This window comes from Lolium perenne, unplaced genomic scaffold (genome assembly GCF_019359855.2).
Source record: "Lolium perenne isolate Kyuss_39 unplaced genomic scaffold, Kyuss_2.0 unplaced28, whole genome shotgun sequence".
Lineage (NCBI taxonomy): Eukaryota > Viridiplantae > Streptophyta > Magnoliopsida > Poales > Poaceae > Lolium > Lolium perenne.
In genome coordinates this window covers 674,535-746,623 of record NW_027248986.1, presented here as the reverse complement: position 1 = coordinate 746,623, position 72,089 = coordinate 674,535, and the positions used below count along the sequence as shown (strand labels likewise).

The 72,089-nt window shown below is 43.3% G+C and overlaps 2 protein-coding genes and 4 long non-coding RNA genes across 7 annotated transcripts; 5 read left to right on the top strand and 1 right to left on the bottom strand.

Moving 5' to 3' along the window:
* The first annotated feature begins 16,723 nt into the window (after positions 1 to 16,723).
* Positions 16,724 to 27,147, top strand: LOC127334199 (protein root UVB sensitive 1, chloroplastic). Its single transcript, XM_051360622.2, has 7 exons — positions 16,724 to 17,530; positions 17,625 to 17,900; positions 18,574 to 18,630; positions 24,862 to 25,060; positions 26,051 to 26,157; positions 26,370 to 26,543; positions 26,631 to 27,147. Exons 1-7 carry the CDS (start codon positions 16,820 to 16,822, stop codon positions 26,898 to 26,900), a joined length of 1,794 nt encoding a protein of 597 aa, XP_051216582.1. The 5' UTR covers positions 16,724 to 16,819; the 3' UTR covers positions 26,901 to 27,147.
* A 1,034-nt stretch (positions 27,148 to 28,181) lies between these two features.
* On the bottom strand, positions 28,182 to 29,463 carry LOC127334200 (uncharacterized). The gene is made up of 2 exons (XR_007871971.1): positions 29,139 to 29,463; positions 28,182 to 28,991 (listed from the first exon to the last, which is right to left on the bottom strand). It is a non-coding gene; the product is annotated as an uncharacterized lncRNA (long non-coding RNA).
* Positions 29,464 to 31,527: 2,064 nt separating this feature from the next.
* LOC127334201 (probable ribonuclease P/MRP protein subunit POP5) lies at positions 31,528 to 35,211 on the top strand. The gene is made up of 5 exons (XM_051360624.2): positions 31,528 to 31,633; positions 32,331 to 32,370; positions 33,403 to 33,606; positions 33,729 to 33,866; positions 34,735 to 35,211. The coding sequence occupies exons 3-5, from the start codon at positions 33,435 to 33,437 to the stop codon at positions 34,881 to 34,883; spliced, it is 459 nt and encodes a 152-aa protein (XP_051216584.1). The 5' UTR covers positions 31,528 to 31,633; positions 32,331 to 32,370; positions 33,403 to 33,434; the 3' UTR covers positions 34,884 to 35,211.
* Positions 35,212 to 47,505: 12,294 nt separating this feature from the next.
* On the top strand, positions 47,506 to 49,494 carry LOC139834312 (uncharacterized). The gene is made up of 4 exons (XR_011750083.1): positions 47,506 to 47,877; positions 47,968 to 48,112; positions 48,529 to 48,647; positions 49,447 to 49,494. It is a non-coding gene; the product is annotated as an uncharacterized lncRNA (long non-coding RNA).
* Positions 49,495 to 50,035: 541 nt separating this feature from the next.
* On the top strand, positions 50,036 to 51,251 carry LOC127334202 (uncharacterized). 2 transcript variants are annotated; one of them, XR_011750084.1, is made up of 4 exons: positions 50,036 to 50,079; positions 50,145 to 50,225; positions 50,713 to 51,086; positions 51,157 to 51,251. It is a non-coding gene; the product is annotated as an uncharacterized lncRNA (long non-coding RNA). The 2 variants fall into 2 exon arrangements; XR_011750085.1 differs by lacking the exon at positions 50,145 to 50,225.
* Positions 51,252 to 51,393: 142 nt separating this feature from the next.
* LOC139834311 (uncharacterized) lies at positions 51,394 to 55,560 on the top strand. The gene is made up of 3 exons (XR_011750081.1): positions 51,394 to 51,585; positions 52,870 to 53,676; positions 53,765 to 55,560. It is a non-coding gene; the product is annotated as an uncharacterized lncRNA (long non-coding RNA).
* The last annotated feature ends 16,529 nt before the right edge of the window (positions 55,561 to 72,089 follow it).

The window sequence follows — 72,089 nt, the reverse complement described above, 5'->3', positions numbered from 1 at the left end:
AAATTGTTATTTGGATGTTAATCTTGCTGATCATTCTACAAAGAAACCTTTGGGTAAAGTTGATAATGTTCGCATTACCATTAACAATAACCTTGTTCCTGTTGATTTTGTTGTCTTGGATATTGAATGCAATGCATCTTGTCCCATTATATTGGGAAGACCTTTTCTTCGAACTGTTGGTGCTATCATTGATATGAAGGAAGGTAATATAAAATATCAATTTCCTCTCAAGAAAGGTATGGAACACTTCCCTAGAAAGAGAATGAAGGTACCTTTTGATTCTATTATGAGAACAAATTATGATGTTGACACTTCATCTCTTGATAATACTTGATACACACTTTCTGCGCCTAGCTGAAAGGCGTTAAAGAAAAGCGCTTATGGGAGACAACCCATGTTTTTACCTACAGTACTTTGTTTTTATTTTGTGTCTTGGAAGTTGTTCACTACTGTAGCAACCTCTCCTTATCTTAGTTTTGTGTTTTGTTGTGCCAAGTTAAGCCGTTGATAGAAAAGTAAGTACTAGATTTGGATTACTGCACAGTTACAGATTTCTTTGCTGTCACGAATCTGGGTCCACCTCCCTGTAGGTAACTCAGAAAATTATGCCAATTTACGTGTGTGATCCTCAGATATGTACGCAACTTTCATTCAATTTGAGCATTTTCATCTGAGCAAGTCTGGTGCCATTTTAAAATTCGTCAATACGAACTGTTCTGTTTTGACAGATTCTGCCTTTATTTCGCATTGCCTCTTTCGCTATGTTGGATGAATTTCTTTGATCCACTAATGTCCAGTAGCATTATGCAATGTCCAGAAGTGTTAAGAATGATTGTGTCACCTCTGAATATGTCAATTTATATTGTGCACTAACCCTCTAATGAGTTGTTTCGAGTTTGGTGTGGAGGAAGTTTTCAAGGATCAAGAGAGGAGTATGATGCAACATGATCAAGGAGAGTGAAAGCTCTAAGCTTGGGGATGCACCCGGTGGTTCACCCCTGCATATATCAAGAAGACTCAAGCGTCTAAGCTTGGGGATGCCCAAGGCATCCCCTTCTTCATCGACAACATTATCAGGTTCCTCCCCTGAAACTATATTTTTATTCCATCACATCTTATGTGCTTTTTCTTGGAGCGTCGGTTTGTTTTTGTTTTTGTTTTGTTTGAATAAAATGGATCCTAGCATTCACTTTATGGGAGAGATACACGCTCCGCTGTAGCATATGGACAAGTATGTCCTTGGTTTCTACTCATAGTATTCATGGCGAAGTTTCTCCTTCGTTAAATTGTTATATGGTTGGAATTGGAAAATGATACATGTAGTAATTGCTATAAATGTTTTGGGTAATGTGATACTTGGCAATTGTTGTGCTCATGTTTAAGCTCTTGCATCATATGCTTTGCACCCATTAATGAAGAAATACATAGAGCATGCTAAAATTTGGTTTGCATATTTGGTTTCTCTAAGGTCTAGATAATTTCTAGTATTGAGTTTGAACAACAAGGAAGATGGTGTAGAGTCTTATAATGTTTTCAATATGTCTTTTATGTGAGTTTTGCTGCACCGGTTCATCCTTGTGTTTGTTTCAAATAAGCCTTGCTAGCCTAAACCATTGTATCGAGAGGGAATACTTCTCATGCATCCAAAATACTTGAGCCAACCACTATGCCATTTGTGTCCACCATACCTACCTATGCTACATGGTATTTTCCAGCCATTCCAAAGTAAATTGCTTGAGTGCTACCTTTAAAATTCCATCATTCACCTTTGCAATATATAGCTCATGGGACAAATAGCTTAAAAACTATTGTGGTATTGAATATGTAATTATGCACTTTATCTCTTATTAAGTTGCTTGTTGTGCGATAACCATGTTTATCGGGGAACGCCATCAACTCATTGTTGAATTTCATGTGAGTTGCTATGCATGTTCGTCTTGTCTAAGTAAGGGCGATCTACTCTGAGTTGAATGGTTTGAGCATGCATATTGTGAGAGAAGAACATCGGGCCGCTAACCGAAGCCATGTTCCATGGTGGAAGTTTCAGTTTTGGACAAACATCCTCAATTCTCTAATGAGAAAATAATTAATTGTTGTTGAATGCTTTAAGCATTAAAAGAGGAGTCCATTATCTGTTGTCTATGTTGTCCCGGTATGGATGTCTAAGTTGAGAATAATCAATAGCGAGAAATCCAAATGCGAGCTTTCTCCTTAGACCTTTGTACGAGCGGCATAGAGGTACCCCTTTGTGATACTTGGTTAAAGCATATGTATTGCGGTGATAATCCAGGTAGTCCAAGCTAATTAGGACAAGGTGCGGGCACTATTAGTACACTATGCATGAGGCTTGCAACTTATAAGATATAATTTACATGATGCATATGCTTTATTACTACCGTTGACAAAATTGTTTCATGTTTTCAAAATCAAAGCTCTAGCACAAATATAGCAATCGATGCTTTTCCTCTATGAGGACCATTCTTTTACTTTCAATGTTGAGTCAGTTCACCTATTTCTCTCCACCTCAAGAAGCAAACACTTGTGTGAACTATGCATTGATTCCTACATACTTGCTTATTGCACTTATTATATTACTCTATGTTGACAATATCCATGAGATATACATGTTACAAGTTGAAAGCAACCGCTGAAACTTAATCTTCTTTTGTGTTGCTTCAATACCTTTACTTTGAATTATTGCTTTATGAGTTAACTCTTATGCAAGACTTATTGATGCTTGTCTTGAAGTGCTATTCATGAAAAGTCTTTGCTATATGATTCACTTGTTTACTCATGTCATATACATTGTTTTGATCGCTGCATTCACTACATATGCTTTACAAATAGTATGATCAAGATTATGATGGCATGTCACTCAGAAATTATCTCGTGTTATCGTTTTACCTGCTCGGGACGAGCAGAACTAAGCTTGGGGATGCTGATACGTCTCCGACGTATCGATAATTTCTTATGTTCCATGCCACATTATTGATGTTATCTACATGTTTTATGCACACTTTATGTCATATTCGTGCATTTTCTGGAACTAACCTATTAACAAGATGCCGAAGTGCCAGTTGCTGTTTTCTGCTGTTTTTGGTTTCAGAAATCCTAGTAAGGAAATATTCTCGGAATTGGACGAAATCAAAGCCCAGGGGCCTATTTTTCCACGGAGCTTCCAGAAGACCGAAGAACACACGAAGTGGGGCCACGAGGTGGCGAAACCACCTGGCGGCGCGGCCTGGGGGGGCCCGCGCCGCCCTATGGTTCTGCCCCTCGTCGGCCCCCGACTCTGCCCTTCCGCCTACTTAAAGCCTCCGTGACGAAAACCCGATCGAGAACCACGATACGAAAAACCTTCCCGGAGACGCCGCCGCCGCCGATCCCATCTCGGGGATCCGGAGATCGCCTCCGGCACCTGCCGGAGAGGGGAATCATCTCCCGGAGGACTCTACGCCGCCATGGTCGCCTCCGGTGTGATGTGTGAGTAGTCTACCCCTGGACTATGGGTCCATAGCAGTAGCTAGATGGTTGTCTTCTCCCCATTGTGCTATCATTGTCGGATCTTGTGAGCTGCCTATCATGATCAAGATCATCTATATGTAATTCTATATGTTGCGTTTGTTGGGATCCGATGAATAGAGAATACTTGTTATGTTGATTATCAAAGTTATGCTTATGTGTTGTTTATGATCTTGCATGCTCTCCGTTGCTAGTAGATGCTCTGGCCAAGTAGATGCTTGTAACTCCAAGAGGGAGTACTTATGCTCGATAGTGGGTTCATGCCTGCATTGACACCTGGGATGATGTGAGAAAGTTCTAAGGTTGTGTTGTGCTGTTGCCACTAGGGATAAAACATTGATGCTATGTCTAAGGATGTAGTTGTTGATTACATTACGCACCATACTTAATGCAATTGTCTGTTGCTTTGCAACTTAATACTGGAAGGGGTTCGGATGATAACCTGAAGGTGGACTTTTTAGGCATAGATGCAGTTGGATGGCGGTCTATGTACTTTGTCGTAATGCCCAATTAAATCTCATTATACTCATCATGATATGTATGTGCATGGTCATGCTCTCTTTATTTGTCAATTGCCCAACTGTAATTTGTTCACCCAACATGCTGTTCGTCTTATGGGAGAGACACCTCTAGTGAACTGTGGACCCCGGTCCAATTCTCTTTACTGAAATACAATCTACTGCAATACTTGTTCTACTGTTTTCTGCAAACAATCATCTTCCACACAATACGGTTAACTCTTTGTTACAGCAAGCCGGTGAGATTGACAACCTCACTGTTTCGTTGGGGCAAAGTATCTTGGTTGTGTTGTGCAGGTTCCACGTTGGCGCCGGAATCCCTGGTGTTGCGCCGCACTACATCCCGCCGCCATCAACCTTCAACGTGCTTCTTGGCTCCTCCTGGTTCGATAAACCTTGGTTTCTTTCTGAGGGAAAACTTGCTGCTGTGCGCATCATACCTTCCTCTTGGGGTTGCCCAACGAACGTGTGAAATACACGCCATCAATAGTCCGCAAACTTTTTTGGGAGTGCCTGCAAAGAGATCGAGCGCCGATCGTTTGAAATTAAAGGTTTTTTAGAACATTCCCATAATTAATCACATGCATCATATATGTGGGAACGCGTACGTACCTTCTTGACCAAAGGGTCTTCATAGATGATGATGAAGAACTCCTCTATGATCAATGGCAGTGTTGACGGTGGTGGTGGCAATGATGATGATCCACCACCCCGGCCGCCCCTTCCCCTTCCCCTTCCCCTTCCGGTTCGCGTCCGAGACGTGGAAGCCATGGCAATGGATGATCAAGTGTATGTGAACGAAGAAGAGAGAGGCAGAACCTATTGATACAAGGGATGGCCGTTGTGGGTGTTTATAAGGGAGAGATGACCGTTGTAGGGGTTTACATAATAAATTAAGGAGGAGGTGACCGTTGTGGGGGTTTACACAATAATTTAAGGAGGAGATGACCGTTGTGGGGGTATATATCTCAACAAAAAAGTAATGCGGACTATCTTGACGGAAATGGAACTTCGTGATTTAGTTTATCATTTTACCGCGAAAATTAATGCCTAAAAGAAATGGTAATTCGTGATAGTTTATCATTTTACCGTAATGGCTACAATAAATCGGTGATTGTTCATCATTTTTGCGTGAAAAGTAATGGCTACAACAAATCGGTGATGGCTTATCATTTTTTGCGTGGAAAGTAATGGCTACAAGAAATGGGTGATGGTGTATCATTTTTTGCGTGAAAAATAATGGCTACAAGAAATGGGTGATGGTGTATCATTTTTTGCGTGAAAAGTAATGGCTACAACAAATTGGTGATGGTGTATCATTTTTTGCGTGAAAAGTAATGGCTAAAACAAATTGGTGATGGTGTATCATTTTTTGCGTGAAATTAATGGCTACAACAAATTGGTGATGGTTTATCATTTTGGGATTTTTTTGCGTGCAAAGTAATGGCTACAAGAAATGGTGATGGTGTATCATTTTTTGCGTGAAAAAATAATGCCTAAAAGAGTTTATAATTTAGCTCGTGAAAAATAATGCAGAAAACCAAACTTTAGCGTACTGGGTAACCGCCCTTAAGCATACATAGAGGGTGGAAGCTAACCGCCGACAGAGAGAGAGAGGGTGGTGGCCCCGACCAGAGAGAGAGATAGGGGTTATCCTGCCCGTTAAATCCTACGATCAACGGTCGGCGAGCACGATCCGCGTGACATCGGCTAGACCAATCAGGGCAATGTTGGGCGTCTGTGAGAATTTGTGAAGGGAGAGGGCAAAACTGAGTAGTATCAAGAAACCAAGGGCAAGTGAGTAGTAAACAAACTAAGGGATTCAAATATGAGATTTAAAAAATGGAAAATGCGTGTTTGGTACAATGAAACCCATCTTGGCCTACCTCAAACTATTTGCAATACAAATATACATGAGTGTGAAAATTATGGCCTCCTTCAGACAAAGTATGTTTTGGGGAAAGCTGTTTTGGGTAGGGCTTATTGTGGAAAACCATGCACCTTCATAGCTACTAGGTGATTTGAGAAGTGGCAATTTGTGGTAAAACTTGATTTATCTATGATTTATCTATGATTTGAGAAGTGGCAATTTGTGCTAAAGACTCCATGAGTAAGTGTCACTCTTTTTCGGATTTTTTTGCACATTAAATAACTCATTTAACTAGTTAATCCCATTTGTTGACTCTCTGTTGACCAGCCACTTGAGGGTAAAACTGAGTATATTGCACTAGCCAGTGTTAGCACTCAAGGGGAAAACTGAGCACACAAAAAATGCTAGTATATGACTCGAGGGTATACTTGAGTATATCTAAATTTCCAGGGTTAGACTCGAGGACGCGTATTGCGGTGCAGAAGTGGAAGACGTGCCATTGTTGACGCGTGTCACGGTGCAGACGTGCAATAGTGGACGCGTAGGACGTGGGTCGCATTTAGGACGCGTAAGACCCTCTCTCCCTCCATCTGCAGACAGTACGTCTCATTCTCGCTCACGCACGAAACCACCCCTCTCACGTCCCATCAACTTCTCCAAATCGAAGGAAAAAACCCCAACCACCGTACGAGCGCTACCCTGCCGGCGATGGAGAAGAAGAATGCGCCGGCGGCCATCGCCCCTGAGCCCGTCGCCTCCGAGCCCGTCGCGTCCGAGCCCGTCGCCGCCGAGCCCGTTGATGCGTGCAATTAACACACGTCCGTTGGGAACCCCAAGAGGAAGGTGTGATGCAGACAGTAGCAAGTTTTCCCTCAGAAAGAAACCAAGGTTTATCGAACCAGGAGGAGCCAAGAAGCACGTTGAAGGTTGATGGCGGCGAAGTGTAGTGCGGTGCAACACCAGGGATTCCGGCGCCAACGTGGAACCTGCACAACACAACCAAAGTACTTTGCCCCAACGTAACAGTGAGGTTGTCAATCTCACCGGCTTGCTGTGAACAAAGGATTAACCGTATTGTGTGGAAGATGATTGTTTGCGAAGAACAGTAAAGAACAAGTATTGCAGTAGATTGTATTTCAGATGTAAAGAATAGGACCGGGGTCCACAGTTCACTAGCGGTGTCTCTCCCATAAGATAATTAGCATGTTGGGTGAACGAATTACAGTTGAGCAATTGACAAATAAATAAGGCATAACAATGCACATACAAATATCATGATGAGTACTATGAGATTTAATCAGGGCATTACGACAAAGTACATAGACCGCCATCCAGCATGCATCTATGCCTAAAAAGTCCACTTTCAGGTTATCATCCGAACCCCTTCCGTTATTAAGTTGCAAGCAACAGACAATTGCATTAAGTATGGTGCGTAATGTAATCAACACAAATATCCTTAGACAAAGCATCGATGTTTTATCCCTAGTGGCAACAGCACATCCACAACCTTAGAACTTTCTCATCAGTCCCAGATTAAATGGAGGCATGAACCCACTATCGAGCATAAATACTCCCTCTTGGAGTCACAAGTATCAACTTGGCCAGAGCCTCTACTAGCAACGGAGAGCATGCAAGAACATAAACAACTCATATATGATAGATTGATAATGAACTTGACATAGTATTCAATATTCATCGGATCCCAACAAACACAACATGTAGCATTACAAATAGACGATCTTGATCATGATAGGCAGCTCACAAGATCGAACGTGATAGCACAATGAGGAGAAGACGACCATCTAGCTACTGCTATGGACCCATAGTCCAGGGGTGAACTACTCACACATCGATCCGGAGGCGATCATGGCGATGAAGAGACCTCCGGGAGATGATTCCCCTCTCCGGCAGGGTGCCGGAGGCGATCTCCTGAATCCCCCGAGATGGGATTGGCGGCGGCGGCGTCTATGGAAGGCTTTCCGTATCGTGGCTCTCGGTCCTGGGGGTTTCGCGACGAAGACTTTAAGTAGGTGGAAGGGCAGGTCAGGGGGCCACACGAGGGCCCCACACAACAGGCCGGCGCGGCCAAGGCCCAGGCCGCGCTGCCCTAGTGTGTGGCCGCCTCGTGGCCCCACTTCTTATCCTCTTCGGTCTTCTGGAAGATTCGTGTGAAAATAGGACCCTGGGCGTTGATTTCGTCCAATTCCGAGAATATTTCCTTACTAGGATTTCTGAAACCAAAAACAACAGAAAACAGCGACTGGCTCTTCGGCATCTCGTCAGTAGGTTAGTGCCGGAAAATGCATAAATATGACATATAATGTGTATAAAACATGTGAGTATTATCATAAAAGTAGCATGGAACATAAGAAATTATAGATACGTTTGGGACGTATCAAGCATCCCCAAGCTTAGTTCCTACTCGCCCTCGAGTAGGTAAACGATAACAAAGATAATTTCTGAAGTGACATGCTATCATAATCTTGATCATACTATTGTAAGCATATGAGATGAATGCAGCGATTCGAAGCAATGATGAAGATAATGAGTAAACAAATGAATCATATAGCAAAGACTTTTCATGAATAATACTTTCAAGACAAGCATCAATAAGACTTGCATAAGAGTTACTCATAAAGCAATAAATTCAAAGTAAAGGCATTGAAGCAACACAAAGGAAGATATAAGTTTCAACGGTTGCTTTCAACTTCAACATATTTATCTCATGGATAATTGTCAACACAAAGTAATATAACAAGTGCAATAGGTAAACATGTAAGAATCAATGCACACAGTTTACACAAGTGTTTGCTTCTAAGATAGAAAGAATAGGTAAACTGACTCAACAATAAAGTAGAAGATAGGCCCTTCGCAGAGGGAAGCATGGATTACTATTTTTGTGCTAGAGATTTTATTTTGAAAACATAGAAGCAATTTTGTCAACGGTAGTAATAAATCATATGTGTTATGTATAAGACATCCTATAAGTTGCAAGCCTCATGCATAGAATACTAATAGTGCCCGTACCTTGTCCTAATTAGCTTGGATTAACACGGATTATCATTGCATAGCATATGTTTCAACCAAGTGTCACAAAGGGGTACCTCTATGCCTCCTGTACAAAGGTCTAAGGAGAAAGCTCGCATTGGATTTCTCGCTTTTGATTATTCTCAACTTAGACATCCATACCGGGACAACATAGACAACAGATAATGGACTCCTCTTTTAATGCTTAAGCATTCAACAACAGATACTATTCTCATAAGAGATTGAGGTTTTATGTCCAAACTGAAACTTCCACCATGAATCATGGCTTTAGTTAGCGGCCCAATGTTCTTCTCTAACAGTATGCATACTCAAACCATTTGATCATGAAAATCGCCGTTACTTCAGACAAGACGAACATGCATAGCAACTCACATGATATTCAACAAAGGTAAAAGTTGATGGCGTCCCCAGAAACATGGTTACCGCTCAACAAGCAACATATTAAGAAATAAGACACATAAGTACATATTCTTCACCACAATAGTTTTTAAGGCTATTTGTCCCATGAGCTATATATTGTAAAGGCAAAGAATGGAAGTTTTAAAGGTAGCACTCAAGTAATGTACTTTGGAATGGCGGAGAAATACCATGTGGTAGGTAGGTATGGTGGACACAAATGGCATAGTATCTGGCTCAAGGATTTGGATGCACGAGAAGAATTCCTCTCAATACAAGGCTAGGCTAGCAAGGTTGTTTGAAGCAAACTCAAGTATGAAATGGTGCAGCAAGACTCACATATAAACATATTGTAAGCATTATAAGACTTTACATCGTCTCCTTATTGTTCAAACACCTCAACCAGAAAATATCTAGACTTAGAGAGACTAATCATGCAAACCAAATTTTAACAAGCTCTATGTAGTTATTCATTAATAGGTGCAAGGTACATGATGCAAGAGCTTAAACATGATCTATATGAGCACAACAATCGCCAAGTATCACATTATTCAAGACATTATACCATTTACCACATGCGGCATTTTCCGTTTCCAACCATATATCAATGAATGAAGTAGTTCAACCTTCGCAATGAACATTAAAGATAAAGCTAAGAACACATGTGTTCATACGAAACAGCGGAGCGTGTCTCTCTCCCAAACAAAGAATGCTAGGATCCGATCTTATTCAAACAAAACAAAATAAAAAAACAGACGCTCCAAGCAAAGCACATAAGATGTGACGGAATAAAAATATAGTTTCACTAGAGGAACCTGATAATGTTGTCGATGAAGAAGGGGATGCCTTGGGCATCCCCAAGCTTAGACGCTTGAGTATTCTTGAAATATGCAGGGATGAACCACGGGGGCATCCCCAAACTTAGACTTTTCACTATTCTTGATCATATTGTATCATCCTCCTCTCTTGACCCTTGAAAACTTCCTCCACACCAAACTCGAAACAAACTCATTAGAGGGTTAGTGCATAATTGAAAATTCATATATTCAGAGGTGACATAATCATTCCTAACACTTCTGGACATTGCACAAAGCTACTGAAAGTTAATGGAACAAAGAAATCCATCAAACATAGCAAAACAGGCAATGCGAAATAAAAGGCAGAATCTGTCAAAACAGAACAGTCCGTAAAGACAAATTTTCCAGGGGCACTATACTTGCTCAGATGAAAATTCTCAAATTGAATGAAAGTTGCGTACATATCTGAGGATCACGCATGTAAATTTGCAGATTTTTCTGAGTTACCTACAGAGAACCCTGCCCAGATTAGTGACAGCAAGAAATCTGTTTCTGCGCAGTAATCCAAATCTAGTATTGACTTTACTATCAAAGACTTTACTTGGCACAACAATGCAATAAAATAAAGATAAGGAGAGGTTGCTACAGTAGTAACAACTTCCAAGACTCAAATATAAAACAAAAGTACTGAAGTAAAATCATGGGTTGTCTCCCATAAGCGCTTTTCTTTAACGCCTTTCAGCTAGGCGCAGAAAGTGTGAATCAAGTAACATCAAGAGACGAAGCATCAACATCAAAAAAATTCTCACAAACTAGACTTGTTGCAGAGGGTACCTTAGATGCTCCATTATCTAAATTTCCCATAGTGGTACTAAGGGTTTTATCAATTTTAGGCTTATAACAATTCTTTGGCTTAGGCACCTTAGAGACATACATGAATTTTTGCTCCTTGCCCACATAAGCTTTCTCCTTAAATTTAAGAGAAGAAAAAGTTGAACCCAATGTTCCCATAGCTTCTTCAAGTTTACCAATTCTATGGGTTTGATTATCATGGATAGCACGAGTTTCTAAAGTAGCAATTCTTTCATTAATTCCTCCTAGGGATTTATCAAGTTTATCAGTATTATCAAGTAATACCCCCAGTTTAGTCTCAACACTTGGGAGATTTTTCTCTATGGCTTCCAACTTTTTCATGACATCCTCAAGAGAGATTTCAATTTTAGTTTCATTAACAGGTGGTATTCCAACTAGACTCTCAATGATGCAACTAGCTTCTAAAGCAGGAGTACCTAGGAAATTACCCCCCGAAAGAGTATCAAGAACATACCTATTCCAGCTAGATATACCAACATAAAAGTTCCTAAGTAGGATAATAGTGGAGTGTTTCTTAGTGCACCTATGATGAGCATCACTAATTCTATACCAAGCATCTTTAAAACTTTCTCCACCTTGTTGTTTAAACGAACGAACTTCAACTTCAGGATTACTCATTTTAGCAGTAGTAAATAAAACAAACTAGATAAAGTAAATGCAAGTAACTAATTTTTTGTGTTTTTGATATAGAGAACAAGACAGTAAATAAAGTAAAGCTAGCAACTAATTTTTTTGTGTTTTGTTTTAGTGCAGCAAACAAAGTAGTAAATAAAATAAAGCAAGACAAAAACAAAGTAAAGAGATTGGAAGTGGAGACTCCCCTTGCAGCGTGTCTTGATCTCCCCGGCAACGGCGCCAGAAAAAGAGCTGTTGTCGTGGGAGTTGAAAATCTCTGTGGTGTAACTTTTCTTCAGTTCCCCGGCAACGGCGCCAGAAAAAGAGCTTGATGCGTGCAATTAACACACGTCCGTTGGGAACCCCACGAGGAAGGTGTGATGCAGACAGTAGCAAGTTTTCCCTCAGAAAGAAACCAAGGTTTATTGAACCAGGAGGAGCCAAAAAGCACGTTGAAGGTTGATGGCGGCGAAGTGTAGTGCGGCGCAACACCAGGGATTCCGGCGCCAACGTGGAACCTGCACAACACAACCAAAGTACTTTGCCCCAACGTAACAGTGAGGTTGTCAATCTCACCGGCTTGCTGTGAACAAAGGATTAACCGTATTGTGTGGAAGATGATTGTTTGCGAAGAACAGTAAAGAACAAGTATTGCAGTAGATTGTATTTCAGATGTAAAGGATAGGACCGGGGTCCACAGTTCACTAGCGGTGTCTCTCCCATAAGATAATTAGCATGTTGGGTGAACGAATTACAGTTGGGCAATTGGCAAATAAATAAGGCATAACAATGCACATAAAAATATCATGATGAGTACTATGAGATTTAATCAGGGCATTACGACAAAGTACATAGACCGCCATCCAGCATGCATCTATGCCTAAAAAGTCCACTTTCAGGTTATCATCCGAACCCCTTCCGGTATTAAGTTGCAAGCAACAGACAATTGCATTAAGTATGGTGCGTAATGTAATCAACACAAATATCCTTAGACAAAGCATCGATGTTTTATCCCTAGTGGCAACAGCACATCCACAACCTTAGAACTTTCTGTCACCGTCCCAGATTTAATGGAGGCATGAACCCACTATCGAGCATAAATACTCCTTCTTGGAGTCACAAGTATCAACTTGGCCAGAGCCTCTACTAGCAACGGAGAGCATGCAAGAACATAAACAACTCATATATGATAGATTGATAATCAACTTGACATAGTATTCAATATTCATCGGATCCCAACAAACACAACATGTAGCATTACAAATAGACGATCTTGATCATGATAGGCAGCTCACAAGATCGAACGTGATAGCACAATGAGGAGAATACGACCATCTAGCTACTGCTATGGACCCATAGTCCAGGGGTGAACTACTCACACATCGATCCGGAGGCGATCATGGCGATGAAGAGACCTCCGGGAGATGATTCCCCTCTCCGGTAGGGTGCCGGAGGCGATCTCCTGAATCCCCCGAGATGGGATTGGCGGCGGTGGCGTCTCTGGAAGGTTTTCCGTATCGTGGCTCTCGGTCCTGGGGGTTTCGCGACGAAGACTTTAAGTAGGCGGAAGGGCAGGTCAGGGGGCCACACGAGGGGCCCACACAACAGGCCGGCGCGGCCAAGGCCCAGGCCGCGCCGCCCTAGTGTGTGGCCGCCTCGTGGCCCCACTTCTTATCCTCTTCGGTCTTCTGGAAGCTTCGTGTGAAAATAGGACCCTGGGCGTTGATTTCGTCCAATTCCGAGAATATTTCCTTACTAGGATTTCTGAAACCAAAAAGACAGCAGAAAACAACAACTGGCTCTTCGGCATCTCGTCAATAGGTTAGTGCCGGAAAATGCATAAATATGACATATAATGTGTATAAAACATGTGAGTATCATCATAAAAGTAGCATGGAACATAAGAAATTATAGATACGTTTGGGACGTATCACCCGTCGCCTCCGAGGGCGGCGCATCCAAGCGCGGCGCCTCCGTGAACTGGGCCTCTCTCATGGCTGACGGACCACTTCACAAGATCGGCGAATGCTTACTGGCGAATGAGGAGTACGTGGACACCTACTCTGCTATGAGGCAAGTCTGTAGAAATTGGCGCTCAGGTTTACCTGAGCCCGACGTGCACCTGCACGAATGGATCATGGTAGACCACGCCCTTCCACGCGCCGCTGTGTTCACCTTAATCCAACTCGGCACATCCCGCTACGTCACCATAGATCTATCTGAAGTTCGTGCAAGGTTCAAATTCTTCCATATCTATAGGGTTAATCTATTCTTATTTTCAATCTTAGTGCTGAATGTTATCTTCATCAATATATTTTAGATACTACTTCGTCGGCTTTTGCCGTGGCGTCGTCGTGCTTGCCCAGAAGAACCCGCCGCACAAGATACGACTTCTGAACCCACTCACAAAGACATCGAACACTATGTTTGAGGCGCAGATGCCATCTATTTTTCTGGATTCAGTCGCTGTAATCAACTCCCCGACTATGGTATTCGTTTGCGGACATTACCCGGAGGAACTTGGTTGGGTCGATGAGAGCACTCCAACTAAGGATATATCTGAAGATTGGGGAGAAGGAAGATTTTCGATCAAGAACCATAGTCTGCGTTGCATTACCCCGTTCAATGGTGAACTGTATGCAATAGCTGTGGACAATTTTGAGTCCGGAAGAATAGTGTGCACCAATGTACAGTTGCAGCAGCGCGCGAGCACTGTCAAGATGGAGACACTAATTTCATTTCCAGAACTTGGAAATGACAAGTTCTACCTTGTGAAGTCGGATGGTGATCTGCTGCTTGTGTTGATGCACAACATGCCATTGGTGTACCGTGTGGACACTCAGAGCCGCTCTCTCCATCCGGTCAGTAATATTCATGCCTTCTTCGTGCATTATATCCGGTGTATCTCCGTCGACAACAGAGTGCACCCGACACTTCGACCTGGATGCATCTACTACGCGGATTTGGGTTATATCAGAGAGTACTTTCATGATACAAAGTCCTGGGATGAGTGGACACAATATGTGGATAGCATAGGAAACTACGGTCTGAGAAATGAACACAGGCCATACCGTTTGGAGGATGTATTGTCCGCACACTGCAGACGGAAGGAGTTCAATGAATATTTCCTTGGGATAATGCACGAATGGAGCGACGAAGAAATATATGAGGAATGAAGAACAAATTCATTCATCCTGGGATATCCTAATCTTCTTGTTGGCCATACATTGCGTGCGTCTTGTATTTTTTCAGCTTAGTTTGTCGTGAACATTAACAATGTTATTGGCTTCTTTTGGCTGCTGTATGCAGTTTATGTATTATACTTAGTTTTCTGATTATGCTGCTGTGAATTTATCATATACTAGCTTCTAGATTTGCTACTAGATTTGCTGCCATATTGGGCAAAAAACGAGGGCCAAAAGGCATAAATAATTGAAGAAAGACAGAAATAGAAGCTTCTCTAGATTTGATACTAATTTGGTGAAAATGACAGAGAGAGAAAGAGGGGAAAATGTGCTCTTAAAAATGTCAATTTGGGCCAAGAGAGACAAAACCCAGCTCTCACGTACAACCAAACATGGTCTCGTGCTATCCCACGCGGTCCCTTCCTAGCAACCCCACACGATGCGGCCCCACAGACGACGCGTCCCCACACGTCAGCACGGAACTTTCAAATAAACGGATTCCTTCCGTCTGAGCTCCTTCTGCGGGTTTCAGACAAAGGCTTGGGGAAAACCGAGGAAAAACTAAGGGGCTGGGGAAAACTGAGTACAACTAAGGACCCGAGGGCACGAAAATAGAAATCCCAACATAATCCCTTTTATTTCTGTTCAAAACCAAAAAGTTCAAATTTGAAAATAGTTTAAATTCGAAAAATGTTCAAATTTGAAAAGTGTTCAAAACGAAAATGTTCAAAGCTAAAAATTGTTCGTATCCGAAAAATGTTCATAATCGAAAAATGTTCAAATTTAAAATATGTTCATTTTCGAAAAATGTTCAAATTTTGGGAAAATCGAATTTTTGAAAAAATGTTCATTCTAAAAAATGTTCAAATTTTAAAAATGTTCAACTCGAAAAAATATTCAAATTTTGAAAAAAAGATATTCTAAAAAATTATTTTTTTTGAAAAAATTATATTAAAAAAGACAAAAAATTAAACTTCCAGATTTAAAAACGGATTAAAAAAATTCTTCTTTTTAAAAAACGAAAATATGTAAACAGAAAAGAAAAAAAATAGAATAAGGAAAATAGAAACGACCTTACCTGATGGGCCGGCCCACTAGACAACCGCCGGGTCGGGGGGTGTGCGGCACCACGTCCGCTCCGACCGGGAGCGCCTATACAGCGCTTTAAGCGGCACGGGGCGCTAGCGCCGCTTCGAGCGCTGGCTGATGGGCCAGGCCCATGTACGAACATGGCTGTCATGCAATCGACCAATAACCTCGAAAATTTGAACAAAATTCAAAATCGAACAAATTCAAAACGGAACAATTTGAAAACAATGAATTTAAATACCGAACAAAATTCGGATCTGAACAAATTTCGGATTTGAACAAATTTCAAATTTGAACAAATTTTGAATTTGAACAAACTTTGAATTTGAACAAAAATTAAATTTGAACAAATTTCGAATTTAAACAAATTTATAAGTATGAACAAAAAACAAATCTGAACAAATTTAGAAATCAACAAAACCAGCAAAAACCAAAAAGAAACAAACCAGAAACCGAAAAAACATGGAAAAGCCCAGCAAAAACCGGAAATCAAAGAAAAAAATCGTACAGGTAGGCTCAAAAGAAGTTAACGGGCCAGGCCCATAAGGCGCGTGAAGGAGCGGGGGGTATGCGGACCGCCCGTTCGCTCCCGCAATGAGCGATGTATAGGAATCGCCGCTCCGACCCGGTCGGTGTATAGGAGGCCCCCACCGGTAGGTTTCCCCTAGAAAAAATTAATCTAAGATTAGGCCAAAAGAAACGGGGTCATAAACTGCTTAATACTTCGGCCTTTATGGCCTTCGTAGTCCAGCCCAATTCGATTCCTCTGTTGGCTGACCGCTGCAGCTAAACCTGGTCTGCTTGAAAATTCCAAGCCGCCGGCGCCGGCGCCGGCCGCCTCCCCACTAGACACCTCCGCCCCGCCGCCCCAAACTCCGCCGCTCACCTCCCAACCATCCCTCCTCGATGTCCTCGTCGCAGTCTCTCGTCCTCCTCCTCCCTTCCCCTCTCTCCCCGCCCCCGCTCCGTCGCATCGGCGCCCCCGTCCCGCCCTACTCTCGCCCCACCACCGCTCGCACCCTCCCGCGCCTCGCCGCCAAGCTCTGCCTTCCGCCACTCGCAACCTCCCGGTCCGGCGGATTCGGTGATGGCAGTTGCAGCGGTGGGGGTGGGGGTGATGGAGGAGGAGGAAGGGGGTGGTGGCAAGGGGGGAGGGGAGACCCGCCGGACGACCCCGGCGACGGGTGGCGGCGGTGGCTCCAGTCCCTCCACCCGGAGTTCTTCCTCCTGTTCCTGCTCCTCCAGTCCGACGCCTTCGCTTCCATCCCATCCGCCCTCGCCGATGCGATCGGAGCAACCGGCGGGAGCGTCTGGGAGGTGAGGGGCAGCGCGCGTACGCTGCTCGTCCCGAACCCGACCGGGACCTCATACCTCGTCGCGGGCGACGATAAGCGGAAGCAAGAAGAGGGGACGGAAAAGGTGGGGGCTGGCCACGGCGAACTGACCGCCCTGCAGAGGCAACTCGAACGGTCATGGCGGCGGTGCACCGATTTCGCTCTTCAATTGCTGCTGCCTGATGGGTACCCGCACAGCGTGAGCAGCGACTACATGCAGTACTCGCTGTGGCGCGGCGTGCAAGGCGTTGCCAGCCAGATCAGCGGTGTGCTCTCCACGCAGGTAACCGTAATTGCCTGCGTTAGCTATGCTCAAATTCTCAGTCTGCCAGGTACTATAATGTAGCATTTCTATCGGGCGAACTGCGTTTCCGCAGGCGTTGCTGTATGCAGTCGGTTTGGGGAAAGGGGCGATACCGACTGCCGCCGCGGTGAATTGGGTGCTGAAAGATGGGCTAGGCTACTTGAGCAAGATACTGTTGTCGAAATTTGGGCGGCATTTCGATGTTAACCCGAAGGGATGGCGGCTGTTTGCAGATCTTCTGGAGAACGCAGCCTATGGGCTGGAGATTTTGACGCCGGTTTTTCCTCACCTGTTTGTTCCCATTGGTGCAGCCGCTGGAGCTGGCCGATCAGCAGCTGCTCTCATACAGGTCAGGGCTGTTACTTCTCTTAGTAGTATGAGTATTGGATCATCAGAATTACGATGCTCCTAACCTGTGCATGCCTCCTATTTTCTTCGTACAATTCAATCTGGATCCAGTGTGCATAACTGTTCATCTGACTCAATGGATTTTGCAATTTATATGACATATTAAGACTACGCAAATATCCCTTCAGGTCTTGTATGCACACATGATGAAATACTTCACATGCTTTGAACAAACATTTTCTGCCAATTCAAAAATAATACTTATTATTAGTTCCCGCTAAACAATCAAGACTGCTTAAATATATCTTATATCAAATGCACAGTCGAATTGCCCATGTGTGTCAAATTCGGTGAAATAAGTACTTTACTGTTCCTATTCATATCTGTCTTAAACTTAGCGTTCCGAACAGTTATGTTCTGTTTATAATAGTGCCTAATTGCCTATGAAATGTTTGGATTGTGGTGATGTATATTCATGGAGCATTTATCTGTCCAGTCAAATTGAGTGCAATATATAAGCGTTATATACTACTGTTCCAATTTATATCTGTTCTCAAACTTGATATAACATACTAGCTAGACACTGTATGCATTAGTTCTTAATGACTTTAGGCTATTAGTTTAGTTCTATAAGTTCTCCTTTGATAAACAGCTTCTACTATTTCTATGTGCAGTCTGCCACAAGAAGTTGTTTCTATGCTGGTTTTGCTGTCCAGAGAAACTTTGCTGAGGTGAACTATCTATCCCTATTTCTGAACAAATTTTGCTGAACATTTATTTTCAGTCTCCAGAACATGAGATTATCGTATTTTAGCTGATGCCTCACAGTGTCATGGGCATTGTCCCTCATACAGTTACTGTAGCACGGGATGCTCTTATCTCTTTTTTGCTTCACTTTTGATCTATTATGTTGACTAGAAAAGTATCTTTCAGAATTTGAGTTAGATTAACGATATCATCTCAAGTTGGTTGTTTACTTTGTCTAGATTGGATATGAGATAAAGAATTTGTGTCATAGGGACAAGTGAAGTCATGCCAGTGGAAGCCTTCACACTGTAACTTATGAGAGATGAAGAAAGAATAAAAAAATAGTTTACCTCTCCCCAAGAGTCTTATCCCTCGTCTATGGCTTTTTCCCCCTAGTCTAGTAGCTTCAAGCCATGCAAGTCCTGGTCTATGATATTTAGTTTTTACCCTCGCAACTAACTAACACCTATGATGATACGTTAATATTTTTGTTCACTTCATGTATGCATCTAAATTTTTAGTAGAAGATGTTACTCTCAATCATACAAGAAATATTTACCTACAAACCTATCTGAGATCTTGCTTACCTCTTATATTTGTCATCGAGGCCATATTGTACGGTGTACACACACATATTTCTGACTGTTTGTGTTATGACCGGCCTCACATATTCCAGGAGGGGGCCCAACCATGGGCCCAATTAGGGGCTTAGCCCATTTAGTTTATTTATTTTCAGCTTATAAATACTAGATGTAATCGTACGTGAAGAGACAGGCAATAATCAGAATAATTATTGCCGACTCCCAAAGGAGTCGGTCTTCTCCAAACCCTAGCCGCCGCGCCGCCTTTGGCCGCCGCCACGGCTCCCTGCCGCCGCCGACCTCTCCTCCGACCACGACAACCTCCCTCCTTCCCCTACAATCTACGTCCTAGACACGGCAGGACCCGAGCTCCTACCAACTTGGTATCAGATAGCTCTTGTTCGATCATGTCGTCGCCACCGCCAGCGTCTACTTCGCCGGCCGGCTCGCTGCCCGCTTCCACGACCGCCACCACCTCCGTCGCCGCCATCACGTCGCCGTCCGCCCCGCCATCGACCCCCGCCGTCTACACTCCCGAGCAGATGAGCGGGGTCATCATGACCTCGTCCACCGTCCAGAGGGGATCCGGGCTGTGCACGATCAGTTCCGGGGGCCGCAGCGCCGATGCGACCGCCGCCGCCATCACCGCGGCGTCCGCACCTGGCTGCCCGCGCTCCCCGGCGCGACGATGCCGCCGCCCGCCACCGGCCCTGCTCGCCGGCGTGGCCGCCACCCATAACCACCGGGCCGGCCCCCACCTCCGCGAGCGGCGTCCCTATCCGGCGGGTGCGCTTCCCCGTCGCCATCACCGCTGCCGGCGTGGATCAACGCGTCGTCGTCGCCGCGCCGGTCTACTACGTGGCCGGGGATCCGCCGAGGCCCACCCTCCCGGACGCCGCAGCCGCAGGACACGTGGAATCCTCCGCCCGACCGCGTCGCGCCATACGCCCAGGGCGTCGCTGCCCAACACCGCCCGCTTCGCCAAGCTCGACTTCGCCACCTTCGACGGCTCGGAGGACCCTCAATCGGCTCAACCGGTGCGAGCGGTTCTTCCGGGGACGGCGCACCCTCGCCTCCGACCGCACTTGGCCGGCCTCGTACCACCTCCGGGGCGCCGCACAAACGTGGTACTATTCCTCGAGCGGACGAGGCGGCATGCCCCATGGGACCGCTTCCGGAGCTCTGTCTTCTCCGCTTTGGGCCGCCAATTCGCGGGAGCCGGTTGGCGGAGCTTGGGCGATCGCCCTTCACGACCACGGTCCGGGACTTCGCGGAGCGCTTCCGGGCTCTCGCTTGCCACGCCGGGCGTGACGGGCCAGCAACGCGCGGAGCTCTTCATCGGTGGACCGCCGGACCATATCCGGGTGGATGTGGAGCTTGTGCTCCCCAGACCTCCGCACGGCGATGCACTACGCCGCGCCTACGAGCGTCGCGCCCGTGCAATGCCGCTCGGCCCACCGAGCCGCGGAGGCCGCCGGCCGCTCGACCACCGCCACCGGCCGCACGGCCGACCGGCCGAATCCGACCGCGCCACCGGCCTCGCCCGGCCGCGACACGGACGTTCGGGAGGCTCACCCCGCCGAGCAGCTCGAGCGCCGCCGCCTCGGCTGTGCTTCAATCGCGACGAGCCCTATGCACCCGGCCACATCCGCCCCCGCCTCTTCTACTTGGAGACGGTCGACGACTTCGAGCGGACACACTCGCGAGCCACCGGCGCCGCCCGAGCTCGCCACCACGACCGCGCCGCCACCGCCTTCGTGGTCTCGCTCCACGCCCGGCGGGTATCCGCCACGAGCGCACTATGCTCTCGCCGGTGACAATCCGCGGCGAGAACACAGTGGCTCTCTTGGATACGGGCTCCACGCATAACTTCTGCCGGCGACTACCATGCGCCGCTTAGCCCTCCGGCCATCGGGCGGTGCTCATCTCCGCGTCACGGTGGCCAACGGTGACCGCTGCGGTGCCATGGCTGGCGCAAAGACGTTCCTCTCACCATCGGCGACGAGCACTTCACCATCACATGCGCCGGCATCGACTTGGGCTGCTTCGACTTCATCCTCGGCGTCGACTTCCTCCGGACCCTCGGCCCCATCCTATGGGACTTCGACACCCTCACGATGACCTTCGGCGCCGGGGCCGCCGCGTCCGGTGGGAGGGTATTGGGGGCACCGCTCCGGCCCCGCAGCCTTCGGCTCGCCACGACCGACTCCGAGGCCGAGCATCCCCTCTTGACACACCTCTGCAGCAGCATGGCGATCTCTTCGACGAGCCGCAGGGCTACCGCCGGTCCGGGTGTACGATCATCGTATCCACCTCCTCCCGGACACGGCGCCGGTCATGCGCGCCCTATCGCTACCCTCACCGCGAAGGATGAGTTGGAGCGGCGATGCGCACTCATGCTAGCCGCCGGTATCATTCGGATCTCCACGTCACCATTCTCGGCGCCGGTCCTTCTCGTCCGCAAGTCGGACGGTACGTGGCGCTTCGCATCGACTACCGCGCCCTCAACGCGGCGACGCTGAAGGATAAGTTCCCAATTCCGGTGGTGGACGAGCTCTTCGACGAGCTCCACGGGCGCGCTTCTTCACCAAGCTCGACTTGCGGTCGGGCTACCATCAAGTGCGCATGCACCGGAGGATATCGCCCAGACGGCGTTCCGGACTCACCACGGCCACTTCGAGTTCTTGGTGATGCCTTTCGGCCTCACCAACGCCCCGCGACGTTCCGTGCTCTCATGAACGATGTCCTTCGCCCTTACTTACGCCGGTTTGTGCTTGTTTTTTTTGATGACATCCTCATCTACAGCACCTCTTGGGCGGAGCACTGCAAGATATCGCCATCGTCTTCAACGAGCTTCGAGCGCACCATCTTCACCTTAAGCGCTCGAAGTGCTCGTTCGGGACGTCATCGGTCGCCTACCTCGGTCACGTCATCTCTGCCGAGGGGTGGCCATGGATGCGGACAAGGTGGCCGCCGTCGCGGCCCGGCCGGCACCGCACTCGCCGCGCGCCTTGCGCGGCTTTCGGGCCTCGCCGGCTACTACCGGGAAGTTTATCCGGGACTACGGCCTCATCGCGGCACCGCTCACGCGCTGCTACGTCGTGACGGCCGCTTGGGACGACGAGGCTCTGCGGCATTCGAGGCCACGAAGGGGCCCTCACGACGGGCCCCGTTCTACGATGTCGGACTTCACCCGCCCCTTCGTCCCGGATCGCGACGCCTCCGGTGGGGTTTGGCGCCGTGCTACACCAGGGCGATGGGCCCTCGCCTATTTCAGCCGCCCTTCGCTCGCGCGCCATCTCAAGCTCGCCGCTTACGAGCAGTGAGCTCATCGGTTTGGTACAGTGCTGTGCGCCACCGGCGTCCATATCTTTGGGGGCGGTCGTTCGGATTCGCACGGATCATTACGGCCTCAAGTTCCTATTGGACCGGCGGCTATCGACGGTGCCGCAACATCGGTGGATCGAAGCTCTTCGGCTTCGACTTCACCGTCGAGTACAGGCCTGGCCGCCTCAACACGGTGGCGGATGCCCTGTCCGGCGCGACGCGGACCGGGATGAGGGGACGGCGTTCCGAAGGGCGGTGATGTGCCTCCGCTCGGGACCCTCCTTCGCCCTCTTCGACGCCATTCGCCAGGCAACTGAGGTGGCGGCTGACGCCCGGCTCTGCGGCGGCGCAGCTTGGAGACGGGCGAGTTGGCCGCGCCATGGCGCGTGGCGCACGGCCCGCTTGTGCATGGGCGCCGCATATTCGTGCCGGACCACGATGACCTCCGCCATCGGTGCTGTTGATGGCCCATTCTGCAGCCACGAGGGCATTCGAAGACCCTCCATCGTCTCCGCGCCGACTTTTATATCCCCGGTGATCGTACCTTGGTCCGGGATTGGGTGCGTTCTTGTGTGACGTGTCGCCGCAACAAGATCGAGACCACTGCGGCCGGCTGGGATGTTGCAGCCACTGGAGGTGCCTTCCCAGGTTTGGTCCGATATTTCCATGGACTTCATTGAGGGTCTTCCCAAGGTGGGCGGCAAGTCGGTGATTCTCACGGTGGTTGACCGTTTCTCCAAGTATGCCCACTTCATTGCGCTTGGCCACCCTTACACTGCAGCGTCCGTGGCTCGTGCCTTCTTCGACGGCATCGTCCGCCTCCACGGATTTCCAGCGTCGATTGTCAGTGATCGTGACCCGGTATTCACAGGGCATGTGTGGCGCGACCTCTTTCGGTTGGCAGGGGTGAAACTTCGGTTTAGCACCGCCTTCCACCCTCAGACAGACGGCCAGTCAGAGGTGGTCAACAAGGTCATCGCCATGTACCTGCGCTGCGTCACCGGGGACCGTCCGCGCGCGTGGGTGGACTGGCTGTCCTGGGCGGAGTACTGCTACAACACCTCCTACCACTCAGCCCTGCGCGCCACGCCATTCGAGGTGGTCTACGGCCGTCCAGCGCCGCCCATTCTACCGGTGGATTTGGCGACCGCCCGGACGGAGATAGCGGGCGAGCTCATCCGCACCCGCGATGAGGTTTTGGCCGAGGTGCGGCAACGCCTCGTGCAGGCCGGCGATTGGCCAAGCACTACTACGATGGACATCATCGCGAGGTGGAGTATGCGGTCGGTGATTGGGTGTGGCTGCGTCTCCTGCATCGTTCCACACAGTCCCTGGACCCGCGCGCGAAGCGCAAGCTGGGCCCCCGCTACGCTGGGCCCTTCGTCATCTTGGAGCGCGTGGGGACGCTCGCGTATCGTCTTCAGCTTCCGGCCGGGTCCCGCATCCACGATGTCTTCCATGTGGGGCTGTTGAAGCCTTACCGCGGAGATCCTCCTGCTGCGACACCAGCACTTCCTCCTGCTGCGGATGGCCGTCTTCTTCCGAGTCCTGCAAAGGTGTTGCGGGCTCAGCTACGTCGCGGTGTTTGGTACTTGCTGGTTCAGTGGGAGGGACTGCCCGAGGAGGAGGCCACGTGGGAGCAGCGCGATGACTTCTCCCTCCACTATCCAGACTACCAGCTCGAGGACGAGCTGTTTGCGCAGGCGGGGAGAGATGTTATGACCGGCCTCACATATTCCAGGAGGGGGCCCAACCATGGGCCCAATTAGGGGCTTAGCCCATTTAGTTTATTTATTTTCAGCTTATAAATACTAGATGTAATCGTACGTGAAGAGACAGGCAATAATCAGAATAATTATTGCCGACTCCCAAAGGAGTCGGTCTTCTCCAAACCCTAGCCGCCGCGCCGCCTTTGGCCGCCGCCACGGCTCCCTGCCGCCGCCGACCTCTCCTCCGACCACGACAACCTCCCTCCTTCCCCTACAATCTACGTCCTAGACACGGCAGGACCCGAGCTCCTACCAGTTTGGCTGTTAAGAGGTATCAACCCCACTTCACAGTGACATCAGTATAGCTGTATAGCACTCCCACCGATCTATATTAAGTGTTTCTTATTTAGTACAAAGTTATACTAAATCAGCAACACTTATATGGATCGGAGGGGGTAGTATTTTTCTAGTTGCTGCACTCCTAAGAGGAACTGCACGTATGACCTTTACCACTAAGGATATTTAAAATTAGTCAATACTTCTTTGCCTCACTCTGTATTTGCACTTGAGTGACTGAAATGAATGGGTTATGTCGCAGGTCATTGCAAAGGGTGAAGCTCAGGGAATGGTTAGCAAGTTTCTTGGCATAATGCTTGGCATAGCGTTAGCTAACCAAATTGGCTCATCAGTACCATTAGCTCTTATTTCATTTGCTGGTGTTACTGTAGTTCACATGTATTGCAACCTTAAGTCTTATCAATCAATTCAGCTGAGGACGCTGAATCCTTACCGTGCAAGTAATTCTTGTTCTTCTCTGCTGCCGAACTACATTATGTCATGTTTATGTTTCATTGTCCTGAATTCTGACATGTCAACATCTTTTATATATGACTAAAAGTTAAAATGCTTATATAGATGGATCAGTACCTTTTTGATGCATCAAAACGTCAGATTTCACTGAACCAGGCAAAAATCCACTTTTACTTTAGTGCTCACTAGGCTTTTGGCAAAATATGGAAATCTAATTTGGAATCATAGCATTGTATGCAAATCCGTCAATTTTAAGGTATGGTATTAAAGTGATTTCCATGTTGCTAGCATATCAGCTGCATTTAAATGTATAGCGGGATATAAAGATTTGTCCAATGAGTCATGTTCATGGTCATATCCAGACGAAACTGACCAAATACAATAATATTTACTGGGATATTTTGTCTAAAAGATGTGCATGGAGCTGGGAACTCCACTAATGGGTCTACTAGTAGAATTGCTTGTCTAGTAGCATAAGTTTATCCCCTTTTCTGAAAATATGGAATGTAAAATATTAAGAATGGGGTAACAGGCTAACAGCTTAATAATGTGTTATCCAATATATGGTTGAATTAGAGCAAAACATGAAATATATTCTTATCTTCTTTGTATGCTGGAAATCTTTCATGAAAAAATGTTAATTTATTTGGGTTGTATGCATCCAGTTTTGGATTAAAATGTACATTTCTGAATGTCATACTCTGTGCCTTTGATGCATTTAATACTGAAATCTTACCGTCAGCAAATCATACATGGCTTGTTACTAATGTTTTTCATAGATATCTTTTCTTTTACTCCCATATTTGATGTTTACACTTCATGGCACATTGCGTTTTTTGGCTAGTAATTAAATATTTGACAATCATGCAAGTATAGTTGTACATATTTGCTCAACCATGCTTATGTAGTGTTTTTCTTTGGCATCAACAGTGCTCAATGATGCCTTTAAGTATTTATTGAATAATTTTTTTCCGTAGGTTTGGTATTTAGTGAATATTTATTAAGTGGACAAGTTCCTTCAGTCAAAGAGGTTAATGATGAGGAACCACTTTTTCCAAATTCGTCCGTGGGTGCTCAACTTAAGGTAAGCCAAAAATACCTTTTATTATCACAATACCGAACATTTCCGTATTCTGTCCAACTGTATAGTGCCTAGTTCTTAATGTTTTCCCTTTGTAAGATATTATGCTGATTGAGAATTGTATAGTGATTTCATTGCACATACAAAGAATGTTTTCCTTCTTGATTTTATTTTGTGAACCTCACTATGTTTGGTTCCTTTGATTTGCTCACCAGAAAAGCGAGATTTTATCAGGAGAAGCAAAAGATGCTGCAGAAAGAATCTGTCGACGGTTACAGTTGGGTTCTAAGCTTAGTGAAATAATTGAGAACAAGGAAGATGCACATGCACTGGTTGATTTGTACAAAGATGAGCAATACCTTCTTACGGATTACAAGGGGAAATTTTGCGTGAGTTCATGTTGAAGCAACTGTTTCCTATATCTTGCTATATCTTGTTATTCTGTAACTAATTAACATCTTAATTGTCATTAATAGGTTGTTCTTAAAGAGGGATCCTCCCCAGAAGACATGCTCAAATCAATATTCCACGTTAACTATCTGTACTGGTTGGAGAAATATATGGGTTTCAAACCATTCAATGTTGCCGCAGAATGTAGACCAGGTGGACGGCTTGATGCATCACTGGATTATGTTCAGAGGGAGTTCACACATGTCAAGCTTGATGGTTCAAACAGTGGCTGGGTGATGGATGGTCTGATTGCTAGACCGTCGCCTGTAAGAATACGGCTTGGAGATTCTCCTTGATAGGACTCCTCGACTTAGTTTTTCCACAGCTATGCTTATTACCCGTAAAAAAAAGCTATGCTTATTAGAGTTGTACAGCACGCTTATTCTTTGGTCAGTTTAGGGACGCTAGTTTATCTGAATGCCGTTTTAACTTTTTCATTGTATGAAGCAAGTGCATGAACTAGCAGTCTTAAATCTTTGAGTGACTGGAATAAGCTGCAAAGTTCATCCTTTGGTTGTTATCATAATGTTGGACCTTGTTATATCTTCGTTCTTGCATTGCCCAAGACCAGTCTGTTGTTTTCAATAGTCGACTTTTGAAGCTTGTAGTTTGCATACAAAAACAAGAGCACTCTTCTGGCAGTTATAGGGATCTACAGTTAATAGAGGGCATTAGCAGGTGCGTGCCTGAGATAGATTACTAGTACTCCCTCTCTCCCACCAAAAGTGTCACTACTTTGTCAAAATTTGGATGTACAGGAGTACTAGTTTGCAAAGAGAACACCTGTCTAGATTTTGATCAATTATGTTGGCCGGGGAGGCCAAAATGCCACCATATTATAGGAACATGTATTATTATAAATGATCATAAGAAATTAACATACAACATTTACACTTGCATTGCCGAGTAGGGTAAATAAGTGTTGCCTATTGTTGAATATGTTCTTACAGCTAACCTCACCACTCTAATGAAAAAAGTTACCATTAGAAGGCTCATGTGTGCAACCAAATAAGGGGGTGTGTTGCACGAGAAAGGAAGAAAGACATGTTTGCAGCTTACCAAATAGTGGGGTAGTGTTCCCTCTCAGATGCAGAAATTGCCTTCACGAGCAACCAAACTAACAATCTAAAATGACTCGTGACTGTTGGCAATGGGCTAACACCCATGAAGCCGCTCCCATAGAGCTCCAAATTCAATCTAGGCTACCAAACACGACCTACATAGACGCCCAAGGTTATCCCGGAGCCGACTGGTGTATGAATTAGCAGTCTTTAATCTTTGAGTGGCTGGAATAAGCTGCAAAATTCATCCTCTGGTTACTATTATAAGGCTGAAGCCTAAAGCTAGCTATATCCTTGGTCTCGCTCTTCCCAAGACCAGTTTTTATTGTTAATAGTTGACTGTTGAAGCTTGTGGTGTCTGCTCTCAGAAAACATCTCTGGCAATTATAGAGATCAATACAGTACTAATAGAGGATCATTAGCAGGTGCGTATGTGCTGGAGGCAGATTACTTGTAGTTTGCGAAGAGAAGATCTCTCTAGAATTTGATCAAATATGTTCTCCAGGGAGAGCAGAATGACACAAATTTTCTGCACCATATTATTACTACAGTAATAAAATCATATCACCCAAACTACTATACATATAGTCAACCTGACCACATCTCACAACACAACAATGATAACATACCACACTCACACTCTTGCATAGTTTAAGATACAGAACCAGATCTCTTCTTACATATATCGCCAATCTGACACAAAGACACCTTTAGCCAAACCATCTGAGGGACTAGGCCCCGTTTGCACAGCGACATGTTTGAACTTTGCAGGCCAGCTCTCTCGTCATCACGAGAGCCACAGAAATCGTAGCTGAGACAAGGCTCAGCCTGGCAGCTAGCACCCTCGTCGTCGTGCTGGGCGCAAATATGGACGCCATCGCGAGAGCATAAGCTATAGCCAGGCTGAAAGACAGAAGGATTTGGCTTATAGCTTCCTTCCCTGGAGACATGATCACGCTTTCAAGGCAGCCAGCAATTATGCAGAGAGAAAGCATGATCTGGTTTTTCACCGCATAGACTGGCTGACCATATCCGCCGATTGACATGTTTCCTTTTCCTTTCTCTATTCCTATAATTTGTTGATTCATCAACAAATAAAGGAGCGAGCTGATGGATTTTTTTATGGGTAGGACCTTGGATGGATGGCGCATGAGTATTGAAGCGAAAAACTTATTATCCGAGTGCCAAGTGCCGACACGGCTTATAAGATGGTGGTAGAAATTATAAAGATGGTGTGATGCAACAATTTTAAAGGGAAATATCACGCTTGAAATATTAGGGGGCGCTATCCAGTGATGCCCTTTTTCAGGACCATTTTGCCTTGGCCTGTAAACAGGAAACAGGAATCTGCATAAGATGAACGATCGGCTACAAGTACAAGAGCAGCAACAAACTGAACTTAAAAAGGGAACTCTACTCCATGAAAAAGGGTTGCAAATAACTTGTATCCAGGAAAGGGGAGGAGAAGCTGACCGAAAACGCGGAGGAGTGATATGTTGCGGTGCTCGGAAGAAGTATTACTATTCGATCTCATGGCCACAAGAATTCAACGAAGAACACACGAATTATTAGAGAAATCCAGCTCTCCTGACAGGCTTGATCTGCTTGGGTTTGGCTATGAGACTCAAGCTGCCGTGTGAGCTAGCTACTCTTAAGGCTTGATCTGCTTGGGTTTGGCTATGAGACTCAAGCTGCTGTATCTGCTAGCTACTCTGACGACAATCTTGATCTTCTTCGGTTTGGCAACGAGTAATTGCTAGTTGTCTTCGTGACTTGTGTCCATAGCCCACGGGGCATTTACTTATAGGAAACATGCACTGCACCTAGCCAGCAGGCCAGTCCTTGCATCCGAACTTCCCGCCAACCACCAGGAAGTTGACGCCGTAGGCCTTAAGAGTAGATTATGTGTGCTGCTGAATCGTTCATGGTCGATAGCCATCTCTTATTTTCTGATCGAAAAGTACAATTATAATTTTATATAGGTGGTATTTCTAGTATAAATAAAATAACACTTTCTGATACTTCCTCCTTCTGAAAATATGACTCAGATCTGTCTAGATTCGCATGTATCTATACAGTTCAAGTCACTTATTTCCGGATAGAGGGAGTATAAAAGATAACATTGTAATATTATCTCGACGGCGTTTCAAAAGCCCTACTTGTGTTTCCTCTTAAAGTACTGATTAGTGTCTGCTAATCTAAATCATAACTACGCGTACGTCCTGTTCTCCATGTCATCTTGCCGTGTCAAGCTTTTGATCTTTTCACACTATTGCCAGCTTGCCACCGTCCATGCGTTTTATTGTATACTTTCAGCGAAACGTTGAAAAAATGCAGTAGTAGGTGTTTAATACGATTCGTATAGTAACAATTTAGTCAGAAGTTCGCATAATGCAAACGTAAGGGCAATGTGTTTACTGACTCAGCATGGATTTGTTTCAGCACAGAATACGTCAGAATGAAGTGGATTTGTGAATTATCCAAATAGGCCGATTCTTGGTCTTGAAGGCAGCTGAATTACCTGCACGGCTGCACACACCATCACCAATAAGAATTTACTTTTTTTACAGGCAGAATGCATATTCAACCGGTGGGACTTCAGTTTCTTGTACTGACAAAAGAATAGTAAAAGGATGAATTAGGTGCGTTTGACTAGCTGAATCTTAACCACCAGTGGAGAAAGAATGGCGCAACCCTACATGATTATGAGAATATCCAACACATGCCAATAAAGTTTTTCAATGAAAAAACTTTATACGACATAAAAAGATTTTGTGGAGTGAACGTGAAATTTTTCGTTTCGACGGCGAGTCGTTGGATTTTCTGTACCAACAGTGGGATGGCAAACTTTTTCTTATGCAATTTTTATGAGGAGACGTGTAAGGGCATCTACAATGCGGCGCTTAGTGCGGGCGCTAGGGGCAATAATCCTAGCTGTTTTGGCTAGATCCCTCCCGATCCTTAGAATATATCTTGCGTCGACTCTTATTCACGCGCCGGCGCTCCACCTTTTTTTGCCGCATGCAACAGCAACAGCGGGCTCTTTCCCAACGCTAAAATAAAGTGTTTAAGCGCCTCGATCAATTAGCGATGTGCGTTGTAGTTACGGACTCTTACCCAGAAGTTTTACCATAATTGAATTATTTTTTCTGCACAAGCGCCTATCTAAGAGTTTACCATTGTACCTAAAAAAAAAGAGTCTACCATTGTACATGCCCTAAAACTACCATTTGGCAGTGCAACCAATAACTGTCTTGAATAGAGATGCAAGTGGACCAATATTAAGATACTTTCTACCCTCTTTAGTGCTAAAAAAATAAATTTTACAAAATAATCATTTATAAAAGTTAATATTTTTTGGTACTGAAGAGGTTAGAGTGTAACCTAATGTTTATGTTTGTCCACTTGATCTATAGTGACGAGCGAGTGCAGTAAAAAAAAAACTTCTCTGCTCAACCCTGAGGCCCATAAAGATTTTTTCACTTGGCTTTGCCTCCTAGGGCCTCTGCGGCTTGCGGCTCGGCCAACCTCTGGACAGAGCCTGCCTCTGAAGTGCAGACCTGCGAAAAAAAAACGGCCGCTAAACCTGAAGCTCAGGTAGGTCCTGAACCCTACCTGAGCGGAGGCGGAGCCTGAGTCGTCGCCCGCCGCAACTGGACATCCGGCCGCCCACCGCCCACCGCGACGGGACGTCTCCGGCCACCCAATCCTGAAGAGTATTGATTTATCTAGGCAGAATAGAGACAGAGGTTCCGCCCGCTCCTCCTGGCCTAGCCTCCTCGCCCGCGCCGCCCCAGCTCACTGCACCCCCACCTACGCCGCGCCGCCAGTGCTGGCCCAGCCCCTGCTAGACTGCCGCGCGGCCGTCCTGTACGCCAACCCCGCCTGTCTGCGACCGTGCTCCTGCCCTCCGCCTCGACCGTCGGCTTGTTGAGCTTGCTGGCTCTTCGCGCGGCTGCTATTGACAGGTGATTTCCCGAGACTTCCTAGGCCCCAATCCCAGCAGTAGCCTAGGTGATTTCCCCAATTTGACAAAAAAAAATTCTTTCGTAGAGGTTGAATTCAAGTACTATTTCCTTCTCATCAGTTTCATGTCGTAGCAATACAATTTCTCGAGCGCTGTGTTTGGTTGCACATAATTTGGCTTCGAATTGGCAATCTGGAATTCGGCTAGCCCAATTCCGAGCCTACTAACCCGACGCGCTAGGGAATAATAGGGAGGTCCCGACCTCCGAATCGCTCTGAATTGAGCGAGCGTACGGCTTCCGGTCGACAGAACCCGGGCGAGAGCGCCGGCAAGATTGCCGCGGCGGCGCAGGTAACGGCCGCCACGCCCTCCTCTCCCTAGCCCCTTTGTCCTCTCTCCTTTCTTCCCGACCTCTTCCTCCCATCCCAGTTCCGAGCTCAGCGCCCTCTCTGCAGAGCTCGCCCTGGCCCTAGATCGATGGAACGGGGAAGAATGACGCCAGGAAGGAAACGGCGGCGCAGAAGGATAGCTTTGTCCCCACCGCATCTCTCCCAGCCGGCCTTTCCCCCCTGAATTCGAATCCTGCTGCTAGTCACCTACCACCCCCAACCACTTCCCTTTTTCTGTGTCCACCCATCCACTCCTATCTAAAATTGATGTGCTGTAATTTTAATTTCCTGTTTTGTTTCAATGTGCAGACTTGGCTGGAGATCTGGTAACACTGGTTGCTGATTGGTGGTATGAACTATTGCGCCCCCTCCTATTGACATAATTTGTGATGCATATTACATATTTCAAGTTGTTGCTTCATGGTAATGTGCGAAATTGAATGATTATGTGCTGAAAATAATATATGTAAATACACATTATAATATAAATATGCTATTTTTTACATGTACACAAGTTTATATTGTCTAAACTCAACAAATCATCCAATTTCATGGTTTGCACATCCAAACAGGAATTGGAATTTAGTACCATCCTTTGATTACAACAATAGATTCCAAGCACACCCAAACAACAGAATTTGAATTAGAAGGCAATTCATTTCCATCTTGGATTTGGAATTTCCAGACCAATCCAATTTGAGGCCCAATTCTGTGCATCCAAACAAAGCCAAGAAAATGCATGTATTTAGACTCATTTTGGTCCGTCTCTAGTTCATATTGAAATATCTGAACATGTTATAATAGTGAACATAGTGAGTACCTTTTTTGCTGAGTTTCACCACCCGGCTATCTGGCCAACATGATCCATTATGACATTGACCACCGGCTCATATTTCATAGCAGCAATTTACCACCAAGTGGTGACTGGTGATGGTCAGGACTTAGGATTGAGTGCCAAGTGTTCTGTGTTTATTAGAGCCTTATCAAGGTGTTATTTTTATTTAGTTGGATCAAAGATAGTCATTAGCTTTCAACAGATTTGTGAGGTTGTATTAGTATATTAGGCGAATTTGTAAATGCTGTGAACACGTGAAATTGTGAAGGGTGATTTTCTTTTGTCTATTCTGTAATCTAAATTTGTAGGTATGAAAATGAGAATAACGATGGTGCTCTGTTTTTTTTTTTTTTTTTGGTGTGTGTGTATGTAAATTCCCATACCAACACTGGGAGTTGTAATGGTGCGCCCTTTTGATGGTATAGTGGTGAAGATAAATCATTTAGTGGCATGGCTAGTATGCCCTTTAGTCTTTACTGCCTTGGTTATGTTGACGAGGTGTCTTAGTTTGAATTTTGATTGTTGTTTATCTGCTTGAAAATCCAGGTCGCTATAAGGAAGCGCAAGTTGTTCACGCAATGGTTCATTTCAAGAACAGGTATATGGTGATGGAGGTTTTCATCGACGTGGGCAGAGGAGAGGTTGACCCCGTCATCCTCACCCAGTTTAACATAACCAAAGTGATCAGAGACAGCATCCAGCTCAACTTTGGGGAGTGTGGCCTAGCTGCATCTCTCGGATCATTACAAGGTGATAATGACTTCTAAAGAAAACTTAAATCCTCCTGGCAGCATCATATATGTCTGTGGCTACCCAATTTAGTTTATAGACTTAAGTATTACTTCTGAGCGCTTGTCAATGGTAATCTGCAGTGAAGTATGTAAATCCTCTGACAAAGCTTTGCGTAATCCGAGTGTCGCGTGAAGATCACCAGAAAGTCTGGGCTGCTATCACAATGGTGCGGAGCATTGGGAAGATCCCTGTGTCCTTCAACCTCTTGGATGTGAGCGGTGAGTGGATTATTGATGATTGAACCACATCAGTTTTTTTTTTGTTTTGCTTGCAAATGGTTTGATGCACCGTAAGTCTTTCTTTATAGATGAATTCACTATCTGATGCCATTGTGTTTATGATTGTGCTATGAATGTGACGTTCCCACCTTTCGTACCACATTCACATTGCCAATTTAGCCTCAGTTACACTTGCATCAAACCGTTGTTGGCCCAAGACGTAGCACTTCCGGGTAACTGGGTTAATTCCTCGCACAAAGCAAGAAAGGAAGTGCAAGTGGGGTGCTGAATGCATGTCTACCCCATGGCAGCTTGAGCTGTTGGGCTCTTTGGGCCGCACATTGTTACAATGATTATTGAATGTACTTCTCCCTTCTATCCATAATAATTGTCGTGGTTTTAGTTCAAATTTGGACAATATTGAACTAAAACCACGACACGTATTATGGATCGGAGGGAGTATTATGTTTTCACAAGTTCATATGCTCATCATATCAAAGTTCGAATGTTTTTCTTAGATTGGCTTGATAAAACAACTCCTTTTTATTTCTGCTTCATACACTTACTTTTCAGTGCAAGGTGAAGTTCCGTTAGCAATCACAGCATTATTTTCTGATTTATTTGCATGCATTTATGCTGTCCAGTTTGTTAAAACAACTTTTCTCACCCAGACCCCAGGCTTAGTACCAACTCCGAGTATTTCGCTGCACAAACTTTGGCCTGATGATGTTTCCCCATGTATAATTTTGATGCTCATCCTCATATCGTACACAGTTATTCTAGTTATTTTGTTACGATCCATAATAGGAAGGAATGTTTGCAAGGCTAGTTGTGCCAGACCAGGGCTGACCATCAATCTCCTTTCCAGGAACTATCAGGGCATCCAAGAAAACTGCCTTGGAGTGCGAAGAAGCGAAGTTTGAGCAGTACAAGTTGTCTGCTGGTGATCGTATCACACCAGAGATTATTGAGTCCGTGAAGAATTGCCTTGACAAGTTAAGAGGGTTAGACAGTTAGTGAATTAATGGTTGTTTAGTGCCATTAGTCTGAAAAGAAGTGTATTGAGTCAGTTAACACACTGTTTCTGGGTCAAATTGTGCAACGTGGTATCCATTTACGGATGTCTATCTGGAGAGAACTTTGGGAGAAAGTTTTGTTTCACGGGTGTCTATCTGGAGAGAACTTTGGGAGAAAGTTTTGTCTATGTGTTAAGTTAACCATGCGCAGCTAATCATTATTGAGGCAGCATCTTGTATGGCCCAAAAATAATGATGCACTTGAGCCAACGTTTTCCTGTTTCTGGCTGATGCATTTATGCCAGTGTTTTCCAGTTTGTTGAATCTTATGTTCACGCTTTGAAAGACGAGCACATGCTACGTGATAATCCTATTGGTGAAAAAAATAAAGAAAAAAGGTTCGTGGTCCTCAAAGGAAGGAAAGACAGAATAAAACTAATGCACAAGTTCTGAATCAGTGAATCACACTAGACACGCAGGAGCAAAACAAATGTAACATGAACATTAATCCTAATACTATCTTGCATTGTTGTTGAAGTCCATTCTATTTCGTTTGATATTGCTCCATGCCATCTGGTTTTTACGATCTAGGAGAAATACATTGTATGGCACACTTGATAAAGCACAAACAGATGCAACCACCCGGCGAGTACAGGTCTACTCATTTGCAGCTACCCATACACAATGCACACTGACAACAGCCCATGGATGAGAGATGGAGCATGTCATGACAGCCATGCCTAGCAACCAAAGGATGATGGGAAGGCCATTCGGTTCGTGCAAACGAAGAGACCCAAAGGTCTTACTGTCCGATTTCGCCAGGTTGGCGCTTGACTTAGCGATAGGCTAACTCTGTCGAGGTTTTACTGCACCAATGACAATTCTTCACTATCCCAATGCATCCAATTCCCATACGCAGGCGGCAGCATACACAGTGTTTAATTTCATCCGCTGTTATGAGCTACTACTGCAACTCTGCTAGCTGGTCTGAGATGTGGTGGTGAACCAACAACATGTACATATGAGGTGACATTCAGATAAAAGGCGGTACTGTTTAATTGTCGTCCCATCTATGGGAGAAAATTACAAAAAACCACAACATTACATGCTAGTGTTTCAAAAAACCACCACAATTTGGATTTTTTTTTTAAAACCACCGGTCTAGAGGTAACATGTAACACATAACACTGGTTCGTCTCTAATGCTGGTTTAATGGTTTAATCAGGCTGATGTGGCAACTGATTAACGATGAAGGGAGAAGCTCCATATATTGATTTTAGTTCTGGGCTTATTTGTATTTTCTTTTTCTTATTATTTTCCACCATATCCTCATCTTGACCAATCTGTCTAGAGGCCGACGCACTATATGCGTCGGTGAGAGGCAGCACCGTCGGCCGGCCACACCGGCAAGACCTTGCGTGTGAAGGCCAGACAAACCACTAGTATCAGAGACGAATCAGTGTTATCTGTTACGTGTTATTTGAAAAAAAAAATTAGTGGTGATTTTTTGAAACACTAGCCTGTAATGTGGTGGTTTTTTCTAATTTTCTCCATCTATGGTCAGGTTGGAGGTTTGTGGAGATGTAGCTTATTTCCCTTTGCAACACATCTTGCATTTGTTTGTGAGTATTCGAGAATGCCGCATACATCACCTCATTAGGATAGGGGAACATCCTAACATAACAGACCTGATAAGACACATAATAGAGGATCTGAAGGAAACAAAATATTATCGGTTGTTTCCTTGAAAAGTAACACTTATTAGTTATCAGTTGGTTAGATCTATCTCTTGAAATAATACCAGATGAGAACACAATCATGATTTGGAGCAGTTCCACAACCACTAGAGTATTGACTCTTGTGGGGTTGAGCTCAGTTCTACAACTTGCAGTTCTTGATAGAACATACTCCGTTCATGTCCGCTTCTTCTAGTACAGACTAAATTTTCAGTGTAAGTTGAAGTTCTGTTAGCAATCACAACATCTCTTTTCTGGCTTCTTTACATGTGCATGTGTTTTGCTCAGTTTGTTGTAACTACTTCTCTCACCAGGACCCAAACCTTAGTTCTGGCTCCGAGTATTTTCACTGCAGGAACTTTGACCTGATGATGTTTCTCCATGTATGCTCTCATGCCCATCCTCATATCGTTTGACAGTTTGAGTCAATTGTTCTACTTTGTCAATTTGGATGTATCTAGACCCATTTTCACCTCTGAAATGTTACCTACTATAAAAGTTTCTCGACGCAATTCTAAATCTTCCGCTGAAAAGAAGAATAGGCGTAGATCTGGGATAGCTTCAAAAACCAAAAAACTTTTCCCATGAATGAAATGTTTAGAAATAGCAGAGGCCTTGGGGACTTGGCTAAACACTCTCACATCGCCGATTGTTGTAAGGATTATAATTTGGACTTTATAGCTATTTCAGAAACGGGGAGGCGAGATTTCTCTCAAAGTCTGTTAAACCGGTTATCCGGGGGATTAGACTTTGAGTGGTTTTCTTGACCACCTCGTGGTAGATCCGGTGGCTTGCTTGTCGGTGTTCGATCAGATACTATGGAAGTTTTGGCTAGTTCTGATGGTGAGTATCTATATTAAACTCATCATTAGGAATAAGTCTGATAACTTCGTTTGGTGTCTCGTCGCCGTTTATGGTGCAGCTCAGGATGTGTTCAAGGACGACTTTCTGTGTGAACTGGTTAATCTTGCAAAGGACAATCCTCATCCAATTCTTATTGGTGGGGATTTCAATTTGCTTAGATTTCGTCACGAGAAATGTAAAGGTCATTTTGATGGTCATTGGCCTTTCTTGTTTAATGTTGTCATTGATAGCTTGAATTTGAGAGAGGTTTCAATTTCTGGTAGACAGTTTACATGGGCTAATAGTTTACCTGACCCGACATACGAAGAACTAGACCGTGTGTTAATGAGCACAGATTGGGAAGATAAATTTCCAATGGTGTCGGTTCGCGCTCTAGAACGTATCGAAAAACTGTCTGACCATGCCCCTATATTGTTGACAACTGGAGTACCACGACCGTCATGTAAACGTCCTTTCAAATTTGAACTTGGATGGCTACACATCGGGATGGTTTTCAGGCTATGGTCAAGGATATATGGGAAAGATCGGTAGCCGGTAACACCCGGATATTAAGATGGAATAATAAGATGCGTGTTGGACGCAAACACCTTTCTGGTTGGGCCAGCCATACTGCTGGTATTCTTAAAAAAAGGCTTCACTTATCAGCCATAATTGATGAGTTGGAGGCTCGAACTGAAGTGAGACTGCTATCAAGTTCGGATATTGACCTTAAAAGTCAATCCAATGCTTAATTAGCAGGTATACTTCGGGAGGAGGAGTTGAAATGGTATCATAGATCAAAGGCCCAATTCATTCTGGAAGGAGATTCGAATACACGGTATTTGCATGGGGTGGCCAATGGCCGTCACAGGAAAAAGCATATGCAGTCTCTAATTCAGGATGAGAAATTGATGGAAGGCCATAAACAACTCAAATTCTATATTACCAATTATTACAAAGGACTATTTGGTGCACCAGAAGGATAGCTCTTTCTCCCTAGATGAAACCTAAGTAGCCTATATTCCCCAAGTTTCCATGACGGAGAATGACTTGTTGACAACTCCTTACACAGATGAAGAAGTCCAAAAAGCCATTTTTCAAATGGAACACAATAAAGCTCCGGGGCCAGATGGCTTCCCCGCTGAGTTTTTTCAAACTTTTTGAGACACCATAAAGGTCGACCTTCTACAGATGTTCAGCGTCTTACACGCTGGCCAGCTAGAATTATTCCGTATAAATTTTGGTGAGGTAATCTTGGTACCAAAGGTTAAGGAGGCAGAAAGGATTCAGCAGTACATACCTATCTGCCTTCTAAACGTTAGCTTCAAGATATTCACGAAAAACGAAAGTGACCACCATTAGACTAAATACGATGGCTGACCATGTGGTACTGCCTTCAGAGTCCGCATTTATGCAAGGTAGTACTATCCTTGATGGGGTAGTCATTCTACATGAGGCAGTCCATGCGATGCATACCAAAAAGTTGAATGGGGTTATTTTAAAACTTGATTTTGAAAAAGCTTATGATAAAGTAAAGTGGTATTTTCTTCAGCAAACACTCAAGATGAAAGGTTTTTCACCAGAGTGGTGTGCGTTGATCAATGATTTTGTGTCTGGAGGTAGTGTTGCCATTCGTGTCAATGATGATACGGGTAGATAGTTTCAAACACGAAAAGGCTTGCGCCAAGGCGATCCTCTCACCATTGTTATTTAACATTGTGGCTGATATGCTCGCTATTTTGATTGAACGTGTCAAGGCTGATGGTAAGATTGAAGGGCTTATTCAACATCTTGTTGATGGTGGACTACCAATACTTCAATACGCCGATGACATAATTCTTTTTATGAAACACGACCTTGAAAAGGCCCGAAATCTCAAGTTAATCTTGATGGCTTTCGAGAAATTGCCAGGTCTTAAGATAAATTTCCATAAGAGTGAATTGTTCTGTTTCGGAGAAGCCCAAGATTCATCAGCTGCGTATGCGGATTTGTTTGGATGTGGGCAAGGCCAGTTTCCTGTTAGTTATTTGGGGATTCCGATACATTATCGGTGATTAACAATGGCTGAATGGAAACTTGTCGAGGAAAGATTTCAGAAGAGACTTAGTAGTTAGAAAGGCAAATTGTTATCCCTAGGAGGAAGATTGGTACTCATTAACTCGGTACTTACTAATATGGTACTGTATATATTATCTTTCTTCTTGTTACCGAAAGATGTCTTACATAAAATCGATTATTATCGATCAAGATTCTTTTGGCAAGGGGATAGTGAAAAGAAGAAATATCGTCTGGTTAAATGGAGTGTTGTTTGTCGCCCCAAAGATCATGGAGGCTTGGGTGTTCATGACCTTGAGGTCAAAAACTCAGCCTTACTAGGTAAATGGCTGTTTAAGCTTCTTACCGAGGATGGGGTATGGCAGACACTCCTGAAGAGAAAGTACATTGGAGAGAAAGCGTTGTCCCAAGTCCTATGGAAACCTGGGGACTTGCATTTCTGGCCCGGACTAATGGCTACGAAGAAAATTTTCTTCCAATATGGTACTTTCTCGATGAAGGATGGATCGCAGATACAGTTCTGGAAGGATTCCTGATTAGGAAATAGACCTCTTAGGGAACAATATTCTGCGTTATATAGTATTGTAAGTCGCAAAAGTGATACCATTGCATCAGTAATGCGACCTCACCTCCGTCCGTGATGTTTAGACGGGATTTACTGGGTCCGAGATTGGCTGCGTAGAATGCCTTACTTCTTCGTTTGCAATACATTCACCTTTCGGAAGGACCCGATGAATTTTGTTGGAACTTACATCCCAATTGGAAATTTTCAGTAAGTTCATTATACAATGCGATTATTCATCCTGATATTCCAGTCGATAATAACAAGAAAATTTGGAAGATGAAAATACCACTTAAAACTAAGGTTTTTTGTTGGTACTTACGTCGAGGGGTGATCCTAACCAAAGATAATCTTGTTAAGCGCAATTGGCATGGAAGTATTGTTCCAATGCCGCTTTGACAGGTCTATATGGTCATGCATCCAAGCAGTTTTGGATCTGTATCCTCCGACTAGTGTCGTCAATATCTTTGGAAATTGGCTTCATGGTATCTATCACAGGTTTAGAACGCTTATCAAGGTGGGAGCGCTTGCAGTTGTATGTGCACTTTGGCTGTGTAGAAATGACAAAGTTTTTAATGATAAGAATTGTTCTCTCTTGCAGGTATCTACAGATGTACCGGTACTCTTCGTTCGTGGTCTGCTCTACAAAAAGTGGCGAATCGCGACCTGTTTATGGAGGTTTGTAGACGGTTGGAGGCTACGGCGAGGGATACTTTTTCCCAACATTGGCGGCAACATAATCTTTGGATCGAGCGCCATTGGTTACCTAGGCGTTTGCACAGTTGCTCATCATTGATACGTACATCGCTTTTTTAATCCTTTTAGAACTTCTGGTTCCTCAGACTTGGACGGCTATGTGCATCTTGTTATGCAGAGGCTGGGTGTAATTGCTTATTTTAAGTAATAAAAGCGACCATTAAAAAAAATCTAGACCCATTTTAGTATCTACATACATCCAAATTTATCTAAAGTTGAGACATCCTTTGATGAGGTCCACTCTATTGCTACTGATCATTCCATTAAGGCTGCTAGGTATGTGGTACCAGCTAGACGGCACATTATTTCTCGTATCGACAAGGAACGTCCATCTATTTCCATTGGAGAAATTTCTATTGAGATTGCACCAGCGGATAAAATAGAGCCCAAGTTCAGAACGCCGTGTCGATATATAATGGTGGGTGCAGTTAAAGTTCAAGTTTAGAAGCCAAATCAAGTACTACAAGAGTTACAAATATAAATTCTATTTTGCTCCTAGTCTTTGTACGTGCATAGCAGTAGCTGGGCACTAGTTGATCTCTAGCATGCACGTACTGGTATTTTTGCATGTCCACGCCGAGATGTAAAAGGCTGGGCGTTTTGTTTTGCTATTAGAGTTTGATTAGTATACGAAATCCAGCGTAGGTGTTTTGGGCCTAGCCCAGGTTCCGTTTTCAACTACTAATAAATATTAGGTGCGTCATGTAAACCCTAGACAAGTTTTTATTGAAATAAGAAGTACCAGAAAATCGCCATGGTTCGGCGGCCAAACTCTGCGTGTGTTTTCAGTTGAAGAATCGATCTGGTTTCTGTGTTTCTTGGCCGGAGGATTGAAGGCGATTGAGTCGCGTCTAATCTGCTGCCGATCCATCAGGGATCATCCACGTACTTCCTTGTCGTGAGGGTGGACGTGTTGTTTTTATTGGGTTTGCATCTGGTAAACCTAATTCTGGAATTTGCTTTGCCTGGTACGTACTAGTTTAATAGATCGTAAAGGAGCTGAGTTGCTGGTGCTATTGTTGCTTGATTGAAGTACTGCTTCCGTTAGTTGACGTGAGAAAGGAATTGGAATAATTCAGTTGTTGTGCTTAGATTTTGTTCCTGGAAAGATCGCTAAATAATCTACGGCAATCTACGCCGTATCATCTTGGTACTCAGAGCAAGGTTGTTCACAGTTCGGAATTTTTTTTTCTCGCGGCTGTTTCTAGTTTGATCTTGTTCCGTTTTTGAGATGTCGCTGCACGAGGATTCTGATCAGGACGGAGATGATATTCCTTGGGGTCCAGAAGTAACTGAAGATCTGCGTATCCACTTGACGTCGATCAAAGACACCAATAAAAACCTTCGCAAAAAGGTTGTGGATTTGTCTACACATATTGCAGGTGTCGAGGACAGGCTTAATGTGCGTTTGACGACTAGTGATCGCGAGCGTGATGACAGTTTGCGAGTGGTGACAGAGAGTCTTAATCGGTTGACTGCAGTTGTTCAGCGTCTAGAGGCAAGGGATGCGGCACCTCGGCAATCCCAGTCACCGCAACGCAGGCAAGGTCAGTCGGGTGAAGATTTTTCTGATGTTTCTGATGCTCGTGGAGGCCATCGACGCCAACCACGTCGAGGTGTTGAGGTTCGCCATGCTGCTGGCCAACGGCGCAACCAAGGTGGTGACGCTGCTCAGGAGGATGGTGGTCTTGGTCGCATAAAGGTGACCATACCGGAGTTCTCGGGACGTTCTGATCCGGAGAAGTACTTGGAGTGGGAGATGCGGGTGAATCAAATTTTTGATGGCCATAACTACTCTGAAGAAAAGAAGGTCCGTGTTGCATCCATGGAGTTTACTGAATATGCTCTTGTATGGTGGGATAATAAAAACCGTATAGGGGAGAGACCGGCAACATGGGTTGATATGAAGCGTGTCATGAGGGAGGTATTTGTTCCTGCATATTACACTCGACAACTTCATAGCAAGCTGCGTCGTCTTGTGCAAGGTACGAAATCAGTTGATGAGTACTACAAAGAGATGCAAATATTGATGATCCGCACAGCTGTACGCGAGTCCCCGGAGGCGACCATGGTTCGGTTCTTTGAGGGGCTGGAAGAAAAGATCCGCGACCGTGTTGATTTGATGCAGTATAATGATATACATGAGCTACTTCATCAAGCGGGGCGCGCTGAACGTTGGGTTTTGGAGAAGCAATCTGCGGATATTCGTCCAAGTTACAATAGTGGGAGGCGTAGTTCTTCTCATGTTGATGATGGTAAGTTTAATGCTAAACCGGCTATTTCTTCCAAGTCGATGAGCATTGAACATAGCAAGGTAGCTGCTGCATCAAAGGAGGTTTCTCAATCTGCATCAAGCACATCTCATCATAGCAATATTATATGTCACAAGTGTGGAGGAAGAGGGCACATAATGCGTGAGTGTCCAAATCGAAAGACGATTTTGCTTGTTGACGATGCATATATTTCAGACTCTGAAGATGAGATGCCTCCACTTGAGGATGATACTACAGATGATGATGGTACTGCCTTGGATGCTTGGCCTGCACTTAATGTGCCAAGTTTGATGGCGCATAAGGTCCAGCGTGATGATATGGTCATTGTTGAGCCCGGACAGCGGCGTAGTATTTTTCAAACTGCATGTACCATCAAGGGAGAAATTTGCAAGCTGATTGTTGATGGTGGCAGTGCAAGCAACATGATTAGCAAGGATGTTGTGGAGTCTCTTTCTTTGCCTACATGGGAGCATCCGAAACCATACTATATGCAATGGATCAATGGTGTTGGCAAGTTGAAAGTCACCCATAGAGTGAAAGTTCCTTTTGCCGTTGATGAATATACAGATAAAGTGGAGTGCGACGTTCTTCCTTTACATGTTTGCCATCTGTTATTGGGACGTCCGTGGCAACACGATGTCAACGCACTTCATCATGGGCGCACAAACAGGTATACTTTTATGCATAAGGGTGAGTTCTATACTCTTCTTCCCAAAGATGCCAAAGATATCAAGTGTACCGTTGAGGTGTTTAAGAAAAAATCTGCAAGACATAGGTCGAAACCGAGGACGGTTTCCCTTCAAGGGAGGGAGGATGATGAGGTCCACTCTATTGCTACTGATCATTCCATTAAGGCTGCTAGGTATGTGGTACCAGCTAGACGGCACATTATTTCTCGTATCGACAAGGAACGTCCATCTATTTCCATTGGAGAAATTTCTATTGAGATTGCACCAGCGGATAAAATAGAGCCCAAGTTCAGAACGCCGTGTCGATATATAATGGTGGGTGCAGTTAAAGTTCAAGTTTAGAAGCCAAATCAAGTACTACAAGAGTTACAAATATAAATTCTATTTTGCTCCTAGTCTTTGTACGTGCATAGCAGTAGCTGGGCACTAGTTGATCTCTAGCATGCACGTACTGGTATTTTTGCATGTCCACGCCGAGATGTAAAAGGCTGGGCGTTTTGTTTTGCTATTAGAGTTTGATTAGTATACGAAATCCAGCGTAGGTGTTTTGGGCCTAGCCCAGGTTCCGTTTTCAACTACTAATAAATATTAGGTGCGTCATGTAAACCCTAGACAAGTTTTTATTGAAATAAGAAGTACCAGAAAATCGCCATGGTTCGGCGGCCAAACTCTGCGTGTGTTTTCAGTTGAAGAATCGATCTGGTTTCTGTGTTTCTTGGCCGGAGGATTGAAGGCGACGTACTTCCTTGTCGTGAGGGTGGACGTGTTGTTTTTATTGGGTTTGCATCTGGTAAACCTAATTCTGGAATTTGCTTTGCCTGGTACGTACTAGTTTAATAGATCGTAAAGGAGCTGAGTTGCTGGTGCTATTGTTGCTTGATTGAAGTACTGCTTCCGTTAGTTGACGTGAGAAAGGAATTGGAATAATTCAGTTGTTGTGCTTAGATTTTGTTCCTGGAAAGATCGCTAAATAATCTACGGCAATCTACGCCGTATCATCCTTTTATAGATAGAGGGGGTATTAGTTATTTTGTTGAAATCACTATCAGAAAGAAATGTTTGCATGGCCAGTTGTGCTAGACGAGAGCTGACCATCAATCTATACCTACTAATAAAGGACGTAAGGTTTCTCCCCTTATTTTCGTCCGTTTTTAAATTGCCTATATTTATCAAACGAAATTACTGTGGTCGCCACCGCATATGGTTCGCTCGTACTGATCATACCCGATGGCTCGCGGTGTGGGTTCTTTGTCCGCCGTGCTATCTCTAATCCTTCCTGGGCCCATCTCAAAAAAATCTCGCCAGGGTCACCGTCCACGTTGCTGTGTTTATTTTGGCCTGGTATGCATTCATGGGCCGCAAGCTCCTCACGAAGTGCGTCCGGTCCAAAAGCTACCATAGCCACGGGATTACCTCAATAGTCCCACCTCGTTATATTAGTAGAGTTTGACCGGCTTAAATACGTCAAAGCTTCTTGGAATTAACATGCCACCTCATTAAGATCCGCTGATTAGAAAAGTAATTTCCCTATATTACAATGGGACAGAAGTTGCTGGGGGCGGCTGGGGCGGAAGAGATTGAAAAAAAAACCGAAGGTTGGAGCATCTCCAGTCGCGCCAAATTTTGTCCGGCGCGGCCCGATACTTTTCGCCGCCGCCCCTCCCAGATCTTCTCCTCGCCGCTCCAAACAATGTCAACCTCGTCCTCCCGCAAGATCGCCGCGGCGAACGGCTTCGGCCGCGGCAACCTAACCATGCCGGATGACCGCGAACGGTATTGGCGTCCAGCCACCGCCGGGCACGGAGCAATGGAGGGAGCCGCGAAAGGTATTGGCGTCCCGCCGCCGCCGAAGCCGGGCATGGAGCAATGGAGGGACGGCATCAAGACCCGGCGGGCTCAACTCACCGCCCAGGAGCGGGCGGATCCAACATGGGGGCCAAGGACAACGACGAGTGGTGGGCCACGTACTTCAAGGTCAAGTACGACGTCGAGATGAGCAGCACCATCGGCCTCATCGGCGGGCCGAACAGCTGGAACAAGGACGGCCGCGCCCTGTTCTGGGGTGTTCCGGGGCGCACTGTCGACAACGTCATCCGCGGCATCCGCAACGGCGCTCCAAGGTTGGAGACGCCCCCCCCCCCCCACCGCCAGCGTCTCCTCGAGGAGGACCACCGCAATGGCAGCCGAGGAGGACGACATACTCTTCTTCCTCAGGACCGGCCCGGTCGACGCCGTCCTCGTCGTACCGCTCGGCGCCGTACACCGTCCCAAACGGGAGGTGAAGGAGGAGCCGGCGACGCCTTCATTAGCATGGCAAAACATGGCATGGGTGATCTACGGCAAAATTAAATGGAACCGGGATAAGAGAAAAACAATCCCGCACAATTCCATATTTAATTAGGTGTTTCACTATTTACCCAGACCCATGAGATATGCGATGCGGCGCAAGACGCCCGTCAACACGAGGCGTGGCGGCAGCGGTAGCCGGCGGCAGCAAGAGAGGCGTGGCGGCGCCCTCCTCATCCCGAAGCCAGAGGAAGCATCGCAGGCGGCGCTGCTGGCAGAGTACGAGCGGCAGCAGCGGATCATCGCCAGCAGCAGCGACCCCGAGGACTGCCCAGGGTTGCGGGCGGCGTGCTTGGCGTCGATGAACGACAAGGACGCCTGGAGGGGCGACATCGACAGTGGCAGCAGCGGATCATCGCCAGCAGCGGCGACCCCGAGGACTGCCCAGGGTTGCGGGCGGCGTGCTTGGCGTCGATGAACGACAAGGACGCCTGGAGGGGCGACATCGACATGGCGATCGCCATGTCCATCCACGACTCTGGCAAGCCGCTCGTGGACCTCACCGACGACGGCGCAGGACCAAGCGGCTTGGTGAAGGACGAGCCCGTCGACGAGCCCGACGAGCGCGTCAAGCAGGAGGTCGTCACCGACGACATGTACGACTTCCGCCTCTGGCCGCCGCAAGTACTTCTAGATTAGGTTTAGTTTAAATTTAGTCAAATTTCGTTCGAATCTATGTAAATATATGCCAACTTTGGATGAATCTATCGAATCTCGCTTAAGTTTAAAATTTTCGAAATTTTATTTGGAGGACGCGACTGGGGAGTGACGTCTCCCAAACGCGGCACGAACGAAACACATCCCCAAACGCTCAATCCGGCACGGTTTGGAGAACGATTTGGGGGACGCGACTGGAGATGCTCTTGAAGCACGGTATATAACGAAGCTGCACATGACAAATTTGGCTAGGTTGAAAGGAATCGCTCGAGGCGGAATAGGATGATGCTGAGATGTGGCGGGGAATCGAAGGGAATTCGGATGTTCAGTATCTAAAGGTATATAAACGATGCCCCCCATAGGGGGCTTCACAGCGAATGAAGCATGTGAACCATCGGATCTTTACAGTGGTTGTCAGACTTTGAATCTCGTCCGTCTATTCTGGAGCAGCGGCACTTCCTGATTGGCTATGGAGCACCTTACCACTAGAGAAAGCCATGCAACATCCGTGTCCTACCCGCCTCTGATTGCATTTGGGTCCCATGGCCGGCCGGGTCCACGGATCAGTCTCTACGGGTCGTTTCAGTTTGGGCTCGCTAGGCGCGGCCGTGGAAAATATCTCTCCGCGCGGGGTAGATCGGGCCTTTCCTTGCCAATCGCCGCGCTTGCTCTCTTCCCCCAATCCCCACTCTTCTTCCAGTCGCCGTCTCCTCCCATCCCGCTCCCGTGCGCGTGCGGCTGCGGCCGCCGCCAACCCCTCTTCCTCCCCCACGTCCCTCTCTGGAGCTCCACTTTACGGAAGAGAGATGGACAAGGAGGCCAGTGGAGCGACGACATCGACCGTGCTGAGCAGCGCGCGGGAGCGCCGCCGGTGGAGCGACGACATCGAGGTCCGCCTCGTCTTCGTCTATCCTTGGGGATAGGGAGAGGATGCAGAAGGCAGTGCTCTTCTTGGTTGGTAGGAGAGGATGCGGGAGGAGGAGGACGAGAAGGGGTGAGTTCGCCCCAACCGCCTGCCAGCGAAGCCGACGGCCAGCATCGATCTCGAGCGACGCCGGTGACCAACACCCCCAGCCAGGTACGGTTCATGTTCATGCTCTTCTCCCTTCTTCCTTATGGCTGCCCCTCTCTGATTTTCCCCCTCTCTAATTTAACTTTGATTTTACAGCTAGGGTTTGGGTGTCCAGACTCCAGAGTACATGTCTTAGGGGAACCTGCATGAATACAGGATCATCTCAGATCTTGTTCATCCTGCCTTTTTCCTCACAGACTTGTCTTCCACAACGCAGTCTCCTCTCCACGACAGCCTGATGGTACTATCCCTATTCTCCTGATTCACCACCCAATCCACTCAGATTTGACTGTAAAAGGTTATTTGTTCCCAAATCAAGGACTTTGTCTGTTCATACCATGTGTGAGTTTTTAATTGGGGAACAAAAAGGAGTTCCTTACTACTTAATTGGAGGATATGAATTTGTATGCTAGATTGGTTGTATCCTCTGGATATTCATTGTGATGAGAAATAAGTGCGTACAGTTTGTAATATTAAATTTATTGCTAGGTGCAGATGCAAATAAATGACCATTGTATATGGTTGTAATCCCCCCTTAACTTAGGATTGTCGATTTTTCATATGGTGTACTGTGATTCCACCAGATCGAAGTCAGATATGTGAATCCCCCATATGGCGTACTATGATTTCACCAGCTTTCTGTGTGCACACATGCAGAGCTTGTGGGGGAGGAGAGCAACGGGCGCAGGGTACAACGAGCTCGCGGATCCGGGAGTACGTTCAAGGAGTGGAGCTTGCGCTCAGTGGGATGGTTGGCAACCCGCGTGAAGCAAAAAGTACAAGATTCTCCCTATTTTTTTATATGTCCTGTTTGTTGAATAAATTGCCATAGTGCAAGGAGTCAGGACCTGGGATAATTTAGAGCAATACTTCATAAAGCTACCAGATGGAACATATTTAATTGAAGAGTTTACTCGGTTGAACTGAATAAATCAAGGGGTGGCGCATTGGGACGGTAGCTTACTTTGTTTCCCTGGTTGAGGAGATGATGGTAGGTGGAGCATGTATAGAAGAGGCTTCATCATTTGTCAACTGAGTTTGTAATATAAAATCAGAACCTTAGCATCTGCAAACAGTGCATGAAGATTTACAGTTGCAAGGTATCTTATCGTGGACACATTTTTGACTTGGCTGATTAGGAAGTAAGTGAAAAATGGTTTCCTGAAATATGCACATTGCATCCTAGAAAGTTGTGAATAAAAATGTGGCTCAGGGGCTATAATTCTTGGTGTGAGCCGCTTTGAATACAAGATTTATCATTTTCATTTATCTTCAGCAGTGTGTAAAAAAATATTGTGTGATTAAGTGCTTTACCTCACTATTTATTGCATACTGATGTGCCGCTTTTTTGTCATGATTTTACTCTGTATAAAATTGTAAGTTGCATTTCAATAAACTCAAGTATGATTAGTTTCTTTTTTTGCCCATGGTGCACATAGTTCTAGGTTATCTGAGATAGATCCGAATGTATATTTAGGCTCAAGGATATAGCCTATTTCTATATTTAGGTTCAGTGACAAATCAAATCTACATGTACTAATCATTAAATAAATGGGGCCTGCCATCCTCTTTTAGGTTCCTTGCTGGTTCATTTTGTTGCGAGGGGTGCTCCCAGCTCAAAGGTGAGGCTTTCAAGAACCTCTTGTGTGATGTGATATTATTCTTTATTGCCAGGCTTTGGAAAATTATTTATTTACTTCGTGATTATTTTTTGCCCTAGATTATGCATCATATTTAGGTATTATGTCAATATAGAATCCTATGATACATGGAATTGTTTTCTAAGGTCTTGGTAGCATGAGCAGAGTAGAATTAGGTTGTCGTGTAAATCAAATATCGATTGCTACATCCTCCCTTTTGTTTTTGAAGGTATCACCTGAATTTAATTTCTTTTTTTATGATGCGCATATTTCTAATCTTAATGTGTACCAAGTCAGTTTGTCTAACATTATTTCCGAACAAAATTTCTCATTTGAAGATTGTTTGAATGATCCATGGAAATTAGAACCCATATGATCTCAAAGAATGTTTCTCATAAAAGAACCACACACAGTTTTGAGTTACCTGAGTGTTGTTGAAATTTTCTACTATGTTATGATATACTGATTTCAGTACTGTGTTCAATCTTGCAATAGGACTAATGCTAAATAATGGTAATTTCTATAGGCTAAACCATGAGGTCACTGCTGTTGTCATCACAGAGTTCAGGTATTCTTCTCTATTTCTATAGTCTTTTGTATGTGATTATGCATTAACATACTCATCTCTCCTAGGAACTTTTGGCAAGTAAATGTAACCTGACGATGTTCTCATATCATGTTGTCTGTCATCGAAGCTGCCTACTAATCTGCAAGGTGCCTAAACTAATAGTGCCATGTTTTGCGAAATATATCATTTGAGCTTGATATCTTTCCTTGATGTGGTCTGCTATTAACTGGGTCTCTTATTCTTGGCCATGTCCTTACCGCACTCTCTGCCACTTTCCTTTATGTTGTTTGCTATTAACTGGGTCACTTGATGTTGTGAATATACATTCGAGGTCGTATTTTTTAGTTATCTGCTTCCGGGATCAGATTTTATCAATAGACTAAATGGAGGGACAATTGCTTAGTTATGTTCCGTGTTTTTCAAATGCAGTTATGATATAATCGGTTCAGTAGAATTTTGGCCACCTAAATACCGTTAGGTTAATGTGAGGCATTTGCTTATTTGGTTCGCAGATTATAGGCTTAGCTCTTAGGTGCGAAAATTATCTTGCCATATAAATCCGGTATCTTAATTTCCCAATGCATATATTATAATATGCTCTCTTAATTCGTCTGACATGCCATTGTTGTTCAGATCCGATCATTGCCAGTGTTTGGGTGACTCGACACTGAAGCAGGTGGAGCAGTAGCGGATGGGGTTTTCGTGTTCATCAGAGGTTCTTCTCTCTATTTCAACTCATGCAAAATGTCTACTATTCACTCTACTTTTTAGTTTGTTCTATACATTCCCCCAACATGCAAAAACTCTGTCTAGGTTATTGTGTGGTTTTGTATTACTCTAATAGAAGCAAAGGTATCATTTGGACACAGGCATATTGCACACTATTTTCTTAAGAGTAAGCTATAGTTCTGTCTGATCACTAGCATTTTTGCCGCAGAGGTGGAGATGAGCTCGAACTGTTAGTGGTCAAACCATGGGAAGGGAGCAAAGAGCAAGGCCAGAAACATGTAAGTCTGCCCACACTGAATTGTATTTCCCCCGAGTGTTCTCTTCTTTATACCTGCATATTCGTTGCAGGGGTATGCAGATATCATGCATCCTCTCTTGGGAGAAGACCAAGAAAGCCACAGGGATAATCTGGCTTATTGAAGTAACATAGTGATATTTTTTCCCTACAGCCCGTGTATGTACTTTCACTCCTGGTCTGAAAGCTGGTGGAAATGTATTGGCCAATTATGGTCCTTCCTATGCAAGCCTCTAATTGTTATATATATGGATTCTCACTTTACTGATTCCTATAGATCAATTTTCGGCCAATCTAATAATCCATGGTTGGCAAACTAAAAATGAAATCTTTTTGGAATTTTAAATGATTCCAAGATCAAACGTTAGTGGAAGGTTCTGCGGTGATTAATTTCTTTTGTTTCTTCTTACACAGCTTCTTGCCTAATGAAGCAACTGGCATTAGTTTTTCTGTGGCGTCAACCTTATGTGTCGAGAATGCAGGTGTGCCCATCACAAAGCTTGCTCTGTACATATATCACATTTTCCTACTGGTGCGAGCTTTCCAATTTTTTTTTGAATCATGCCTTGGTTAAAGGCAAATATGGACCAATGCATTTTCTTCCTAAAATACTTCTCCTACCCGTGTTGATGGTCACATTTTTCCAATTTTCAATGATGTACCTAAGATACATAATCAGAGGTGTCATCATGGGCATCTGAGACACACTGCACAAATTCTCTGAAAATAAAGAATGTCGCTGCAACAATTCTTCTTCAACATTCAGTGTCATGGTTTCTTCCTAAAATACTTCTCCTGCCAATGTTGATGGTCACAGTTTTTCTTGCTTTCACTGATGTACTTAAGATACATGCCTTATAGGTAGATCATAAGGGTTGTTACACGATTAGTTTGTACATTTATCCAAATATAATCCATAAAAATTGATTCAAAAATCTGTATATCATCTCTTGTCATTTAACAGAACAATACAGTCTATCTTGATTGATCATTTGCTAAGATCATCATCTGTCCGTGTTTAGGATTTTAACATTTTCTGCAAATAATATCTGAAGTGGTCATACAATACCGTTGCATTATCTTCAATTTTATTCAAGTATGCCATTCCTCGCTTTTTTATCTGTCTACGTGTTTCTTAATCTGAATCCTTCGTGTGATGCACATATTTACACAGGAGATCATGCTTAAATCATGGATGCCTTATAGCGGACTACATAATCATGACAAGTAGATTTATTTATTTGTAAGACAATCCAACCAGTAGAAGACAATAACTTTCCTGTGTTTTGTTATTTGTTACCTTGTGCTCTCTTCTCCTGGTAGCATTTTTTTTGGCCATCGCCTCATACATATTTTGGTTGTGGAGTAAGCTTTACTTTTGTTTGTTTCGGGGGTGTTGCTGTCGCAAACTATTGCCGTGTTCATCTTTCTGGCAGGGTATTAAGCTTTCTCCACCCTATATATCCAACTGATTGTCCTTCATCATTTACCTTTTATGTTTGCATATGTTTGTATGCTCTGTTTCTAATAAGGTTTTTCTGCCGGCATTTTTGCATGTTTTGGTTTGGTTGAGTTCTTTTTATTTTATTCATTCCGTACCATGGGATGTTTGCTATCTACCCTTCCACTGTTCATGTTGTTGGATATGGTTGCTTCCCAGTGTCAGTATGCTAAACTAGCTGTCGCATCCACGTGAACTTCTAAATTTCTCGTCTTCTCACCTATGTGTATGGGTCATTACTGAATCTGCTGCACTGGCCATATAGATCCAAGACCTTGCTGAGCGCGTACACCATGCTCTGCATCCCACATTAGCAACCAGCCGTGGGCTCTTGCTCATGTGAGACAAAACAACTACTCAGATGCTATGTTGTTAATTATGTTTCTACCTTTGCCCTGTTGTGTGTACTTTCCTGATTTATGTTAGCTACTTATTTCCGATGCTTGGTGCAGCTACTTGACTTGTGTTACTACTTCTAATTCCTGGCTGTTTTGGATGAAAGTAACTATAGATTGGTTCTTAAGGTGATGTTCATCTTTATTTACATGATTGCAACTTTTTTTCGGCAGGGCCAAGGCCGTGGAGGCTCCAAATTTTTATTCAACTCACAGGAAACTTCTTTGAGCATGTTCTTCTAATTATATCTTTTATCCTTATAGCATTTACTTTATCAAACCAGCTAAGTTGATGCATATTCTTCGAGCATACCTATACATTACAAATATTGTGCTTTCTTTGACAGCATATGTCTATTCTACGCTCTCTTCAGCAAGAAATCCTGCACTGTATCCAAGAATTTGTTCTTCCTAAGGCTGAGTACCATCTTCGAGTTATGTGAAGATGCCAAAGTTTGCATGAGTGTATGTCGTTGTGTGAAAGGGCAATTTGCTTTCCTCTGAACTTAAATTGACACTGCAATATATAGTGTATTTCAACCATGTCGTCTTAATGATGTTTACTTTAGATTGATATACCTTAGTGTTTTAAATTTACCAAATGATACTCACACTGCTTTTGGCCGCTATTTTATAAGCCGTAGATTGCTCTGAGTTCCACGGGATCATGCGCTAAGGTGCACAACTAAATCTCTTGTCATTTAACAGCACAATACAGCCTATAGTCTGGTTCCTTTTACTAATAACGTTTTTTTCAAAATGCAGTGATAATGGATTTGTTCTTTTTTGGTGCATATATATTTTTTGAGATGCTTCAGACATTTTACTTCTACCTGCGTACATATAAATTGCAGTATGCTCATAAATCATTTGTTTTAGAGAAACCAAATTTCAGCATATGCACAATTCAGGTTAGTCGGTGTATTTTTCTTATGTTAACATTCAGGTTAGCCAATCCTCATAAATTATTTAACGGTGCCATATTAACCATGTTCGGGTACAACTGTTGAAGATCGATCATAGGGCGATCATAGGGGTAGGTGCCCCATAATTTTTTTATAATATACTGCCAGAATTTTTTTCTTAGCTTCTTGGGTGTAATGCGGTAGTCCATCATGTTGAATAATTTTTATTTGGTTGGTTCTGAGCCTTGGTGACGGTCTTGCATGATAGAACCTTGTATCCTCGTCCCCTAGAACGTGCCAGTTTACCTTGCCACATTGTCTTGCTTTGGTAGCAATAGACTAAGCTGAACCTTCAATTTTTTGCTTAACCACATATCCCTGAAGAAGCCCTCTAATTTCGTTAGGGCTCGAGACAGCCTATAAAGGGCCCCCAAGGTAAATTTGTTTGCATCCAAAATGTTTCCGTCAGGTTTTTCAGAAATTTCCTCCACCTCCCAATATTTTTTTCTCAGCTGTTTTAGTTTTTGGCTAATCCTTTTCGCTTTGTCTTTACATAGGGAATGTGACTCCAGGTTACAGTGATCAAGTTGACGAAGCCATTTCTGAATTTTCAATTATTTTCATACCGGAATTTTTTTGAGTTTGGGGCAGTTGGCAAAGCTTCAATTTTCAAATGACAGTGATCGATATGGGAGGATCATGAATATTGGATCAAGTGAAATCTTGAATCTGCAAGCCTCTAATTGCATAATTAAACTGGGAATGCAGCTGTGCCAGTACTTATATCCTCACCTGATCGGACTTTGTTAAAATCACCAGCGACATTCCAAAGACCATCAATAAATGGTTGTAGTATATGTCTGATTTCATCAAATAATTCATCCTGTTCTGCGTCCACTGTTGGCCCATAAACATAAGTTGCCCAGAGATGGAACTCTAAACTTTTAGATTGGAAGTGAACTATTCTTGGCTATTTTATTGCATCATTTAAATTTTTTTAGTTCCATACTATTATAATTTCACCAGCTGTACATATATATGCACAAATTTGTCGTGCATAGCAGGAAGGAAAGCACACTTTTTGAAGCAAGAAATGGGCTGCAATTTTGTCTCTTGTCGGAAACCAGCGAGTCACGAACTAACTCACTTTCAAACTGTGTTGTCATGATGGAATGGGGTTTATAGCAAAGGTAACACAGACCTTGACAAACAAGCAGACACTGAAACTGATGATCTGATGACTGCTACCACAAACTGACACCAAGCAACTGCAAACTGAAAAACTGCAACAACCACACTGGGAAATAAAAAAACAACAACGAGGCCATCTCAGCTCCATTCTCTACCCAGACCAAGAACGAGGCCATCAGCGAAGCTGCCCCTACAGTTCCAGTGCAAGAGAAGGAGAGCATTGTTGTTATCTCCTCCAACAAAGACGACAATAATGCTGACCACTGATAGGTAGGAACTTGAAAGCAGTAGAACCAAACCAGTACTACTAAGCTTTACACAATACAACAGGCACCTTAGTGTACTGTATAGATTAGATCCAACGTATCTGTAATGCAGCTCCATCCCTCTATTGTCATCTGGCAGTAGAAACATGTATTGACGTCAACATTATTCGCCATGTAATCCAATGTAAATATATCTACTAGCACCCCAACTTTGTTATTAGGGTTTCCTATATTGACTATCGTACCTCACATCTAATGACTATTCAAGTTTTCCTCTTATCTGACATCTAACAAGAAAAAATTGGCCGCGAAAACCTAAGATAATTTTAGACATCTAACAAATATCCAAGTCGATGCCACTATCCTAAAAACTTAAATTCCATCTACCACATTAATCGACTATAAAATATATACATTCGAGGCAACTAACACTAAACGGTTTATACCAAAAAAAGGCCCACTCGGTGACCTGGCTTGGTGCATGTTTTATTTAAAAGATGCATCAAATTTCTACAAGATACTATATTTGCTTGTCCTATTTTATCCCAATTTCGTCTAAGGGACATCGTTTTGTGAAACATAATAAGTGTATTATCATGTTGGCAGTTAACTTTTATCGCTACTATATGAAATATATATTGGTACGATTTTCACGGGGTCGTGCGCCAAGGCGCACATCTAAATCTAGTTAAGTACTACTAACACAATATAAGGACAGCACGGCCGTACGGGTGTGGTGGAGAAAATTTCACATATCATACACATAGTACCCGCCCGCCCCATCTCAGCAATTACAAGTGAAAAACTAGGTGAGGAGGGTCCTTACTTCCGGCTCAATCTGCAAAGTATGTAAACTGCAACTTTAGGTTTTATAAATACTAGCTAAAACGTAATTTAGGTGACTAAGTTTTATGAACAGAGTTTGACACTTGAAAGCTAGTTTTATATTTTATAAATTATGAAAAGTAGCTAAAATGCAATTTAGGTCACTCAGATTTATAGACATAGTTAAATACTTGAAAACTACCAAAATCATATTCTCAAATATTCTCGACGGTAGTTGCGTTCACGGGAAACAATATACTCCATCTGTTTACAACTGTAAAATATTTTAGCTAGCTAATCTAGCTTGCGCAACGTTATACATTCCCAAACCGAGGAAGTATTTAGTAAATTACTATATATAAAAGCCAACCCACTTTGCTTGCACCACAGCCACTGGAGCACTGTTCATGGTGAACAGTGCCCACCTTTTATTTTTCCCTTCATTTTAAAAAAATTGACAGTAGTTTTTTGAGATTTTCGAACATAGTTTTTCGTAATTCTTCAGCTGTGATTCTAATTTTCCGCGTTAACTAGCTATCTATATTTTTGCCAAAAAAAAATTTCTAGGTAGAAATCTTAAATATCTAATATACATTATACAACTATACATTAAGCATGAACAGGTTTGGGTTTGCTGGCTTCACATTGCGCTTGCTCACTGCCTATGTACATAAATAGCACCACTGCTATAGTAACCAAATTAGCATTAATTTTGAAATTTGCAAATAAGCATTACCAGCTACAAAATAAATAATACCATGTAAGGAATTTTGGGAAAAATTCCAAATCCATAGTTCATCAACAATATGTTTTGCGATAACTTCGGAGAAAATGCCTCTTTCATTTGGGAACAAACTATTGTCTTCTTTTGCGTTAACTTCCTAAAAACATTTCCATTATTTGTCACCTCTTTTATTTTTCCCTTCATTTTTAAAAAATTGACAGTAGTTTTTTGAGATTTTCGAACATAGTTTTTCGTAATTCTTCGGGTGTGATTCTAATTTTCCGCGTTAACTAGCTATCTATATTTTTGCCAAAAAATAATTTCTAGGTAGAAATCTTAAATATCTAATATACATTATACAACTATACATTAAGCATGAACGGGTTTGGGTTTGCTGGCTTCACATTGCGCTTGCTCACTGCCTATGTACATAAATAGCACCACTGCTATAGTAACCAAATTAGCATTAATTTTGAAATTTGCAAATAAGCATTACCAGCTACAAAATAATAATACCATGTAAGGAATTTTGGGAAAAATTCCAAATCCATAGTTCATCAACAATATGTTTTGCGATAACTTCGGAGAAAATGCCTCTTTCATTTGGGAACAAACTATTGTCTTCTTTTGCGTTAACTTCCTAAAAACATTTCCATTATTTGTCACCTCTTTTATTCGCGAAAATATTACTACCTTCTTATGTTGATTGTCTAACGATCCTGTTACTACTTCTTATGTTGATCTTCTCATGACCTCCTTATGTCTACTGTGGCGTTCCTTTCGCAGTAATTTCGGAAAGGAAATTGTTGCATTGTTGGTCGCCTATTTTATTTGGGAAAGGTACTACTGCCTTATTTTACGCTGACTTTAGAAGAAAGATCTTCCATTTTTTCACCTCTTTTATGTGAGAAAATATTGCTAAATTTTCTTATTGATCGCCTAACGATAACCCTAAGTCACGGTGTGTCGCTGTGCTACAACTATCTTCTTTTTTTAGTCGCCTCACGATAGCCCCATGCCTCCATAGCTTATAGAAACAAACACTCCATTATTCCTCACCTCTCTTATTCGCTAAAATATTATCATCTTCTTTTGTTGATTGCCTCACTATCAGGGCAACGGTGTTTCGATTCAGTGCTTCGGGACTACACTGCTTTGATGCGGTGTGGCTTCAATACTTCGATCGGGAAAAAAATGTTGAATAGTCACCAATAGTGCCTTTTTCGTTACTTCGGAAAAGAAGTTGTTGGATGGTTCATCGCATGTTTTACTCGATAAAAATTCTACTACCTACTTCTAAGAAATAGTTCCTCATTTATCGTCTATCGTACTCAGAAAAATATTGCTACATTATTACATTGATCGGCTAACATATCCCTACGGGCGCGGCGTGTCGCCGCGACACAACTTCCTAGTTTAGTAAAAACCCATCCGCCACAACGCGCGGGCATATTTCCTAGTCTCCTTTACAGGAACTATCAGGGCATGCAAGAACGCTGCTTTGGAGTGCGAACAGGCGAAGTTTGATCAGTCCAAGCTGTCTGCTGGTGATCGTATCATGCCAGAGATTATTGAGACCATGAAGTGTTCCCTTGACAAAATAAGAGGGTTAGATAGTTAGTGAATTGTTTCATGCTATTAGTCTGAAAAAGAATGGGTTTTCTTTTTGCGGGAATGAAACAAGAATAAATTGAGTCAATTGACATTTGTTTCTAGGTCAAATTTTGCAACACGGTATATCCTTCCTGTGTATGGAAGGCTATTCTGGACAGACCCAGGAAACAAAACAATTTCGCAGATACACTTGTGCCAGCGTTCTCCAGTTCCATAAATCTGAAGTTCATGCTCTGAAAAGGGAGCACTGCTCCATGCCTCCATTGATAGTTCTATTGGTGAAAAGAGATACCGAGTAGAATGTCCTCAGAGAAGAAAAAACGAGAATATAATTAGCGCATCAGCTTAGATCAACACAATAGACACCTTGCAGAAGCAAAATGGAGGTAACATGAACATAAATTTCCTACAACATGTTTAGTTATGTGTTCAGATAAACAACCTAACCCACAGCTCTGCTGAATCTATCTATCTATTATATATTAAAAGCAAAATACGGATGTTTAATAGAGACACCACGTTAATCCACATATACTAAAATTAAATGATTCGTAGATCTTAATTATAACGGTTAAAATTTAAAGTTAGAAAAAGTTACGTAAAATATAGTCACGTGCCACCTGACACATAGGTGCAACAAGCGCCGCATATGAAATATTTCTTGGGTGGAACAAACGCTATGGACTGGCCCATAGTCGTTGGATATTAGAACCAGAATCAGAAAAAGCTCACGTGAAGAAAAACTCAAAACAGAGTCTGGCTGGCCGGTTGCCATGCATACGTTAGTTGGCTAAAGAAGTATTACGGGTGTAATAGAGACACCACCTTAATCCACATATACTAAAATTACATAATTCGTAGATTTTAATTATAACGATTAAGATTTAAAGTTAGAAAAAGTTACGTAAAATATAGTCACGTGCCACCTGACACATAGGTGCAACAAGTGCCGCGTATGAAATATTTGTTGGGCGGAACAAACGCTATGAACGGCCCATAGTCGTTGGCTATTAGAACCAGAATCAGAAAAAGCTCACGTGAAAAAAAAAACTCAAAACAGAGTCCGGCCGGCCGGTTACATGCATACGTTAGTTGGCTAAAGAAGTCTATTGTTGTACGTTTCAGATTGGCTCGTGCTATTTTTTTTCTTTTTATCTGTACAGAGTCAAACTAAGGCTCCACGAAGCCATGCATGTGAAAAACTAAAAAACCCATAAACTTAAAGCACTGATGTAGGATATTAATGAAATATTAGCTGGACTGAATTGAATCTGTATTAAATTTTGCCATGGCTAACACACATGTGTAGTACTCCTTACTTTTCAAAAATAAGTACCATAATTTGTCTAAATATGAATGTATCTAGACGTATTTTGGTTATAGATCTATCTCTAACTAGATAAAGTTGCGGCAATTATTTTAAAACAGAGGAAGTACCTATTAATAATTAAGACATATTTAATTTTCAAGATTAAACAATATTAGAATAGTAGAACACAAGATTGTAGTTCATGGAATTCTCCAAAACTGTATTCGTAGAAACAAAAGATTATTTTTGACAGTTTTAAATGAGACGGAAAGTTTTTTTTGTAAAAAAGTTAGAGAAGGTGAATCATTAAAAGAACTAATTAACTCCAATAGTAGCTAAAAATATAAAAAAACCTAATATTTCTTGGGCGGAAAAAACGCTATGGACTGGCCCATAGTCGCTGGCTATTAGAACCAGAATTAGAAAAAGCTCACCTGAAAAAAACTCAAAACAGAGTCTGGCCGGCCGGTTACCATTCATACGTTAGTTGGCTAAAGAAGTCTATTATTGTACGTTTCAGATTGGGTAAACACTATCTATCGGTGTCCAACTGGAAACAATCCGTCGGACCTCTCCGATGCCATTAATTTCGTCTCAAATCAACGATTCGCTTTGCATCATATTTTCCTATAATTGCTTCCGTTGATTCAGCCTTGTCTCCCCATGAAAAGGCTCCTGAAAATTAGCCAGAAAACACGGTCGCCCCCATCCCCACCCTGCCATCGCATTGTAACCCCTCACCCCTCCGCTCCCCTCCCCGTGCTCGCCTTGCTTTGCTTCCGCCGCCGACCTGCGTCACTGCTCGCCGAGATCTTCGTCCTTCCGGCGCAGGGAGAACTGACCAGTCGCCGGTTGAAGTAGGTGTCAGAGGATTCTCAGCCTAAACTTCAGGGTGTCGATCCGTCTGAATCAGCTGATCGTTGGCTACTAGCTTCAACTGCTGACAAGGTGGAATCTAGATCCTCCAAGGACAACACGATTTAGGAAGAAGGTAATAGCAGCTATTTTATGGACACTAAATTCATGGTTTCCTGTACCTACACCGTAGAAATTTTCATACTGCGGCTTCCATGTGCTTCTTGTTTTGCTGCTTTCCGTGATCTGCTAGGCTACCATGTGAATCAGTTTTACCAGCCGGTTCCTGTATTATATGCTTCCGTGAGATGCTTGTTTTGCAGCGTGGAGTTTATACTCATGCTTCGAGTATACCACGTTTCTCAAGAATTGTGCACTGGATGAAGTGCAATTGGGAAATATCCAGATAAATATGTGGCAACCATTGTATATAGTACTTCTCACATTTGTCTGCTTCAACATCGCTTGCAGTATGCTGCGCATAAATAAACCGATTTTTCTATTTTTCCGTGCTTCCTACCCATTGTTCGTGTGTTTCATAACTACTAAATGTTTACTTGTACAATCTGCATAACTTTTTTTCCTTCTACTAATATTTTTGGCTTCTACTTAAGTTTCAACAATCTAACATTGTCGCATGCTTGTAACCTCTAGTTGCAGACACGTCTACGAGATGGTGAAGGATACCGAACCAGATTGTATGGTGAAGAATCGTTATGTGGTGGCTAATCCTTCCTTCGAAATTATTGCGCTTTTACATAGTACTATTATTTATTTCATCAGTTTAGATAGTTTGCTGCATATAACCATGCTTCTCCTTTTTGATTGTTGGTATTGTTATTTTTAGCACCAATGTAATTTATTATATTGTGCTCTTGCTACTAGATATGTTTCAAAGCTTCTACGTGGCACTAGTTTATGTTGAGATAGCATAACACTAAAGCTTCCAAAGCATGTATATGTTTCTTTCTATAAGTTTGCATAAATAGAAGCACGCTTTTTTGTGTGTTGGTTAATTAGTAACATTGTAGTTTTAACATTACCTATGCTTCCTACCTTTCTCATGTTTGTGCTCATGATTCAAGTCAAGACTTTGCAGTTTACCTTTTTCTTCCAATGGCTGCTATCCTTCGGCTACAACGAGGAGCACGACGAGATTGAGATTGTTTTTATCGACTTATCTTGTTTGAAGCACCACTTGTGGAGCGAGCCCCTTCTTCGTGTTACTGAAAGAAGACTAGTGTGCCTGGTGTGCCTGTTGTAGGCACTCCAGTAGGAAGGGAGGGTTGCCTGCGGTGGCAAGAGGTCACTATAGCAGGTCATCGACGAGCCTCTGATGTTCCCATAAATGTAAATGTGTCATTGCTATGAGATATGGGCGGCGGGGCATTGTGCCAGATGAGACAAACCCTATGGCCGATTCATCTTGTATCTAGAAGCAAATTGTGATATCATTTGAAGCAAAAGCTTTTTATTTGGAAGAAAAATTTGTCCTCCCTAGGAAGCAATGATGATAGAAACAAATATTTGTAGGATTTGAAGGATACACTATTTCCTTTAGAAGAAAATTACTTTGTAACCAATGTCGATAGAAACAAATGTTTGTTTGGAAAGAAACACTATTTACTTTGTAAGTTATATTATCTCTTGGAAGCAACATCGATGCTAACGAATATTTGTAGCATCTTTTCTATTGTGGAAATAAAATATCTTTGAAGCAATCGAGCTTGGCAATGGAAGCAAAATATTCTTGGTAGGGAGCATAGTTCGTACTGAACATAAAATCGTGGAGAATTACAAACAGTAGGTGGATCTGCCTTGATTGTTGCAAAGAAATAGCATGCATATTTTCCTCAAAAAAAATGGCGCTTCCAATGTTGAAACGCAATGCTTCCGTGGCACAGAACTATATGTTGTTGTAACTGAGAAAGCCGTAATTAATTTCTTGTAGTAATGTTTTATGCACATAATTCCTAAAAGTTAGAATTTTTTTTCTGCATCACGGGAGCCTATTAAAAGGAAGCATGCATATCCTTTCCTTGAATAACAGAAGAGGCTGGAGACATTAGAGGACTGACCAAGTTTACGGAAGCATGTAATCACTCCTCAATTAACGGAATTGATGTACGAGGCTGTGTAAGATCCTATGGTCGCCTTGCTTCCAATCCTACGGTTATACATACGTCCGATGGGAGGCAAGAAATCGGCATCCGATTGCTAGTGATGCCCTTCAGATTGGCCCGTGCTATTTTTTTTTATATGTACAGAGTCAAACTAACGCTCCACGAAGCCATGCATGTGAAAAACTAAAAAAGCCATAAACTTAAAACACTGATGTAGGATATTAATTAAATATAAGCTGGACTTAATTGAATCTGTATTAAATTTTTCCATGGCTAACACACATGTGTAGTACTCCTTACTTTTCAAAAATAAGTACCATAATTTGTCTAAATATGCGTATTTTGATTATAGTCTATCCGTAACTAGATAAAGTTGCGGTAATTATTTTAAATAGAGGAAGTACCTATTAATAATTAATACATATTTAATTTCCAAGATTAAACAATATTAAAATAGTACTCCCTCCGTTCCTTTTTAATTGACTCAAATTTAGTACAAAGTTGTACTAAATCTGAGTCAATTAAAAAAGAACAGAGGGAGTAGAACACAAGATTGTAGTTCATGGAATTCTCCAAAACTGTATTTGTAGAAACAAAAGATTATTTTTGATAGTTTTAAATGAGATGGAAAGTTCTTTTTGTAAAAAAATTAGAGAAGGTGAATCATTAAAAGAACTAACTCCAATACTCGCTAAAAATATAAACAAAACCTATGAAACAAATAGTCGCTAACAAAAAGAAGGCTGCTACCGATTTCACATGATAGGAGCAAAGTCGCGACATGATTGTACATTAGAAGGTAAAATTGAGAACACATAAACTTTAATGCCATAGCTAAACTACACTGCGAAGATTATTGGTGCCTCTCTCACATCTCTAATCCTTAAAGGTGAAGGATACATGAGAAAGATTTGAATGAGTTATTTTATGGAAACGAAAATGACAGAGAGGAGGTTCTTTTTTTTGAACACATATATTTCTATAACTGAGTCAGCAAGCCGCCTCATTAAAAACCTTCCAGTCCCCTTAGATACCCTGGAAGGAAAAGAGTGCGTCAAGTACCTGCTGTTGGAGATATGCCCAAGAGGCAATAATAAAAGTGTTTATTGTTATATCTTAGTGTTCATGATAAATGTTTACATCCCATGCTATAATTGTATTAACCGGAAACATTAATACTTGTGTGTTTTGTAAACATAAAGGAGTCCTTAGTAAGCCTCTTGTTAAACTAGCTTGTTAATTAATAGATGATCATGGTTTCCTGATCATGAACATTGGATGTTATTAATAACAAGGTCATATCATTAGGTGAATGATGTGATGGACATACACCCATAGTAAGCGTAGCATATGATCAAGTCATTTAGTTCTTTATGCTTCAAGCTTTAATATGCATAGTAACTTAATCCTTCGACCATGAGATCTTGTTAATCACCTACACCGGATGGATGCTTTGATGACACCAAACACTACTGCGTAAATGGGTTGTTATAAAGGTGGCATTAAGTGTTCGGAAAGTATAGGGTTGAGGCACTTGTATCAATAGTGGGATTTGTCCATCCTAATGACGGATAGATATACTCTGGGCCCTCTCGGTGGAATGATATCTAATTAGCTTGCAAGCATGTGACTGGTTCACAAGGGATATCATATCACGGTACGAGTAAAGAGTACTTATCAGTAACGAGGTTGAATTAGGTATGGAGATACCGACGATCAAACTTCAGATAAGTAAAATATCGCGAGACAAAGGGAATTGTTATTTTATGTGAATAGTTCTTTCGATCACGAAGTCATCATTGAATATGTGGGAGCTATTATGGATCTCCAGGTCACGCTATTAGTTATTGATCGGAGAGGAGTCTCGATCATGTCCGCATAGTTCTCGAACTGTAGGGTGACACACTTAAGGTTTGATGTCGTTTTAAGTAGATATGGAATATGAAATGGAGTTTGAATGTTGTTTGGAGTCTCGGAAGGGATCCAGGACATCACGAGGAGTTCCGGAATGGTCCGGAGAATAAGATTCATATATAGGAAGTCACTTTCCAAGTTTGGAAATGATCCGGTGCATTAATGGAAGGCGCTAGAATGTTCTAGAACCTTCCGGAAGAAATCACCATGGAAGGTGGAGTCCCGGATGGACTCCATAAACCCTAGGCCGACCGGCCAAAGGGGAAGGTGGAGTCCATGGTGGACTCCACCACCATGGCCGGCCATAGGGGAAGGAAAGGGAGGAGTCCCACTTCCCCTAGGTTTCACCAATATGGAAGTTTTTGAGTTGGACTCTTATTCGGATTTTGGGCAAACCCTAGTGGGTTCCACCTATATAATGAGGGGGAGAGGGAGGGGGCTGACTACTACTTGGCCGCACCACCAAGGGGCTCCCTGGCCGGCGCCCCAAGCCCCCGTCTCTCCCAAACCCTAGCTACTCCCTCCTCCTTCTTTTCCCGCAGCACTTACGGCGAAGCCCTGCCGGAGATCTCCACCACCACCGTCACCACGCCGTCGTGCTGGCGGGATTCCGAGGAGGATCTACGACATCCGTTGCCCGCTGGAACGGGAAGAAGGACGTCGTCATCAACACCGTATGTGTGACCGAGTGCGGAGGTGCTGCCCGATTGTGGCACCGTCAAGATCTTCTACGCGCTTTTGAAAGCGGCAAGTGATCGTCTACATCCACCACGAGATTTATCTCGTTAACGCTTAGCGATCTTCGAGGGTATGTTGATCTTCACCTCGTTGCTACCATCTACTAGATTAGATCTGGGCTTGTTATTCGTTCTTGCGGTAGGATTTTTTTGTTTTCTATGCTACGAATCCCTACACCTGCTGCTCCTCAAAAAGATTTCATCAGAGAATGGTTACATCGTCCACCAGCTGTGGATAAAGAAAGAGGGGAGGATCATCTATCCAAAAACTATGATCAATATCTACTGATCTAGCTATGACATCTGCAGCTTTATTCGCCTCCCTTGAGCAATGATTTAAACGTGTCGACGCAAACCCTGCCACGATCTCTCGACACTCATCTAGATAAGGCATACCTACAATTCTATGCTGGTCTGGCTCCTTTACGGCTTCCACCACCTCAAGAGAATCTGTCTCAATATAGATGTTGTTGCACCCAATTCTCTCCGCTAGGCGCAACCCGTCTCGAAGTGCTTGGGCTTCCACCGTCGCCACATCCAATACCCCCTCAATCTGTACTCTCTACATGCCGCCAAAAATTTACCAGAGGAATCCCGAATGATACAACCTGTAGATGCTACTCTTGAGTCAAGATTCACCGATGCATCTGTATTTACTTTGACATAACCTGATGGGGGTTTGGTCCACCCCTGCTTCATAATCCCTCGTCTATTGATCTTTGCCCTAGCACAATTAGCCACCATGGCCTTTATTGAGAGCGCCAATCTGCTAGCAAGAGGTACATTTCCCCCAAATTTCTTTTCCCTTCTTCTCCAACAAATAAACCAACCAAAAGTTGCTATGATTTCATGTACTGGTAAGCTTCCTAGAGTCGGCACTTGCTGTTTTCTTGTAAGTATATGTTCTAATAATGTCGACGCCGACCGATCTACTCTTGCCGCCTCATGTATTAATGTGCCCAGCCCCAGTGCTTGCCAAACCTCCCTTGCTTTATCTGATGGGATTCGTAGCATAGAAAACAAAAAATTTCCTACCGCAAGAACGAAAACACAAGCCAAGATCTAATCTAGTAGACGGCAGCAACGAGAAGATCATGAGACTAACCCTCGAAGATTTCCAAAGCCTAACGAGATTAGATCTCGTGGTGGATGTAGTCGATCACTTGCCGCTTGCAAAAGCGCGTAGAAGATCTTGACCGCTTGCAAAAGCGCGTAGAAGAACTTGACGGTGCCACAATCGGGCAGCACCTCCGTACTCGGTCACAGGTACGGTGTTGATGAGGACGACGTCCTCCTCCCCGTTCTAGCGGGCAGCGGAAGTAGTAGATCCTCCTTGGAATCCCGGCAGCACAACGGCGTGGTGGCGGTGGTGGTGGAGAACTCCGGCAGGGCTTCGCCTATGCGCTGCGGGAGTTGTATGTGGAGGAGAGGTAGCTAGGGTTTGGGGAGAGGGGGTTTGGGGGTTTGGGCGCCGGCCAACTAGGGGTTGCGGCCAAGGGTGGCAACGTGTGGCCGGCCCCTCCCCTATGCCCCTCATTATATAGGTGGAAGTCCCCAAGAGTTGTAGTCCAAGTCTTCGAATAAGACCCCAACAACAAAACCTCCCAAAAGTGGGAAACCTACTCAAGGGGGGAGTCCTACTCAAGGTGGGACTCCCACCTTTCCTTGAGGTGGGGTGGCCGGCCACCCTAGGTGGAGCCCACCTGGGACTCCTCCCCTTAGGGTTGGCCGGCCTAGCTAGTGGAGTCCCTCCGGGACTCCGCCTTCCATAGTGATTTCTTCCGGACTTTTCTAGAACCTTCTAGAACCTTCCATAAATGCACCGGATCATTTTCAAACTTGGAAAGTGACTTCCTATATATGAATCTTATTCTCTGGACCATTCCGGAACTCCTCGTGATGTCCTGGATCCCATCCGAGACTCCGAACAAAACTTGGAACTCCATTCCATATTCCATATCTACTTAAACGACATCAAACCTTAAGTGTGTCACCCTACGGTTCGCGAACTATGCAGACATGGTTGAGACTTCTCTCCGACCAATAACCAATAGCGGGATCTGGAGATCCATAATGGCTCCCACATATTCAACGATGACTTGAGTGATCGATTGAACCATTTACATACGATACCGATTCCCTTTGGCACGTGATATTTTACTTGTCCGAGGTTTGATCATCGGTATCTCTATACCTCATTCCACCTCATCTCCTGACAAGTACTCTTTACTCGTACCGTGATATGTCATCTCTTATGAACCATTCATATGCTTGCAAGCTAATTAGACGACATTCCACCGAGAGGGCCCAGAGTATATCTATCCGTCATCGGGATGGACAAATCCCACTGTTGACCCATATGCCTCAACTCATACTTTCCGAATACCTAATCCCACCTTTATAACCACCCATTTACGCAGTGGCGTTTGATGTAATCAAAGTACCCTTCTGGTATAAGTGATTTATATGATCTCATGGTCGAAAGGACTAGGTAACTATGTATCGAAAGCTTATAGCAAATGAACTTAATGACGTGATCTTATGCTACGCTTAATTGGGTGTGTCCATTACATCATTCACATAATGACATAACCTTGTTATTAATAACATCCAATGTTCATGATAACAAAACTATGATCATCTATTAATCAACAAGCTAGTTATACAAGAGGCTTACTAGGGACTCCTTGTTGTTCACATAACACACATGTATCAATGTTTTGGTTAATACAATTATAGCATGGTATGTAAACATTATCATAAACACAGAGATATATTATAATAACCATTTTATTATTGCCTCTTGGGCATATCTCCAACAGTCTCCCACTTGCACTAGAGTCAATAATCTAGTTTACATTTGTAAAGATATAACACCTTGGCCTTCCGGTGCTTTATCATGTTTTGCTCACGGGAGAGGTTTTAGTCAACGAATCTGACACACTCAGAAACGTATGTATTTTGTAATTCATTTGCGTCTCAACGCATCACTCATTTTCCAAATGAGTTGGCATTTATCGTATATGTTCGGTCTTCTGGTGGAACCTTAATTCCGCGGTCTGAAATATGTCACTAATATTGTCACACACAATATAGCTTCAAAGTTCTGACACTATCGGAACTACACCAAGTTCTCAAAGAACTTTTCGACTTAACATCCTCAATCATTGTCAAAACAATGACACACTCTGCCTTCTTTTGTAGAATCCGTCACAATATTTAGAACTCTTCTAAATCTAGCATTGTGCTACCTTTTTAATAACACTTAGCCTAATTGAGATTGAAATTTATTTTTATATGTGACCAAACTAATATCGGTGCAACACTTTACAGCGATTTTGTTTGTCATTACCCCATATAAAACTATATATATATATATCCTTGGTTCTTCTAAAGCACTCAGAGATATTCTTACTGTTTGTCCAATGATCATCATATGAATCATTCTGGTATATGCTCCTAACCTTTTAGAACACAGGACATCTGATTGTGTACATATTATTCGTGATCTATAATCACTCATGTGTTTTTACTCATTGAGTGTCAGATACACTCAAGTCTTATTAAACCTTCACATGGCAAGAACATTTTCTTAAAATTTCTTATATTGAACCACTTCAATATCCATTCTATGTACTTTGATTTAAACTTGTTATGTGTTTCAATCTATCTTCATAGATCTTGACACTAAATATGTTTCAGTCCATGTCCTTTCATTGAAGTTAATTCTCAATGAAACCTTTTATAATCAAGTATATAATTACATTATTTATAACCAACTATATGTCATCTACATAAAGTATTATAAATATGTCTCAGCGCTCCCACTTAATTTCTTGCAAATGCAAGCATCTTCATCGTTTCTGATGAAATCAAAAAACTCTTTGACTATTTCATCCGGTGAAGATTCCAACTCCGTGATACTCACTTCATCCAATTGAAGTTTGTATACCTATCTAGTATTCCACGGACTAGCAAAACTCTTGGTTGTATCTTGTATACACCTTTAATACACACTTTTGATAAGTAATGTATTTTGCCATCCTACTATCATATCTCATAAAAGAAATATGTAGCGATTACTAGAATAATCCACATAGACTATAAGCATTGCTATGGAAGATCTAATCTTATCGTAGTCAACTCTTTGAACTTTGTCGTAAACAACTTTTCGACAAGTCGAGCTTATTCAAGGATATTCCATCCAAGTCCATCAATTTTATAGATCCATTTACTTTCAAAATGTATTCATCTATCTTGGATTTTATGGCGTATAGCCATTTTAACGGAGTCAGGGCCCATCATAACTTCTTTGTTTGTAGTTGGTTTATTATTGTTCAAAATTAATCCTTTGTTCACAAATCATTTATTTGATCACAAATTAAACCATACCTACAAGGTTCAATATGTACTTCGATCTCCATGGCTAAAACACTTTCTAGTCATGGGAGCTATGATCGTCGTGGCTGCTTCCAGAACCAATTCCGATGCTGCGCTACTCTGATCATTATGCTCAGATTCATAAATCTTATCAAGTTCTATTGTCCTCCCACTCAAATACTTCGCTAGAAAACAATTTCTTGGAAATAAGTAAGAAACATCGACAAACACTTTTGTCTTTGTCTCCATAGTGGAAAGAATTCTCAATCAATTCTTTGGGATAACCAACAAAGACATTCATCCTATTTTGGTTTTAAACTCTTAGACCAAAATTTAAAGAAATGACTATTAGGGTTTATACCCATGCCATAACTCGTATGGTGTCATTTCAACGGATCATGATGATTCTCTATTCAGTGTAAAAGCGGTAGTCACTAAAGCATAATTCACAAAAATATAATGGCATCAATATTTTATTTCATCATTGACCCAACAAGGTTTGGATACATCTCTCGGATACTCCATCATCACTATGATACTCCAAGAAATGTGAGTTGTAGAACAATTTCATAACTCTCTTAGATGTTCGCTAAAACTCGTAATTCAAATATTTCTACCATGATCCAATCATAGATATTTAACTTTTCTATTACGATGATTTCCACTTCATGCTGAAATTTATTTGAATCCATTCAAATGTCTCAAACTTCTTCCTTATCGAATATATCCACATATATATACTCAATTCATTGTTGGAAGTTTTCATGAAGTAGAAGAATCTCCCGCACACAACTATGCCCAGTGAACCACATATATCATCATGTATATTTCCACTAAGTTAGTTGCCCGTTTCAACTCTTGGCCTATTAACGGTATTTTAGTCATTCTCTTTAGAAAAGATTTGCAAGCGCGAAACGATTCAAAAATCAAATGACTCCAAAAATCCATTTGCATGGAGTTCCTTCATGCGTTCCTCTCTAACATGACCTAAATGGCGGTTCCACAAACAAGTGGAATTCAAATCATTTGCCTTATGGCATTTTAGCGTCAGTGTTATGTATGTGTGTTTCACCATTAAGATTTATAATAAATCCATCATACATGGAGTAATGTCATAATTTGAACAACTCATTGTTTTTATTTGACCAGAGCAAAATAACAATTTATTAAGTTCTTTATTATAAATGCTAAGGGCTAGGTAGAATGCCAACGACAAACATAATAACACTTTATTATATTTCAGACGTGCATCATTACCATATTCTTTTATTAGTCACTTAGGCCACCATATTCTTGTATTGCGTTGTTTTGTATGACACTTCATACCAACCAATATGGTACTAATACCCAAGAATTTCATTGTATGATCAAACTAGGAATACAACCATTACATGTATATCATTTATATACACCTGAGCTAGACCTTCTAGTCTTTTTCTTTCTTTCTACCAAAATATCTTTTATAGTTTCTCTTTTAGCTTTCCTCATTCTCAGAAAAACACTTCAACATCAATAACTTCTAGGTTTGTTGGTCAAATACCAATAACCTTGAGGTTCTGAAGTTGATCATCATATGAAAAGTGTTGCAGATTTCACTATTAGTAACTTTGTAATATGATGAACAATTTCACTCATAATTTTATCCATCAATTCATGACAACTTTCCGAGACTATGTCTGTACATGCTAGGCTCGTAAAGTTTAACCTCAGTATTCGCATGTGCAAATCTGGCTTGCACCCGTTGTATGCACACGTAGAATCTATAACACCCGATCATCACGTGATGCTTCGAAACGACGAGTCTTAGCAACGGTGCATACTAAGGACGATCACTTCATGGATATGCGAATATCGTCAGTGTCCCAATAGTTGGAGGATTGGGACGCCTTGCGTCTTCAACCTTCGTACATTCCCATAAAACTTATGAGTTCATGTAGTCTCACCAAATTATATTCTATCATCTTGCAATAAGGTCTTAGATATCACACATATCTCATACCTTGATTATTTCTGAAAACTAAAATTTTCAGCTCCTTATTTTTCAAACAGATTTGAACTTCAAGTTTCACGGAGACAAGATAACTTTAGGTACTAATTGATACCATAGCTCTTTGAATCAACAATGTGAGGTTTACTAAAAGTTTGCAATAGGACTTAATCATTTCTTGATTCTTTAACAATACGGTACCAGTCCGTAAAGTTTCTTGTCAGATTTTAGCAATTTTTCTATCTCAATTACAAGACTAG

Bases quoted from the DNA above. Each gene is read 5' to 3' on its own strand.
- LOC127334199 (XM_051360622.2), top strand. From the start codon at position 16,820: ATGTCCTCGTCGCAGTCTCTCGTCCTCCTCCTCCCTTCCCCTCTCTCC. The intron at 18,631-24,861 runs GTGAACTATCTA...GTTATGTCGCAG, and splicing joins TCCAGAGAAACTTTGCTGAG to GTCATTGCAAAGGGTGAAGC. The intron at 26,544-26,630 runs GTGAGTTCATGT...TGTCATTAATAG, and splicing joins ATTACAAGGGGAAATTTTGC to GTTGTTCTTAAAGAGGGATC.
- LOC127334201 (XM_051360624.2), top strand. From the start codon at position 33,435: ATGGTTCATTTCAAGAACAGGTATATGGTGATGGAGGTTTTCATCGAC. The intron at 33,607-33,728 runs GTGATAATGACT...GGTAATCTGCAG, and splicing joins ATCTCTCGGATCATTACAAG to TGAAGTATGTAAATCCTCTG. The intron at 33,867-34,734 runs GTGAGTGGATTA...TCTCCTTTCCAG, and splicing joins CAACCTCTTGGATGTGAGCG to GAACTATCAGGGCATCCAAG.